Below are 72,089 nucleotides of genomic sequence, written 5' to 3' on the forward strand. Positions count from 1 at the left end.
CCCGTTGGAAAGCCGTGAGCTTCTCAATGATGTTATCAAACTTACGCTCCGTGATGTTGTCATTCTTGTGCTCGAAGAGCCGATTCTGAGAACTCACGACCGCAGTGAGCTTCTCCAAGATGTGATCCAGTTTGCGCTCAGAGGTCTTGTTCTGAGTATTCACCCCAGATAGCAAGGAAACATTGAAACAATGTTGAGTCAATATCAGGCGACGTCATTGAATCAACGTTGAAGTGTGACGTTGATCTAACGTCAATCTTGCACCCATTTTTAACGTTGAAACAACGTCAGGTTTTGATGTTGAATCAATGTTGAAACCTGACATTGATTCAACATTATATTTTCTATTACTGTTGACATTGAAACAATGTCAGATTCTGATATTGAAACACTGTTGAGCTATGGTGTTGATTTTCCACCTCTTTCGCAGTTGTTTTTTATTAAAACAACAGTTAAATCATGACTGGAAATCTACCTATCTTTATAGTTATTTTAACCAATACTAAACTACTGCATGTTTCCATCAATACTTAAACCACCTAAACACATAATTGCACTTATTCCTCAAACTGGACACCATTTATAAAAATCAAATGTCTCACAATGTATCATGTCAATATTAATATCCTAAAATAAGAAAGTATTGCATGTGATGTAACAGAGAAAAAAAAACTAAACAAAAAAAGGTCAATAGACATGTTTAGTTTGCTAAATACTTTATTAAAACACAGTTTTCTATTTACATTTATAGTTTAACATAACTTTGTAGTTTTTACTCCGGGATGGGGACGGATGATGTGCATCCTGCGCCACCCAAACGGTCTGGGGCGTATCGGAGCCATTTCTGCACTGCCTGTGCAAAGACAAACTCTGACATAGAGTTTGCCCCTAACTGCTGCGTCAGGCCATCTAGGACAAAAATACACACACACAAACAAAAAAAGTGAATTAGAGCACATGAATAAGCTCTTGTTATCTGTCTTCAGCAGTGAGAAAGTATGTAAACTCCTAGGCTGATAAACATGAAAGTCACCAGGCGTAAATCTGCAAACTGCCGCATTTGATTCCCAAAGAGCTATGAGTGGAAAAACTGATAATTTTTTCGGCACACCATGCTAATTAGCATGGTGTGCCGTGCATCCTTTAAAACAAAATAAACATGGGGTCCTCAGGCTGTACAAACTACAACCCGAGGACTAAACAAGCCAAAGACCAAAGACTCCATCTCCAGATTAACCCGACATGAAAGTCTTGTTTTTAAAAAAGACAAAGTAATATAGCAAAAACCGGACATAGGACATGTGAAACACACCCAGCAGATCAATCGATCCCTTTATTGTTCACTTTAGGCTCTTAAAACTACAATAAACGGTAAAACTTACCAAATATGCATCTGCACAGCGCAGTATCTTTAAATGCCCTTCTTCGCTTCGTCTGGTCCTTTGTTTTTTTCCCTGCCCAGTTTAGTACTGAAGCCAGCTCGTTTGTGATGGCATAAGCCATTACACAGCAGACTTGCACCTCTAGTGTGGTCCCTCCAATCAAGGCAAAGCGTCTCACCTATAGACACATTTTAAAAGATGGAATTAGCGTGTCTCATGTCTTAACTGTTTATGCAAGTGCTTGTGTGTATGCCGTTGTTATGCATTTAAATCACATCTGACAGCTATTACACTTTATAGTAACAAAGTGTACATAAGCTTTATATACTTACCATTGCCTTATTTGCCTCTTGTGATTGAAGAGCTGCCTCTGCATGGTTTAGCTCCTCAATGTTGTGCAAGGGCAAATCCAAAGGGAGTACCCCAGCATCTACAGATTCATTGGAGCCGGTATTGCGGATGGCTCTGACCTCCTCACGGAGTTCGTTAAGAGATCTCGTCAGGTCTGACAGCATCTGTTTCAAAGAACAATTCCAGAAAGATTAATGGCTTAAGCAGTGAGAGGCAAAAAACTAATATATCCATAAGTGATGGTGTAACATTCTGCATTCAAGTATTAGTTGTTTTAACTTCTCAAAGTGTTTGCTAGTTTTTGCCTGTCACACATATATGATATTTGTATATGTAGCTTGCCATCACCAGTGTGTGAATGTGTGTGTGAATGGGTGGATGACTGAATGTGTAAAGCGCTTTGGGGTCCTTAGGGACTAGTTAAAGCGCTGTACAAATATAGGCCATTTGCCATTTATACCATGTAAAATCTGAAATTCCAAGACGTTCGAACTTGCCTTGTAATAGTGGCCTCACAGAGTCTCTGGAATCTACAGAAAAACAAGTCACAACAAGATGACATTCAGGAGTATAAACTGGTGTTTTGTAGATAAGTGCACAATGACATTGTGATTCAGCTTTAAAACAATTTTAAAAGCATACCATCTATAGGGAAGGCCTCGAAATCAGACTCTGCATGCTGATTGCAAAGCTGTGTCGTTTGGAGTGTTCTGCCGGAGTGGCGAAAGGTGCCGGAAGCTGGGAGGAGCATTATGATGCCTGCTGTCAGTGGGCTGGGGGGAAGACTGCGGAGTGGTGAGGGCTGTTTAGAAAAAGATAAATTTTTTAAAGTATTTAAGAATACAGACAACTTGTCCAAAAAGTTTCCATGTGTCACACACAGATATGTACACAGACACTAGACATTATTTTATTACCTGGTATTTTCACTCGAGGTGCCTGGGGAAACCGTTTTTTGTGGGCTGCTCATCCTCTGAGTCACTATATGTGTACAGGGGATTTGGTCTAAAGAAATAAGTAGAAAAAGTTCATAAGTAATTACAAATGTGCTTTTGGCATATTTTTTCCTAAAGTTAAAGTTTGATTTATAATAACACACACACAGGAAACGGAGATGTGCAAGAAGGTGCAGTATACAATGAATTTTTGAAGTGCACAAGTGTACATGGCTTTGCATTTTTAAAAAGTTTACAAACGTACACTTTTTGGACTATATTATGTGGTGATATTGCAGTACGCAAGCATCACAGATATGTACAAAAGACAAGATTATAAATTCTTAACAATCAAAGATATGTTTGTGAATAAAAAAAGTTTTACTTGTGCTTTCTTTTATGACTGGTCTGAGTTTCAGCTTCGGACTGAAGGTCAGACGTATCACAGTGTTCACGTTGTCCTATGTGTGAAGGGACAGTTACTGTGTGTGTATATGTAAGCATTTAACCCTTGTGCGCCCGCCTGTTCACGGGGCGCGGGTCGTGGAGACCCCCGAGGGGCATGTGTGTTATTATGATGGTGGTGGTGGTGGTGGTGGTGGTGATAGTGTGTGTGTGTGGGAGGGGGGGGTCGCGAGGACCCCCTCGGGGCGTATGCGTTATGATGACGTTTAGTGTCGGGGTCGCGAGGACCCCACTCGGGGCGTATGCGTTATGATGATGTTTAGTGTGGGGGTCGCTAGGACCCCCTCGGGGCGTATGCGTTGTGATGATGTTTAGTGTGGGGGTCACGAGGACCCCCTCGGGGCGTATGCGTTATCATGTTTAGTGTGGGGGTCGCCAGGACCCCCTCGGGGCGTATGCGTTATGATGCTGTTTAGGGTGGTGGGGGTCGCGAGGACCCCCTCGGGGCGTATGCGTTATGATGATGTTTAGTGTGGGGGTCGCGAGGACCCCCTCGGGGCGTATGCGTTATCATGTTTAGTGTGGGGGTCGCCAGGACCCCCTCGCGGCGTATGCGTTATGATGCTGTTTAGGGTGGTGGGTGTCGCCAGGACCCCCTCGGGGCGTATGCGTTATGATGCTGTTTAGGGTGGTGGGTGTCGCCAGGACCCCCTCGGGCCGTATGCGTTATGATGCTGTTTAGGGTGTGGGGTCGCGAGGACCCCCTCGGGGCGTATGCGTTATCATGTTTAGTGTGGGGGTCGCCAGGACCCCCTCGGGGCGTATGCGTTATGATGCTGTTTAGGGTGGTGGGGGTCGCGAGGACCCCCTCGGGGCGTATGCGTTATGATGCTGTTTAATGTGGGGGTCGCGAGGACCCCCCTCGGGGCGTATGCGTTATGATGATGACAGTGGGGTCGCTAGGACCCCCCTCGGGGCGTATGCGTTATGAATCGCAAAGTCCTCAGAACGCCGGCTAAAGCAAGACGTGGCGCTCTGCATTAACCTGCTCTCTAGTATAATCTCATTCTCCAAGCGTACAAACAACTCACATGAAATGTTGCAGTCTTTGTTTATTGGCGACAATAAAACAATCGTGAACAAAACCATACAGCATTTGTGTTCTTTCAGGCAACGTAACAGCACACATGCACTCATTTCACACATCGGTCGGTATTATCTTGCACAGAATACGTTCAGAGACCGTCTTCGTCTTCTTGGCCTTCTCCTTCGTGTAAAGGATGATCATCGGTCTCTTACAAATGTTTAGGGTGGGGTGGGGGTCGCTAGGACCCCCCGAGGGGCGCTTGTGTTATTGCGACGGCGGCGGCGTCTTGGAAGCGGCGCAGTTGGGACAGTACGTGACGGCGCAGTTGATGCACACGTGCGCTCGGCACTCGCGGCACAGGATCTTGGTCTTGACGTCTTTGCTCCTGGGACACACGCGGCACCTTCGCCTCTTGACCGGAGAGGAGTCGCGCGGCGTGGCGTCGGCATCGTCGGCCTCGGTAGCGGTAGTAGTAGTAGTAGTAGTAGCAGCAGCAGCAGCAGCAGCAGCAGAAGTACCTCGGGCCGCGACTCGGCCTCCTCCTCCTCCTCCTCCTCCTCGCGCTAACGCCCTGGCTTCGATCATGGGGCGCGCGAGCGCTTTGCCCAGTTGCTCGAGGAAGAGCCTTCGTTTGTTGAGCTTGCCCGCCATCCAGTCGGGGTGAATTTCCCTCCAGAGCACGAACGCGTTGTAGGCCGCCACGTCCACCATGTTGTGGAAAAGGGCCACGGGCCACCTGCAGGTCTTTCTCCTGCAGCTGTACGTGCTCACGACCTTGTCCAGGTTGTCGACGCCTCCCTTGGTGCGGTTGTAATGCAGCACCAAGGGAGGTTTTCCGCCGCCGCCGCCGTCGCCGCTGCTGCTGCCGTTGCTGATGCCGTTGCTGATGCCGTTGCTGATGCGGTGGCGGCGGCTAGGCCGTGGTGAGGAGCAGCACGTTCTTGTTCTTTTTGGCCACGTAGGAGAGGATGATCGTGTCTGGCCCTCTTCCTCCACCGCCACCTCCTCCTCCTCCTCCTCCTCCTCCCTCTCCTCGTGCCGCGGAGCCCGCGAGTACTACGGATTCGACGGAGCCCACGGCCCTGCCCTTGACGCAGCGCAGCTCCCTGGGGATCTCGGGTCTGTTCGCTCGCAGGGTGCCCAGCACCGTGTGGCCTCGTTCGCGAAAGAGCCTGACGGCGAGCTTGTGCGAGGTGAAAAAGTTGTCGCACGTGACGTTGCGTCCCGGCGTCAGTCCCTCGGTGAGGTCCAAGACCACTCGAGCGGCCAGGTGCTTTTCGGGAGGGCCGCGCTTGTCGGGCTTGCCGGTGTAGACTTGCATCTTCCACGCGTAGCTGGAACGCGCGTCGCACGCCACCCATATCTTGATCCCGTACCTGGCCGGTTTGCTGGGCATGTACTGTCTGAACGGACACCTTCCTGATGATGGAGAGAGAGAGAGAGAGAGAGAGAGAGAGAGAGAGGTGGGAAAGCAAAAGCACACACGCAGAGCCCAACGCAAATACACAACAAAGCGAGCTAGCGCGTTTTCGCCGTTCCCGCTCCTATTCCTCCTCTCGTCGCCCAGAGCGATGTGGGAAAGCGTGGGGGAGATTGGGGCAGAAACGCAACAAGAACAAGAGACCTGAGTTTGACAGAGAACGCGCTTGCGAGCGTGGAAGATGTACAGTCATGCAAAAGCACACATGCAGAGCCCAACGCAAATACACAACAAAGTGAGCTAGCGCGTTTTCGCCGTTCCCGCTCCTATTCCTCCTCTCGTCGCCCAGAGCGATGTGGGAAAGCGTGGGGGAGATTGGGGCAGAAACGCAACAAGAACAAGAGACCTGAGTTTGACACAGAACGCGCTTGCGAGCGTGGAAGATGTGCACACACGCAGAGCCCAACGCGAATACACAACAAAGCGAGCTAGCGCGTTTTCGCCATTCCCGGGGTAGAAACGCAACAAGAACAAGAGACCTGAGTTTGACACAGAACGCGCTTGCGAGCGTGGAAGATAGAAAGAGTCACGCGAAAGCACACGCGTGGAACCCAACGCGAATACACAACAAAGCGAGCTAGCGAGCTAGCGCGTTTTCGCCGTTCCCGCTCCTATTCCTCCTCTCTCTCCCCCCCACCCCCCAGTCACGCACAACGCGCACGCAACACGCACCACCACGTACGTACCTCTGAACGGCACCAGTCTCTCGTCGACGGTGACCTCCGGTCCCGGTCGGTACATGGCGGGCAACCTGGCGCACCACTCGTCCCACACGGCTCTGATGGGGGCCAGTTTGTGGCTCGTCTGGTCTCTCTGTCGTCGAAGCGCAGCGCGCTCGAGTACGCTCGAAAGGTCTTGAGCGGCATCGCGGCTCTGAACAGGGACCTGCCGCTCTCGGCGTCCCACAGGCTCTCGCAGGCCTCTCCCCGGGACCTGTACACGCCGGCGAGCACCAGCAGCCCCACATAGGCCCGGAACTCGACGCGGCCCATGGGCTTCCACCTGTCGATGGCGGGCCTGCGCCTGTCCGCTTCCAGGTTGGTCATGGCGATCACCGAGTCCTCTATCTCCGGCGGGAAGTAGGCCATGAACGAGGAGGCCTCGTCGCGCGCCGCCGCCACGGCCTCTTCGGTGGGGCCTCGTCCTCGCGGCTCGAGGTCGTCGTCGTCGTCGTCTTCTTCAAATTCTGCTTCTTCTTCTTCTTTTTCTTCTTCATAGTCTTTGTCTTCATTGTCTTTGTCGTCTTCTTCATAGTCTTCGTCGTCTTCGTCGTCGTAATCGTCGGCTACATCTGCATCGCGAGTTTCACCGACAGCGCCGTGGCTGCGATCGCGCCCAAGATCATGAACGCCACCTGCAGCACGGCCGGCGTCCTCCTCTTGCCAAAGCTCCCAAGTCCCACGCCCCGGTTCAGCGCCTGCTTCTTCCTCTTCCTCTCCCTCTCGGCGATTCGACTCGCCTTGCGAGCCGCCGTCCTGGCAGAGTTGCAACGCCATATCGTAGTCGTGATCCTCTTCCGCGAAATACCTATGGTCCGCAACCCCATAGTTTTCGATCCTCCGAGTAGTACCGCTCCTCCTCTGCGAGCGTTCGGGCTGTCCGGTGGTTATCCCCCTCGGCCTCTCGCTCTTCTTCTTCTTCTTCTTCTTCTTCTTCTTCTTCCTCGGCCTCTTCCTCCACCTCCGAGTTCTCCTGCTGCCGCCGCCGTCGCTGCTGCTCTTGGTCTTCCTCGACCCCTAGCCCTCGATAGCGAAACGTGGCCGGTCGCAACAACCCAGACACCGGAGCCGACCCCGCGTAGGCCAAAACCGTCGGTGGTGGTGGTGACGGTGATGTTGAATGTGATGGTGAGGAGGACGAGCATCGTGACACCGACAGCGAAAGCGCTACGCCTGTACCGCCGAGCTCAGTGCTCTTTCGCTCCCACAGTCTAGTGCGTGACATTGCCTTTGTCTAACGAGACCCCCTTGTTGTCGTCGCCCTCGCCCTCGCCCTCCGTAACCAAACACCGACGCGCTTAGTACCCACCATCCGCTTTCTTATCATCTCGCCGCGAGACTCGCTCTGCTTTAGCTAGGGTGTTCCTCGACACACACACACACACACACACACACACTCTATCCTTCCATCGAAAGCGGTGTGTGTGTGTGTGTGGGGGGGGGGGGGATCGTGAGACCCCAACCCCCCCTGCTACCTCCGCGGGGGGGACCAGCGTCCCCCTGGCCGACAGACCGACCGACCCCGCCGGGGAGCATCAGGGTTAAACCTCATGCCTGAGTGCCTGCATGTTGGGTCCAACTCCTGCCTGCCACAAAGTGACTCATGACAAAAAGCTGCAATAAAAACAACATATTTCTTTCACTGTAGTCTAATAACTTCACAGGACTGTTGCAGTTTTACCTGCAGTAATTTTAATGTGTTTATTGTACAGAGGCTGATTCAGCTGTGGTCTACTCAGCAGTGAGAACTGAAGACGTCCGTTATGGACAAACAACCATCAGAACAAGGAGGCCCAGGTACAGCTGTTGTTTATCTGTGACTGTGGACAGAGACAAGCTAGCTGCTCACCGTGTTTACAGACATCATTCTAAGCTAAGCTAAGCTAACCACACCATGACTTGAGCTCAAATTAAGTCAGTTTATTTACTAAAAAGCCAGTTTTGCCTGATGAGAGAACAAAAAACGCACAATAAGCTCCACACTGGTAGACAGCTTTTTTATTTGGGCTACATTTGAATTTAAAAAAACAAACAAAGGAAACAAATAATTCTTGTTTCCATTATGTTTTCTCTCATTTCCTGCCCCCTCTCCTGTTCAAATGGCAGATGTTCATATTACCGTTCAGTAGTGATGGCCCAAAATACAACAGACCGGTTCAGAAGAACTGTGTCGAGGCTTGCTTCGTTTGGCAAAAGTCACGTGACCAGTGACGTCCGAAGCTTCATTACGCACGTAACTGCCTCGGTACCTGATTCAAATGGATATAAGGAAGTGAATCATCCACAGGATTTGTGGAGTGCGTTGATGGTGACAAATAGCGAAGTATTTTTATAGGTCAAAAATATGTATAGGACAATTGGCATAATCTAATAGTTTGTATGAACATACCTGCCCAGCTGTCCAGTGATTAAATGCACAAGTAGATGGAGGCAGGACTTCACAGCAGGAGCATACTCCATAATGTGCTGTACATTATCATATTTTTTAACACTCTGGGATTGTTAAAAAAACAATCACCATCCCCTTGATTGTTCCCCTGTAACATCAATGCACAATGTGCATTGATGTTACAGATAGTGAAAAGTAGTGAAGTGAATTTGTTCATAACAAGCAAAACTCAAATACGTTTTAAACTGACCACTAAATGCTAACCAGAGGTGTCAAAAGTACACACATTCCTTACTAAAGTTTAGATACCTTGGGGGTATGATCGTTGTTCTAACGCTAACAAAGTGCCAAACGTAATCAGTGTAAGCAAACTAGATGATTCGTAGAATTATATAATTTTTAACTGCAAATTTATACATAAAAGACTATGTCCCAACCTTTACGATCCACTTGCAAGGTTTCCACAGCCGGTGTTCTATGTAGGAATGTATTTCTGCCTACTGTGGAGGTCACGTGTTTCCGGCTACTGTGGAGGTCACGTGTTTCCGGCTACTGTGGAGGTCCTAATATGGCGCTCCCCAGTGGCTGCTGCCAGACCCTTCTCGGTGCTCTTGCCCTCTTAGCGCAACCAGGAAAAGGAAGTAAACAGGAAATGAAGCAATACAGGTAACCCACCAGGAAGTGAGGTTATAAGCAAGTTCACCTTCAAAATAAAATCTTCTTATTTAACATTTTAACTCTTTTTACTGTTCTTTTTAACTTAAATACATACAAATGAATTATTTTAAAGCAAATGCATTTTAAAGATAAATGACATCAATGCCTTTGAGGCATCACAAGTTGTGTTTTATTAATAAATTATATAAACAAAGAGGATTTAAACGTGGCGCAAGGACAGGTGACCAGTGTTCTTTAAAAGACAAGTTCATTGACTTGTTCCATGTATGCCCTGCTTTTTAGCAGACAGGGCATACATGGAAGTCTATAGCATGCAGCAGTGGTTCCCAAACTTTTTTTTGCTGCCCCCCCTTGTTTTACAAGAAAAATGTTCTGCAGGTTTTACACGCTTACACATAAACACACGCAGTTACTCTCCCTCTATTTAGAAAGGCAGAGGTGCCATAGTGTAATTATTTTACATGTAGTTGTTTTTTTCCCCCTGTGTAATAATGTTCAACATTGAAATCAATACATTTTTCAAAAAATCTCTCTGTGCATAATGGGTTCAAAAACATAAACAACTGTGGGATTTGGCCGTGATTTGAACCGGGGGAACAAATTGTGGCAGGATCAGCCTGATATTATTTGTATCCCGCTGTAACTTTACTGTATAAAGAGCTAACATCCCCAATATGTCAGGAGTAGTTAGTCATTACAACAAGTGTTTGTGAACTAAAAATCAAGAATGTGGGGGATACTATTTGTCCGTGATTTAAACAGCCCAGCGCTGCTCCCGATGAAGGGAAAACTAATTCTGCAGGGAGACCTACCTTGGAACTTGTGCAGGGGAAACCAAAGGGAAGATTTGCTTCACCATATATTCTAGTCTTTAGCTTAGAATGAAGTTGGTTTGGAAACATATTCAGCGATGCTTCATCTCCTGCTTTGCGTTTGTGTGGGCGCCCCGTGCTAGCAGTGTCCAAGTGTTGTTGTTTTTTTTTTTATTTTTAATTTTTTTTCCCCTTTTCATGCCACGCCCCCCCTAAGGGGCGGGCTCCACACTTTGGGAAGGTCTGGCCTACAGGGACAACTGTGCTCAGTGGGGAGGAAGAGGTTTGTGTTAAAAAACAGATTTATTAGATTTTTAGGGTTTTGTGGCCAAATAGAAAACCTGGAGAAGTAGACGAGGTCAGTTTAACTGATATCAGTCCTATCACAGCCATAAAGGGGAAAATGTCTTCTCTTCCTCGGTGGAAGAAGGTAGAAATCTGTGTGGAGAGACAGGGATAGGAAGTAAAGTGACGAATTAGAGAACAGATTATTTCACAATAAAACAGGAAGTGAAACGAAAAGAAAACCAAAGGATCACCACAGAGAGAAGAAAATAATAGAATCAAAGTGAAACTAGAAACGTTCAGAATAACAATGAGTTCAAAGTGTGAGGAGGTCTGATGTTCCAGCAGTGTTCAGGCTGAGAATTATTACCTGCAATGCTCCAGTTTGACCTCATGGTGGCAGTGCTGTCTCACTGTTATAATGTTTTATAGATCATGTGCAGGTGTCAGCAGTGTTAATATGTAAATCTAGTGCAGTATATTAATCTTTGTGTCATTGTGAAGTCACATAATGTTGCACTAAAAAATCATATTTTAAAAAGCTCAAACAAAGAAAGTGTTCATGTCCTCCAATGACTAATATATTGCTTTAAAGTCAAAGTTAAACCTTTGACCTTTGTATTTGTTATCTTTACCCACATGGTTGGAGCAGAACTGGAAATCTTTGGCTTCTATAACCTGTAAAAACTTCAGATTTTAAGATGTTTTCATGCAGTGTGTGATTTTGTGATGTCGTATTGAAAAAATAAACTGTGTGTTGTTCATCTCTCTTCATGTCCTTTCATATTAGATATTATACTGCACATGGTTCCTTTACATTAATTTTGAAAGTCAACTTTGACCTTTGGCCCTAACAATAAAGGTCTACACTGCTAACACACAGACAGACAACATGAAAGTGTTTGTTGTCATGGCAGCGGCAGCCATCAGTGACAGCAGCACACAAAAGCAACACAAGAGCAGGTTCAAACACTCAAAGAGCTGCATTACATTTGAATGTGTGACTGGTTGCTGAGCTGTTTGATGTTATGTGTCATAGTTCAGCTTCACATGTTTGAAATAATAACACATTTCTGGGATCAACAATGACAGAATAAGGAACAGGACAGACGATGACGACCTTCTTCTGTTGGACATGTGCACATCAGTTATATGCATTGATCCAGTGCTGTTTCACAAATACACACACACAACAGGAAGCGGTTACCGCTTACAGATGAAGGTCATGTGGAGTTAACATCTGATTTACTGTTGACTGGTTTCATCTTTGAAAAAAAATGAACAAACTTCTTTTGGCTCTCGGAGGAGGCGGACACACTTTTTCTCCTCTCCTCTCCCTTATCTTCCCTGCTTATGTCCTTGTCCGGTCTCGTGTTTTTTGTATTACTTTCCCTGGAACACTCTCTCAGAGTCTGTTTCAAAGAACAGCTTTGAAAGTCTCATGAGTTGTTGCAACAGAAAAATTACCATCATAATCCGGCTACCCCTCGTTGCCAGCTGTGGGCTCAAGGCTGGAGCTGAATAAAAACTCCCTGATAATGACTGTGTCGAGTCTGTTCCTTCCCATTCCATGCAAGGCCACCTGGGTTGGCTGAAAGACTGTTTACTTAGCCTAGCAGGGCGAAGGTCACTGTCTCAGCTGAACTATGGACACGCACACACACAGACATATACTGATACTGATAAGCACTCACTGACGCATCACCCTCCCTACCCCAGATCCAACGCCACCTCCAACGCTTACCTCCCCTCTGATGTGGACATCAGGTCGAAGATTGCAGCGGTCCCAAATCAGCTATACACACTGGAACGCTTTCCCATGTTGCTTGTCTGTGGTTATTGTGCTATGGTGTTTTGACATCTGTACATTCCTGTATTATCCTTTTGTGTTACACATTTCAATGTTTGTTTTTTTCCTCGCTACCTAGCCTGACCTGTCTCCCCAATGTGGTGTTTTTGTATTGTATGTACGGTCGGCAAGGTCTGTCATCTCAGTTGTGGGCAAAAGACCTGCAACTGACATATAAAGGCTATCTCTCTCATCTCATCATCAAATCAAATGAATTGAATTGAAGACAAGCTGTCAGACTTTATCTGACACAATATAAAGAAGAAAATCACCTCCATCACAAAGCGGAATTGTACTCAGTTACTCTCCTGTACTCTCATTACAGTCATGTGACAAGACGGTTTACAGTCATGTGACAAGCATAAAAGTTACTGTACGGCTATCATTTGTTAACATGACGCTTGTTCTTATGCATGTAATACATTTATTACCAAACTGAGAGTTTATCCGCTGGTCATTCGACATGACGAATGACTTCTGAAGTCTTAATTCAGCTCAAGACGCTGTAGAATCCTGTCAGTAACACTTTCAGTCCGCTGGCAAAATGTAGTTCTATTAATCTGCGCTTGAACCAGAACCGGAAGTAAGTCCCAAAAAACTGAATTTTGGAACTGAAATTGAATTGTAGAACTGAAACTGAATGGTGAGAGTGAAACTGAAATTATTCGGGAGCTGAATTTTTATAGGATAAAATGCCATTTCAAAGCAAATCAATTCATTTTCAAAATTTAAAATTCAATTTAAATTTAGTGATGATCATTTTCAAACCATAAATTCAATTTCAAATTACACTAATTCAAATTCAGTTTTCAAAAGCTTCTATTCAAGTTTCAATTCTGAATCAATCCGAACAATTCAAATACAAATTTAACTTATTGAAATTCAGTTTCTGATGGCAGAGATACTATATTTCTTCCATAGTGTTAGGGTTTTAACTGAGGAAGCTCAACAAAGCCAGTCCTTCTTTGTAGTAATTGACTTGACAAAACCAACAAACCCAGGTGAGAGATAAATTGTATTACAACAGTGGTTATCTGTTTTCTCTTATTTTGATCTAATACAGGAGACATTAAAGTCACTTTAGCAAAATGTATTTTAATAGTTGAAGGTTATTGGCAATAACCTACAAATATGACCGATCGGTGTTCTAGTTTGAGCCCTGCTAGCTCAATCAACAAAATCCAGTGAATGAACAAAAGAGAAGTCTAAATCAAATCAATACTTGGTGTGAACACACTTTGCCTTCAAAACAGCATCAAGTCTTCTAGGTGCACTTGCACACAGTTTTTGAAGGAACTCGGCTGGTAGGTTGTTCTAAACATTTTGGAGAACTAAACACAGATCTTCTGTGGATGTAGTCTTCCTCACATCCTTCTCTCTCTTCATGTAATCCTGGACAAACTTGATGATGTGCTCTGTGGGGGGGCTGTACAATCACTTCCAATACTTCCTGTTCCTCTTTACACTGAAGATAGTTATTAACGACTATTCTTACCTGCAGAAAAAAATGTTGGTGGAAAAAGAACAGAGAACAAAATATGAGCTCAAGATTATAATCTATATTGACTAATCAAAGTGAGCCTCTGTATAATTAGTGTTTATTAGTGATGTCCTTTGGTGTATTGCAGCCCTTAGGATTAAGTTTTACTTCAGTGCAGTTCAGTGATGGATGGAGGAAAATTTATTGTAGTCACCGAGATCCTTAACAGGGAGGAGAAAAAGAGTTAAACTGGATCACAACAGTAAATTCTAAGAAAACAATATGTATTTATTTTTATCCAATCCAATCCAAACCATCTTTATATATACAACACTTTAAAATACCCAGCACAGGACCAATAGAATAAAACAAATGGTAAAAAACCCAAACAAACATCAAAATTAAAACAGCCTTATATTTAAAACAAGATAAAACAGCATAGAATCAAATAATAACAAACAAACAAACAGAAGAGGCCTGTCTTATCTCTAAAGGCAGATTGTTCCAAAGCACAATCTCCTCTAAGTTTTTGCTCAGTTCTGATTACATTAAGGTAAGTAGTAGGCTATGGTTCTTGGCCACAGGTGGCAGCAGTGGACTCACCTCCATTGGAGACTGCTCCAGCTGCTATGTGATAGTCAGTAGATGGATTCCAAATTGAAGATCATATTAGATATTATAAGATCATTTTGGGGACTGTTTATTACCAATCACTGTGTAACTGCTGTAAATTCACAGTAACTGCCATCTCCTTAAAAATGTTTATTGGATTAACCACACTTATACAGACTGTATACAACTAACACCTCTAAAATGTTTGTTTGCAGAGAAAAGACACAGACAGACTATGCTTACAGGATGTGATGTGACAACACTAATGAAATACTGATGTGTCATTTTTGTTCAAGACGTTTTTCTTATGGGCAAAAAATATTAAGATCACGATGAACAGGGGTGGTGATTCCTATGACTTTGTGTGCAGAATTTTGAATTTTTTACAAATGTGGTCCAAAATAGATACATGATATCATTTCATTCATTTCAAAGGTTTCTTTGCATGACGCACAAACACACAGTTGAAAGGTACAAATGTGTTGTGCATGTAACGAATTCAAACGTGCTGCAGATGTGTGTCACAAGTTGATCTGGCTGTAGGCTGTGGCACTTGGCCAGAGGTGGCGCTGGTTGATTCGAGTCCATGTTGGTGCAAACAAAGTAAACTTCTCGCTTTAGTTGTGCAGCAAAAACGCTGAAACCGGAGAAATAAAACATGCGAGGGGAACGATAACGACGACAAGAGTCTCCCGATCGTTTACTCTCGCTGTCCTGTGAACAACACCGGCGTGGTGTTAATTGTTTGCTGTTTTCGCGATCGCGTCGCGCATGAGGCTATCACCAGGTAAACTCGCGACATTCTTAAACATTTTGTTGTTCAACAGCATCAAGACTGACGGAGTGTGTTTGAGATAACCTCACAAGTGTCACCGACGACACATTTGGCGTTTTTTTTGCTGGTTTGTCGGTAGCAGCTCCTGAAACGCAAGTTTGACACACATCTGTTCGACCAACGCCAGTTGATCTAAACGCCAGTTGATCTAAACGCCAGTTGATCTGGAACACCATGTCGTCTGACACATCAATGCCTTCTTCCATCAACTTTTTAAGGAGCTCCTCCGTCGAGAATCCCCCCCGAGAGTCATTTTCTGCGTCAACGCTAGTCTGCGCGGAGGCGGAGCACTCATTGCTGCTGGCTTTTCAGCCTTTGGGATTAATGCGCGTTGTGAACTTGACACGTGAAAATACAACATTGTGGTATTAATGCGCAGATGTTTAGAAACTGTTATGTTGTATTGGCGAACTATATTTGTAACTTACAAAATGTAGTCACCATAACATAAAAATCTGCTTGACATTTTAACTTCCAAAGAACCTCGGTTTAACTTGATGTTGCAAATTCCATAAAAACCTCACAATTAATGAACAATTCTAGGATGTAGTAAAAGCGAAAATGTAAATGGCCAAACATAACAGAAAAATGATTTCATGTTTTTGAAGGCTACAACCAAGATTTAAAACATTAGAAATTATAACTGGAACTTAATAAAATGGAAAGAGACCAGTTTTTTAACATCATTTGGTTGTGCCTGCATGTTGTTGTTTGTGTGTGGTTTTGTTTTTCAATATAATTTAACATAACTTACACAAAGGTAGGTTACAGATATTCTTTGCATCATAGGATAATTTACGTACAGAGGAGAGGACCAACAGATTTGATTATAAGATGTAGCTTTTATGAGCACACTCACAATTAACCAGGCCCATCCAGATTTTCCCATGCTGACCCATTACCACATTCTGCCACTGTCACTGCAGTACAGGTCAAAATGGTACAGATTTGTACTTTATTTCAAATTGAACCTTTAAAGGAGCATTTCTGGACTTTTAATGACCAGTATTGTAATTTTAAGGGAACATTTAAAAAATGTACCTATAGGTACAAAAATATTCTTCTCTCGTACCTCTATTTCTGAGAGTGTACTCCGGAACAGTAGGAGGCGGTAATGCCCCTTTACGTTGGTTGCCAACCGCCGTTAAATACTAAGAAGAAGAAGAAGAAGCAGAAGAAGAGAGCTGCTTTTTCATGAAACGGGAGTAAAGTAGTAAACTTACAGGAACATATAGCACTACCAAAGTTTGGATCGGTATCTGCATCGATCTGCACACCCTTGTCTCCTGGATCGTAGCGGAGATCAGCGTGAACCACGTGGGTCTCTGCTCCCTGATCTGTTTCCTGTGTTTGGAAAGACTTCCGGCTTCATCACGGAGTTTTTCTCGGTTTGTGAGCTCATCTAAAGGTAAGCACCGAGCTAACTTTACTGTGGGTTCAGTTTATGTTGAGTTTATCTCTGTTGAGAATAATAGATTGCTTGGTATATACTGGAGTTAGACAGACTGTAGAGTTCGTGATTGCTTGCAACATTATATTATGGCGGTTGCTAGAGGGTAAGAATACATACAGAAAAATAGTCTTTGAATATGAACAAAAGGGTGCAGGGCAGGAGAACGGCCAACCCCCAGGACAGGAAGCCACAGGTACAAGCTGTCTTATTTCTTTATGTTGTTGTGGGTTCTCAAGAATGACACCATTACTTAAAGAGAAGGTATTTTATCGAACTGTGGTTCACATGTAAACAAAGCTTCGCCATTACAGTCTACACCGAGGTAACTCTCTTTGGCTCTGTAGCTCCCCCTACAGTCTAGGAGTATAAACAACATAAAACATGATACTAGGCAAATAAGGATTTGCTGTTATCATTACATCTTCCTTTTTTTTAAAAAAAAACAATAACATAACATACCTGCTTTCACAAACATAAACAGTCTCTATTTGTTTTCTACTTGTTAAACCAGGCTTTGTCAATGTAACGTTAACAACACGACTAGTTTTCAACAATTCTGGTCCATTCAACATTAGTAACCAAACATAGTGCAACTTGCATAGATACTATGACATCATCTTCCAAACAACATGTCAACACATTACATCTGTTCAATCAGTCTCATAGGTGGCTTCACTTGTCTTACAGATCTTCTCAGTGTTTGGTCTTGTGTATGTGTAGGTGTTTCAGGTGATAGTGTCTCATAAGTGTGTTGGGGTTGTTCAGCAGCCTCCAACCTCTGCTCCACTACTACTGGTCCCTTAAGAAGATCTCGGCGATTTCTTCTCAGCATAGCTCCATCTTCTGTCTGAATGATGTATGATCGTGGTTGATCATTCCGTAAAACTGTCGCTTTCTGTGCCCATGTGCTGGTTTTGTCTTTGAATCTCACTTGATCCCCAGCATGCAGTTCAGGCAAGTTCTTTGTTCCTCTATCATAATAGAACTTCTGCTTTGCTTTTTGTTGCTCCTTAAATCTCTTCATGCTGGGGCCCGTTCTTCGTACCTCGCTAAGTAAGTTAGCCGGATTTGAATGTTGACGATTTGGCGTGATCTTGGATCGTTCGGTTCTCCGAAGCTCATCTGGGACTTGCTGTCATAGCAACAGATCCGTAAGAGTAAGCCTGCTCGGGAGCAGGTTTACTTTATGTAAACAGGATTAGATCGCGGCCACTCAGGTATGTCCGCTGCAGTTATATGAAAGCAACAGCGATATTTCGCCACTGTGTTACCATAAATAAATATTATCAGTGTAACTAAAGATAATGCAGCATTTGATTCTTTTATTGATTTCATACAGATACATACAGGTCATTTCCGAAAAAAAGGGAAATGTACTATTAATCATTCTATTACATGTAGTAGATCATGTCAGATGTAATTCATAGTTTAGAGTAGTAATAGTAAATTACTACGTGCAATCAAGATGAGAGACCACGACTATAAAAGCGAAGGTGGATTTGGGAAGTCTGTCGCAGCCATGTCCTGTCCGTTTGTACGCGAGCAAGGAAGGTGCAAGATTGATAAGGAGAGTTTACAGAATTCAGCATATATTGCGGGATAGACGGGATCCTTTAGCTCAGCGCGACGGTGTGCTCATAGAGAGATATCAATTCTCCCGAGAGGGTATTATTTACTCTCTCTCCCTCTCTCTCTCTCTCTCCATATATATCTATATCTATATCTATATATCTATATATATATATATATATATATATATATATATATATATATATATATATATATATATATACACTTACTGTACTGTATATACTTACTCCCGACTTACTGTGCATGCTTCAGTCACCCCTTGCATGGGAACAGGTAAAAGTGATGGTGTGTTATGTCAAACTACACACAAAAAACCCCACAATGTCAATAAATGTCACAGTACAAAAAGGGGTGTGGCGAGGGGGTGCAGGACCACCACCTGTCTTTATTTGCTCTGCCCTTTTCTTGGTTGCTGTTATAAACAAACAAACAGATTATTTCAGGGTCTCATGTCATAGACTAAAAGCAATATAAGTGATAAATATTACCATTCTGTGGAATATTCTTATATTTCACTTTTACTTGTTCCCATGTTCTAGTGGGTCCTGTTGTGGCTCTAATGTGGAAGAGGATATGGTGTAATATAATATAATGTTGTATAATATAATATCACATGATATAATGTAATATCATGGATCACTCACGTGTTTAATTTGTCAGCAACTTTCTGCCATTCCTCTCTCCTTGCTTTTGCAGCCTTTGCAGTGTTCCCTTGCGTTTTAATTAAACTCTGAAACTCCTGATATCCCAAAATCAAGAGTTCTTGCTCTGCTGCCGTAATACACCGAGTGCGCTCCTTCCACATCTTCGCCGACCAATCACAGGGTTGCCGATCAATGTTTCTACTATCGATGCGTAGCCCCTTTTAAGCCACCCAGTGATCTCAGATTACTTCATCCAGCTGTACTAATCGTCAACAACAGGTGCGTTCGGAGAACCGGATTAGCGAGCTCACGGTTAGCGCGATGATTTGATCTTGGATGTGTCATTTGATCTTGGATGTAGTAAGCGAGGTACGAAGAACAGGCCCCTGTTTCCCTCTCTTGTTTTAAGCAGATTATCCTGAATGGGCAGGTTTGATCTCAGGCGTCGTCCCATAAGTAGCTGTGCTGGTGACATACCACACTCAAGTGGCGTTGTGCGGTATACTAGCAGGCTTTGGTAGAAGTCAGCACCACTGTCTCTCGCCTTACTCATCAGCCTCTTCACTGTTTGGACGGACTTTTCCACTAGTCCATTAGATTGTGGGTAGTGCGGGCTTGATGTTGTGTGAACAAAGTCCCATTCTTTGGCAAACTGTCCAAACCTCATATTGGAGATTTGTGGTCCATTGTCTGTGAACACTTCACTTGGCACCCCGTGTCGTGCAAATATGGCTTTCATAGAGGTGATTACAGCCTCTGCTGTTGTTGTTTGCAGTCTACATACTTCCGGATACAAAGAGTAGTAGTCTGTGACCACAATATAGTCCTTTCCTCCAGACACAAAGAGGTCAGCCCCCACTTTCTGATATGGTCGGTCTGGCACTGGGTGTGGCTTTAGTGGCTCAGCAGGATTGCTTGCTTGATATGTCAGACATGTTGAACAGTTCGACACTTCATTTGTCACATCCTGATTAATCCGTGGCCAGTACATCACCTCACGTGCTCTCCTTTTACATTTTTCCATGCCTAGATGCCCTGCGTGTATCTTTTTGAGCATCTCTCCCCGCAGGCTCTTTGGGATGACAATTTTACTTCCCTTGAACACCACATCATCCACTACAGACAGTTCTGCTCTGCAGTTCCAATACTCTTGAATAACAGGTGAGCAGCTTTGCTTACAGCTGGGCCATCCATCTATGATGGTTTTACACAGTGCTTGTAACGTTCCATCTTTGCTTGTCTCCGTTCTTATGAGCTCCATCTTCCCTTCTGCAACAGGAATGCACTTGTGACCATGCTCACATATGCTCTTACATCATCATCCATCTTGGTGTTTGCTGGCTCATTCGGATCAACAGCTCTGGATAATGTGTCAGCTGTGTACATCAGCTTGCCAGGTGTGTACATCACGTTAAGCGTGTAACGTTGCAGCCGGATCATCATTTTTTGGATTCTCAGCGGACAGTCATTTAGTGGTTTTTGGAACAATGCTATCAGTGGCTTGTGGTCAGTTTCAGCACTGATGGCCTGCCCGGACACAAACTGGTGAAATCTCTCACAGGCGTATGCTATGCTGAGCAGTTCTTTTTCAATCTGTGCATATCTTGTCTCTGCGTCTGTCATGGACGCATATGCAACAGGCTGCCACTCATCATACTTCTGCAGAAGAACAGCTCCAAGCCCACTCTGTGATGCATCTGATGAGATCTTAATAGGTCTCATTGGATCATAGAACTTCAGAACTGGTTCCTTTGTAAGCAGATCTTTCAAGTCACGCCATGCTTTCTCATGTTCATGATTCCACTCCCATTCGATTCTCTTTTCAGTTAGCTGTCTCAGTGGCGCCATTTTTTTCTGAGAGATTGGGTATGAATTTTCCCATGTAGTTTATCATGCCATTAAATCTCTGCACATCTTTCTTGCATTGCGGCCTCGGCATGTTTTCAATTGCAGACACCTTTTGAGGATCTGGTCTGATGCCTTCACTGCTCAGGATATCTCCAACGAATGTCAGTTCCTTCGCCCCAAGCTGACATTTCTCTTTGTTCAGCTTCAGATTGGCTTTTCTGGTTGCCTCAAGAACATTTCTCAGTCTCATGTCATGTTCAGCTTTTGTGCTACCCCACACAATGATGTCATCCATTGACGTGTCGACTCCTTCCAGGTGTTCATAGATCATGTGTATTGCCTTGTGATACACCTCAGGTGCTGAAGCAATGCCAAACGGCAGTCGCCGGAATCTGTACCTGCCAAATGGGCTGTTGAACATGCACCGTTTTGAACTTGCTTCGTCCAGCTTCAGTTGCCAAAATCCTGATGAAGCGTCTAGCTTGCTAAAGTACTTCGCTTTTGCAAACTGTGACATTATCTCTTCTCTTGTAGGTAGTTTGAAATGTTCTCTCTTTATTGCTCTATTCAGATCTCTAGGATCCATGCAAACTCTGAGCTTTCCAGTCTTTTTCTCCACAATAACAAGAGAACTCACCCACTCCGTTGGTTCATCGATCTTTTCAATCACTTCCAGGTTTTCCATCCAGTCCAACTCGGCTTTTAGTGGCTTTTGTAGAGCAAATGGTACTTTGCGGCATGGATGAATGACTGGTGTTACACTTTCATCGACTCTGATTGTGTGTTCTCCAGCAAGGCAACCAAGTCCCTGAAATAGGTCACCATATTCCTTCATCAACTCATTATAGTCCATGTCATCATCAGTTTCCACGACGAGCACTCTTTTCACTAGGTTCAGACTCTCACAGGCATGTAACCCTAGTATAGGCTGCACATTCTTCGGCACCACAATGAATGTTAGCGTGTGCTCCTTGTCTTTGTGTGTCACTTTAACCATGCATTTTCCTTTGACAGGTATTTCTGCACCTGAATATCCACTCACTTTCACCTTCGTTGCATGCATTTTAGGTCTAGGTCTGATTTTCTTGAACTGTGCTTCTGATATGACATTCACTTGAGCTCCAGTATCCAGCTTGACTTTCATGAGTGTGTCATTCACTTTGAGTGTCATTATCCAGTCCTTTTCACCTGTCTTATTGTCTGTCACTGCAGCTACATAGAGTTCCTCTGTGTCTTCTTCATCCACAGTATGGACTGTACTTTGTTTCGGGGTTTGAGCTTTGCAGCACCTAGCATAATGGTTATTTTTGTTACAATTATTGCATCTTTTCCCATATGCTGGACATTTTTTAGGAGGATGTTGCATTCCGCAGCGACCACAAGTCTTTTCTTTTCTGTCCCTGTTTGCTGGGGATTTCAATTGCAGTGTCATTTCAGCAGCAGCACTCTCCTTTTTGACTCTGTGTGTGTTCTTATTTACAGCATCCACTCTGCAGCTGTCACTAAGCAGTTTCTTAGCTTGTGCCCTCACTGTTTCAGCTGCTCTGCACAGTGTTAATGCTTTTTCCAGGTCAAGATTTTCCTCTCTCAGTAGCCTCTCTCTCAGACCGTTATCTGGAATCCCGCACACAAGCCTGTCTTTTATCAAAGAGTCTGTCAGTCCTCCAAATTCACATGTTTTACTCCTGTTCTGCAGCTCTGTGACATACTGATCTATTGTCTCTCCTGTCTTCTGTACACATGTGAAGAATCTGTGCCTCTCAAATGTCACATTTCTCTTAGGTATGCAGTAAGCCTCAAACTTCTCCATTATTTTATTCAGCTTCATTCCGTCACCATCAGGAAACGTGAAGTTATTATAGACTTCCAGTGCCTCATCACCCACTACATGCAAAAACACTGACGCTTGCTTTTTATCACTTGCCTCATCAAGTCCAATTGCTGACAGGTACAACGTGAAACGTTGCTTAAATCTTCTCCAATTTTCAGCCACATTTCCAGTCAACTGAAGAATCGGTGGTGGGTGTAAGCCGTCCATGCTCATGTAGCTAGGTCTCTTTTCTCTCCCTCGGCGAGTTAGCTACACTACGTTCACTGCTAAGCTGATCCGTCGGTACTGCTATATTGTAGTCCGTTACCTTTCTTCAAGTCCATCTTCTGACACCATGTCTTATTTCTTTATGTTGTTGTGGGTTCTCAAGAATGACACCATTACTTAAAGAGAAGGTATTTTATCGAACTGTGGTTCACATGTAAACAAAGCTTCGCCATTACAGTCTACACCGAGGTAACTGTCTTTGGCTCTGTAGCTCCCCCTACAGTCTAGGAGTATAAACAACATAAAACATGATACTAGGCAAATAAGGATTTGCTGTTATCATTACACAAGCCTGGTGGAGGGCAAACCCAGGGTGAATAATAGAGAGACTAGTTGAAGCCTACTGAGCAGGGGTGCCAAAGGGCTACCTTGCTTCGGCAAGCGCGTACGCTAAATTGGATATGATACAGAGAAGATTAGCATGGCCCCTGCGCAAGGATGACACGCAAATTCGTGAAGCGTTCCAAAGGGCTATCATAGTGGTACTTAGGAGAGCTTGACATTTTTATCAGGTGGTACACACTGTAAAAAGTTTGAGAAACACTGATAAGTGTATGTGTGCTTTTGGAAAACATTTTAAGCTGCAGAACAGAATCTTTGAAACAAGCTTAAAACATTTTTAGAATATAAACAGAGCGCTGTGCTTCTCTTTACAGCTCCTCACTCCACCAGGGCTCCGTTTGGCACTTTCTGATAGTGTGCAAATGTGATGTACGTACTGCAGCAGTCATACAGACAACTAGATGGTCCAAAAGTTGGCCTACCTATTACTGGCTGAGGTTTTAATAGAGTTGTGGCTGAACCACATAAAATATATCATTAATTTTAAAATCCCCAATCAATGATAATGTTATGTTGGAATGTTGAGGGTCAAAAATGTTTCAACCCAGTTTGTTTTGCAGATTCTGTATAGCAGCTGTAATATAGGGAGAACACAACTTCCAGATTGTGTGAGTAAAATCAGGTTTTGTCTCTTTGAAAGTTTAACAGTTTCTGTTTTGCCTCTCAGTTGTCTGTTTTCTTACCTGGTTCTTCCTGACCTTTTACTTTCTCCTCACATTCCCCTCTTTCCTCTCTCTCTCTTTGCACTGACAATCATACACAAATAGATTGTATTCAATTAGATGAAAATTTACATTGATATGAAAAAAATTCTATTAAGATCACTAACAAAAAGTCCTCTCTCAGTATCCCTTGCAAACAGGACAGTGGTTACAACAGTAGGCTACGGATAATCTTAAGTTCTAGATTTTAAATAGTCTATATAAATTTCAATGGGAGCAACAGGACGGTCAGATGTGGCTGATATTACTACAGAGTAGGATAGATTGTAGAGTAGCAAACATTGTTGGAAAAGACGTTTTCAACACTGCAGGTTACCTGGGTGTGATGTTTTTCTGCTAAAAAGAAACATGGTCTGAGTCCTACCTAACTATATAAAGAGTAACTGAAGGTTAAATGCAGCTAACATGTCCTGTTTTAAGCCAGACACTCAACCTCCGCTCTGCTGCGTCTCAGCCACTCCCAAAAATGGGATTTTACAAGTTTTTAATGATCTTCTTTTAACTGTCAACACAAGTTGCTCTGTTTTTTAGTCCTTTTAGAATTGACTGCTGCTTTTGACACAGTTGATCACAGCTATGGGCAGAAATCTGTGCCATCAGAAACTTAATTTGAATAAGTTAAATTTAAATTTGAATTGCTCAGATTGAATCTGATTTGTAACTTGAATAAAAGCTTTTGAAAACTGAATTTGAATTAGTCTAATTTGAAATTGAATTTATGGTTTGAAAATGAATTGATTTGCTTTGAAACTGCATTTTATCCTTTAAAAATTCAGCTCTCGAAAATATTTAGTTTCACTTCTCACCATTCAGTTTCAGTTCTACAATTCAATTTCAGCTCCAAAATTCAGTTTTTTGGGACTTACATCCGGTTCCGGTTCAAGTGCAGATTAATAGTTTTCAGTTGTCAGTTTTATTTGTCATATGCAAGTTAGCACAGGGTCAACATTGCAATGAAATGTGTTTGACGAGCAGCAGTCACTCAGCAGCATGACACAGTAGGAGAAAATATAATAAAATATAATATAATAAAATAAAATAAAAAATAGAAAAATAGTAAAGAGCAAAATATTAGAGAGACATGGTAAAAGAGAAAAGATGACTAAATATATATGTATCTATAAATATAAATATAAATATATGTACACTAGTGATTAAATAAGAAAATCTTGAAAAGAAATATGACGGGAGGGCAGATGAGATATTGCATAGGAATGAGCAGCAGAAAATTACAGTATTGCACTTTTTAAATATAAATTACAATTACAATATTACAATACAATAATAGAACTACGTTCTAGCCGACTGAAAGTGTTACTGACGGGAATCTACAGCGTCTTGAGCTGAATTAAGACTTCAGAGGTCATTCGTCATGTCCAATGACCAGCGGATAAACTCTCAGGTAGGTAATAAATGTATTACATGTATAAGAACAAGAAAAGGAAAGAAAGAAGGCACTCGGGCTCTCCCAAGCCCAGACTTCTCATTGAGAAAAAGGTGTCAATAGCATTCAGAGACCAGTTGATCAAATCCATAATTCTCTTTTAGGTTTTTTAGACACAGACTGTGAGAGAGTGTTCCAGGGAAGTGAAGAAAAAAAAAGCACAAGACAAGACAAGGACATAAGATGCTAAGCAGGGAAGATAAGGGAGAGGAGAGGAGAAAGTGCGATCGGCTTCGCTGAGAGCCAAACAAGAAAAGCAGCAATGCTGATCATCTTATTAAAGATGAAAGAACTTAAAACTTAGTTTTTAACTCTGTGTTCGTTTGAGTTTGGGGCGTTAAGGGGACGTAGTTTTGGACCCAGATTACTATGAGTCGTGAGGCTCCTATGTGGTCGCAAATTTTGAAGCCATCCTGATAACCTTCTCCCACCAACGATGTGGAGATCCAAATCCAATTAAAATCAGGTCACTCAAAAAGATGCTCTGTAAAAGAGTAGAATTCTTGGAACAGGGTTTAATACACTGAATCATATGAACAGCAGGAAAAATACATACAGACATTTAGCAAGAGAATTACAAAGCAGAAAGCAAGCAAAGCAAAACCCCGGGGTGTACAGCCTTAAGCACAGACAGCAGAGCAACACAGAGACGGACAGGAAGCAGCAGCAGGGGGAAAAAGAGCACTGGGGGTGTCCTCTGGTCCCCTAATATAGGGACCAGTATCCCCGCCCCCTGGGGCTCGGTAACTTTCCCACGCGGCCAACACAGCTGCAGGGGTCAGGTAGTGGCCAAGGTCTTGGCCAAAGGCCAGTCAGGACTCTGAGTACACCTGCTCTGGCTTATCGCAGTAGGTCATGACACAGTCAAAGGCCACACATTAATCCTAATTATTAAATCTTATTCAGCAAGTGGCACAATCTTATAACATATAATAAACACTTCAGTTTGGGTTCAAAGTGTGCGTGTGCGTGTGTGTGTGTGTGTGTGTGTGTGTGTGTTTTGTATGATATTTTATCGTGTTCAGGATCTCTATTACAATGTTACTGTTTTGGTTGTGCTGCGTTTAGGGCTGCCACGATTAGTCGACTAGTCACGATTACGTCGACTATCAAAATCGTCGACGACTGATTTAATAGTCGATGCGTCGTTTGAAGCTTTGTAAGATCACAAAAGACGCAGGAATAAGTAGTAGGGTTTAAGAGTGTAATAACGGACTGAAACAGAAGATGGCAGCTCTGCATGTACAAGGATGCCAGCTGCCGTTAAACCCCGAAGAAGAAGAAGCTGTGTCCCAGAATTCATAGCGCAGCCCAGCTCAGTTTCCAACAATGGCGGCAACTAGTTAGTTTTAATATTACTCTTATTATTCTTTCTGGGTCACAAAATAAACGTTTAACATATTTTCTGCCGAGAATATAACTGTGTAAACCTCAAATATCTGCTCAGTTTAGTCAGCGCTCCGACGTTTTCGGAGACGTCTGTTACCCACTAGCTCGATAGCGAGCCGGGGGCAAGGCTCAATAGAGCCCGTGAGAACACCGGACTCCCGGCAAATCGTTTTCAAACCCACCGCTGTCTTTCGCTACTTAGGTTAAACATATAGAAGTCACTTAGATAACTTAAAAATGTTATTGTTTGGCTTCTTTTTAGCATTTTATTTCTTCCTGAGTAAATCGGTTTGCCTGAGATTTAAGTTATAGTTTTTACGTCAGGCAGACAACTGATTGTCAGAAGTGTGAGATGCTCCAGAATATACTCCGGTGTCCCGTTATATTTTAGATAGCAAGGAGTTTATTAAACTTCACCGAAACAATCTGCAAATTTCATTAAAACTTAAAACTAAATTAAAACTAAAGCTGTACGTTTTACATCCAATGGATGCATGATCTGATTAGTCGACTAATCGCAAAAATAATCAGTGACTAGTCGGCTATCAAAATAATCGTTTGTGGCAGCCCTAGCTGCGTTAAAGACGTTAAATTAATTAATTATTAAGTAAATTATTCAAGAGAACTCTTCCCCTACATTAACTGCCTGGTTACAGTACCAACTTAATAAACCTCGGTGAAGCAAAAATGTCTTGAGCTTAAGACTCCACATGAAAGTTAAAATATATGTTCAGTGCGCATAGATATATAGTGTATATAGTTACATAGTTATACAGATCAAACAAAAATCCACTACACCTGACTACGGTAGCAGTAATGCTCCGACAATCCATCAAGATTTGCGGCTTCGTAGCTTAGCAAAGTCTACTAAAACAGTTTTTGACAGATTTTTGAGCGCCATTGATAGGTTTGTCTAGCACAGACCTATTGCTAGAATGACAAGACAATTCCACTACAATAGCAAAAGCAAGATGCAAGTCACGAGAGCTCTTTGTGTAATCTCGTGCACGAGGGAGAGAACTGTGAGGAGCGCCGTTCCTTCCGCTCGGACCCCAGTCACTCTCAGTTAGCTCCCCGTAGCACTGCTGTTTATTGAGGTTACATTGGTTTATTGAGGGGGGGACAGGGACATTACTGGATATTCTTGTGTAATTGCTACAGAATAATTTATGTTATAGTTTGTTATTGCTACAGAAGAATATTTATTTTATTATTTTACATTTACAATTTTTTTCCCCGGGGACACTGTGACACCCCATTGAAGAGCCGTAGGCAGTGGATCTCTTAAGATCTCACTGTTGGGTTTGTAAGGCCATGTTACTCCTAAATTTCTTGTTCAAAGAGAAGATATAAAACAAAGTTCTAAGCTAATCGACCTTAGTGTTCTCCTTTTTTTTTTAAAAAAGAATCGATAAGAGAAACAATAAAGAATCAAATCGTTAAACAGAATCGAAAATGGAATTGGTATTGTGAAAATCTTATCTTTCTTACCCATCCCTATGTGTGATTAATGCCAGAACATTCAGATAGAGAAGTAAACGTACTCCTTTTTTCACAGTGCACAGAGTTACTGCAGACCTCCTAGGATGAGACATTCTTCCAATCTACAAACGATTGTATACTTCTAAGCATATATGAGTATATGTTTCTAAGCATAAATGGCAATATAAACCTAACAACCGTGTACCACATAAAATCGGTTTGAGGTCCATAAACACAGCCAGAATTCATACATAATGTGCACTAGATTATAAGGCGCCCTGATGATTTTTGAGAAAATTGAAGGATTTTAAAGGCGCCTTTAAGTGCGAAAAATATGGTAGACTATGTCAATTAAGCATTATAAGGCGGAGGGTGAGGGTGGTTTCTTATTATTTTTGCTAAGATGTTGCAACCCTATTAGTTAGGTTGTTTAATATTTCTGCTAACTACTGTTTAGAATACCAGAATAGGGAGGATGGTGTAGGTTTAAGTAAATTAGATTGATCAGTATTGCTGAACTATGAAATACTTTGGGTCTAGTGCATACAGGTATAACAGAATAGCTTTAGTGTTTTATTTTGTTTTTGAACTTGAGTATGAACTTATACAAAATGCAGCAAGATATTTAAAAAAAAACAGTTTTGTTGATTATTAAAGGAACTATATCAGGTTCATTTCGTTCTCGGCAGATATCCAAATTTATGAGATCATAAATTAAGTGGTATCGTGCGATCTCTAGTTGAGATCTGGGATTTTTCTGTCTCAGTTGAGTCAGGACTTTGGACTCTGCTAGGTCAGATCCTTCTAGATCTCCGCAATGCTTCCTCCAGGTTCCTCAATTGCTGCACACTGGCTCCAGTGAGATGAGACATCCTCTCCACCACCTCAAACCAGTCCAACAAACCAAACACTAGAACACCCAACTTTTTGAGCTTCCAAGATCCTCCACTTACCACTGCAACAAGAGTACGCACTAGAATACCCAAACTCATTGAGTTTCTATGAACCTGCACCCAATAATTGCAGCAATAAGGAAGCAAGGCTTTCCCCATTGGTCCGGTTGAAAATCCTCCCGAATCCAAAACAGCTCACCGTTGCAAATTCTTTGCAGTCTCTCTCTTGGTTTCTTAAAACGTCGTGCATGTGTGAGTTGCTGAAGCATATGTCGTGGTTCCCCCCTTTTTGAAAACAAAAGAATGATGGGACTGAGGCAATTTTCCATCAGGATAGCCAGGCATCGCGCGCCGGTGATTTAGCAAAACTCACCTGAGAAATCCTGCTTGACAACACCACATTTTTATGGAAAATTTCAAGATTAGCTGCAACACACCCTGTGAGCTGGATTTTAAGTGGGTTTAATAAACACATTACAATCTGAATGGAAACATGGAAACACAAAGATCATCTCGGAAATTCGGCCGCCGCCCTTACATCTTATATACACCATCACAGACACTCTCAAACAAAGAACATTCCACAGCACATCATGCATACCTAAAGCTTCAGTCCAGCTCATCCTTGACCTTCTCCCACGCTAAGAAAGATTATGACCACCCGTCACCTCCCTTAAAGCAGGATGTCTGGAGATCTTCCAGTCTACGATGGGTCCACTGTAAAGGTGCAATAACATGGGGCCCACTTGTGATAACATTCTACATGCATGTAACTGGTGAACACTAAAGTGAGGAAATAATATTACTATTACTAATGTGATATGATTTATAAGAAGAGAAATGTGCCACTACAACATGAATAACACAGCGGTGGTAAATACACACAGAAATGAACATCTACAAGATTGGGTCTGCATGGCCCACAAGCTCATGCGACCCTAGGATGTCGCTGTCACCTTCCTGCTCCTGGAAAAGCATATATCCACCCTTTCCTTGTCTGCTTGGAGTAGGTGCAATCTGCGCATCAGTGTCAAGTCAGTGAACCATTTGTCCCCATTATCAGTCCAGTCAGTCCCCATTGTAATGTGGAGAAGCTCACTTTACGATCATTTTCCAGCAACACTGTTTTATAGCACTTTTAATTCTAATCATGCAGGCCTGCTTAACGGACAGCAGATTCTCAAACAAAACTCTCAGTGCACTCCTCAAATGTGAAAAGAAAAAAGAAAAGAAAATACTACAAAATATAAAAATACGAAAGCCTAATTTTAGGACTTGCCAAAGCATACTCGTCTCCTTAAACTGATAAATCAAACCAAAACTTATTGACAGGTTCCACTTGATTAAAAAAAATAAAAATAAAAATGTAGCCGCCAAATAAATCCCCAAAACATTCATCCACCAGCCACACACATTTCACACAACCCTAATGTCCTACTAGATAATAAGTTTCTTCCCATGTAACCAGGTGTATGTCATGGTAAGGCCTCCCCCACACATTTGAATTTGAATGTATTTATTTAAAAGGGACAGTGCAGTTTGACATAGTCCAAATACAAAACATGAAACTGATGTAACGCACATAAGTTTATAGCTGTACTGTCTTTCCCTCTTCATGCTGCACAGAAGAGGGAACGGCAGCAAGGTTCAACACTTTTCTTCCATCAAGACTCTGAAGACCATTACTCTTTGTCCACAGGTTTAATGATGTAGAAGTGTGAAACTGAAACAAACATAACACAATTAGAATTACAGTATATTCTTCAAATCTTGCATACACTCTGTACCTACAAGTCTACAATAATCTAAATCAACATATCGTAGCACTTTAGCTGCAAGAATAAGCATTAGCCGTGCTCTAAACATGTGGCTTCAACAACGTATCAAAGTTACACATTAAACTTCCCTCCTGTCATAAAATACAACCACAGAACTACAGATAAGTATCAAATAAACAATATCCATGCAGACGATGCTCCAAAAGACGAAGGATTGAGGGCAGATGCATGTGGATTCATGGCAGTCTCCTTGGCCATGTGCAAACTTCACTAAACCTTACTGCTTCCTGTGATGTCACCAGGTATCAGAACTATTAAAGGGACAGCTGCACTAACACTATCAGCACAATAGCTATTGCTAATTTTCAACAATTGTCCCTTGTTAGGCTTACAATCAAAATAAATACATTTTACATTTTCATAAAACCAAAATACATCATAAATACAACTACAATTAATAGACAATAAATAAAAATAAAATCATTAGTTAAAATGAAAACACAAATGATTAAAACTCCTAAAACAAAGTAGATTATATTTCTCTAAAATGTGGCAATGATGCCAGGGCTGCACGATTTGTTTTGCTTATAATTGAGATCACGATTCTCTCACTTATTAACTGCACATCAATTTCGTAACAGTTGAGACTGAACATGAAAACATTAAATGTCTCAGTTGTCTACTCTTACGTACAAACCTTAAAATACTTCTAACAATACCATTTTGAACAGTATTCTTTCCGTGCGTAAGGTAATGGGAGAGGTAGGTAATAGCGATGTTTCTTAAAATGTAAACCACAATTATTAACAAAATATAACGCTTAGTTCGGCTGGACCATAAGTCTGTCCTTGCCGTGAAATGTTGTACTGCTTGTAATTCATCTCCACACTTGCTTGACACTGGTGTATAGAGCTGGTAGTGCAATATTTGAAAAATAGTTGCAGGACGGAACTGTGTAGCGCTTGTCTAGGGTGTTGATCATTTTCCTAAATCTTTTGTTTTGCACAATGTTGATGGGAGCCATATCTTTAGCCAGGTAATAAGTGATAGCCTCCGTAATTTCTTTGTGCCTGGGGGAGTTTGACGGGTATGGGGAAGCGCTGTATAAGGTTCCCGTTATTGATTTTTGGCTGGTTGACCGGGACAGATTTTCTCTTGTCACTTTATTGGCCTTTACAGCTTCGTCATATTGCACTTTATGGTGACGTTTAAGGTGGTTATACAAATTCGTAGTGTTAGCTTGCGGTGCTGCTACTATGGCAAAACGCAGCTTGCAAATGATATCTTTTTGACTCTCATTGTTTTCTTTGAAACCAAAAAAATTCCAAACGGAGGAACGAGAACCTTTTCTTGGAATTAATGTTACAGGGGGTTGACATTCTCGCCACCTTCAGCGAACGTTTCCTCTGCACTCATTGTTTTCTCCCCTCAGGCAGTTTCTCTCATGTGCTCTCTGTTGTTTTTTCCCTGCCAGCTGGCCTCTGTATCACATGGTATATCCGCCATTGTCATTTGTTGAGCATGAAGAGTGAGCGCTTGTTTTCATGCAGATTATGCATTAAAATGCGGTACAATCGTCATCTTTTTTTTTCCTTTTTTCTTTTTGACATTGTTGTCATTTGGAAATGAGATTGAACATAAGTATGAGTTGAGATTGCGATTTTCTAGTATTTAATTGTGCAGCCCTAACTGATGCCAACAAAAAGGGAGCCGGTAAAAAAAAATAGGCACAACAAAGGGCAAGGCAAACTGAAGTAAAACTAACATTAACCTAAACTGGAAGAACTAAACAAAAATGAAAAACTTGGACATGAAATCTAAAATCTAGGAACATGGCATGGGAAACATGGCATGGAAAGCAGGGCGTGAACAACAGACCTGACAAAACTCATCATTCATCTGATCAGGAACAAGAAACTAAGAATCTGTTAGTCTCACTCATTCAAACCCTCTGCTGCATTCTCTTCACCCCTGCTATCATTCAGTCATCTTTCCTAATATAATATTGGTCCACTAGTTCATATATCGCTTCTCATCTCACTAGGTGAACTGAACAAAATGATAAAATCAGAAACACAGGCTTAAAATACCATCTCGTATTCATGAGCTTCATTGCATGTGTGTGTATGTGTTAGTAGGATTTAAACATTCTGTGCTTATGTATGTCGTTTTAATTACTTTCCTCTTTTTCTGAAACAAATCTCTGTTTACTACACATTCTTGTTTCAGAAACATGTAAAGAAGAAAGTCTCCATTGTAGTCAGGCACAGCTAAATTCTGCCACAAAGTGAGCTTCGAAATGTTTTTTAAGCACCTCATTATCATCCTAGGGGAGCTAGGATGGTAATGAGGTGCTTGAAATGTTGTAGGTGGCTGAGTTTATACTGCTACCATTGAGACTGATCGGGACTCCGTCTTTGTGGATCTATGGAAGTCCATATATACAGGGTGTAGCATCTACTGGGTAAAGGCGGTGATCTACAGGGGGATCAGGGTTTTTTCCCTTTTAAGTTCTTGTAGGCAACTGATGACTGTCTTTTTGTAGTTGCTTCTGGGGTTTGTTAGAATCTCCCTGTTCTTTCGATCTTTGGGCTGAAGGAAGGACAATACTCGGTGTATAAATGCTCAATCAACAATTACTTTATTACACACAATTCAACACTTGACATTCAACACTTGTTGACCATAAACCATCATGATGGGGAGACATGCATGCAGAGGGTCACAGCAAATCTCAAACCAGTGGAGGGTTACTCAAACTCTTACAGCCTTAGTGGCCCCCACCTAGTCGTGAAAGCCTAAACATTCACATTCTTTCTCTCACACGGCACCTAAGTTATGACCTCGGCTCCCTTTGCAGTCTGTTCTGTTCTTTTCTAATCAGACAAATAAGGTGATGACTCTCTAAAAACAGTATTTCTTATACCCCAGCAGTATAATGCATCATAAAACAATATCATTCATTCACCATTAATCAGCAGTCTAATGTGATCTCCAAAAGTTGATTCTGTTCATCTGGACGTAGCGTTTTGTGGGAGAAACGTTTCGTCACTCATCCAACTGACTTCTTCAGTCCAGATGAACAGAATCAACTTTTGAGTTTAGTTTCCTGGATGATTGAGAATGCATCAAGACGTCTAATGCGATACAAATCGGTTTAATAGGTGTAATAATTATCACCTTCTATTAATTCAGGAGAATAATGCAAACTAAAACTACATAATAATCTCACTGTCTTTAATTAGAGGTATAACATGGCATAAGATAACAACACAATCTCACAGGTTTCACCTTCAAGCTTCATAGGTATTGTTGTCACTGAGGAGTTTAGTCATGTTTATTTGCTCTGCTTCTTTTGTCAGAGATAAAATACAAATAAATACTTTTTGTGTCCCAGCTGAGTAACGGGAGGAGGAGAGTCTGGTGGTGCAGCAGAGGAACATTTTCAGCCATTTGGACTCAGCTGAGCCACTACAGAGGAAACAATGACTTCAACACAAAAGGTGAGAAAAACATCACAGTTACACTGTTATTGAAACTGTGTGTACAGCTGGTTGTTTTTTAAAAACCCATTAACAGCAGCTTTATCTTTTCCATCCTGGGCTCCTCCATATATACAGAATCTACATTCACAACCAAAAACCACAGAAGTTCTTCAATAATGTCATTTTCATTACAACTCTCATTGTGTCACATCATTGTAATGTGATACTATCACAAGAAGGTGGTGGAAACACACCAACAATGTGTTTGTTGACATGTTTGATTCCACTGATGGAGGGAGTTTCAGTTTGTTCCACGACTGCATTTCACTCACTGCCTCTGTTTGTATCTCTGTCACTGCAGGACCAACATGGAGCGAGAAGTCAGCACTCTCAGGAGGCCGACAAACCTCACAGAAGAAAGGGAGAGAAAACCTACAGCTGTGATGAGTGTGGGAAGGATTTTACCCGGACTGGACACTTAAAAACACACCAACTCATCCACAGTGGAGTTAAACCTTACAGCTGTGACCTGTGTGGAAAGTCTTTTACCCAGGCTCAGAACTTAAAAACACACCAACTCATCCACAGTGGAGTTAAAGCGTACAGCTGTGACCTGTGTGGAAAGTCCTTTACCCAGGCTGGATACTTAAAAACTCACCAACTCTTCCACAGTGGAGTTAAACCTTACAGCTGTGACCTGTGTGGAAAGTCTTTTACCCTGGCTCAAACCTTAAAAACACACCAAGTCATCCACAGTGGAGTTAAAGCTTACAACTGCGACTTGTGTGGAAAGTCTTTTAACCGGGCTCAAACCTTAAAAACACACCAATTTATCCACAGTGGATTTAAACCTTACAGGTGTGAGTTGTGTGGAAAGTCTTTTAACCGAGATGAAACCTTAAAAACGCACCAACTCATCCACAGTGGATTTAAAGCGTACAACTGTGACTTGTGTGCAAAGTCTTTTACACTGGCTGCACACTTAAAAAAACACCAACTCATCCACAGTGGAGTTAAAGCACACTGCTGTGAGTTATGTGGTAAAGCTTTTGCTCAAAATGGCCACTTACAGAGGCATCTACTTACCCACTCTGGAATTAAGGCGCACAGCTGCGAATTTTGTGGAAAAAGTTTCAGCGACAAACACTACCGAAATAGTCACTTACGGATTCACACTGGAAATGATGTTTCCTGCTGTGATCAGTGTGGGAAACTGTTTGCAACAGATGCACAGTTACAACGACACATGAGGAGCCACACTGAGGAGAGACCTTATAAATGTGACCTGTGTGAGAAGACTTTTAAATATTCATATCAGCTGAATAAACACAAACAAATCCACACCAGAAAGTAACTGTACAAGTGCAGTTACTGTGAGGTATGTATTTATCCTTTTATCCTGTAATTGTAACCTGATTGTTTGGAACAAGTCTGATCAGTAAACTTATGGAGTTATACTGAATGAACTGTTTGGAAAAATGAAGACTCATTTTCTCTCAGTAAGCTGAGTGTTGTAATGTAAACAGTAAAATGTAATTGGACGTTGGCAGAGATGCTTTTTATTTCAGGTGACGTTCAGGATAAAAATGTTGAAGGAATTCCCTGACTTACACTGTCTTTGTTTAGAAGTGGAGGAAAGCACATGGATCCAGTTCTCAACCCTGTCGTCACTGTGGTGGTGGGAAAGAGTTTCTCCGTGACCTTTGTGGAAAAACCTCCAATCATGAACGGGACCTAAAACCACATCAACGTAGACACACTGGAGCCAAAATGAACTACTGCAAAGAATGTGGGAGAGGCTTCCACACACCAAGTACATTAAAAATACATGAACTCTTCCACAGTGGGGTAAAAAAGCACATCTGTGACCAGTGTGGGTCATCCTTCACCACTGGACATGATCTCAATGAAAAAGCATAAGCGAATCCACACAGGAGAGACACCATACAAGTGCAGACACTGTGACAGAAGCTTCTCACAATCAGGTCATCGTAACAAACATGAACGTAGACACATGGAAGTGAACTTCAGCTGTGACCAGTGTGACAAGAGCTTCAGGAATCTCAGTTCATACTCCGAACAGAAACGATCCCACGATGTAAATAAACTGTTTCACTGTTACCAATGTGCAAAAACATTCACTTCATTATCTGCTCTGTGCAAACATCAGCCTGATCATGCAGGACTGAAATCACTGGATCACAATGAATCTGAAGAGAGAGAAAGATCCTCTTCTGGTTTCAGGGTCGGACTTAAAAACCTTGAGATCAGGCTCCACAGAGTTCAGATGGAATCTCCTGTAAAGAGTGTCAGCTGATGTCACACTTGGATCTGATGAGGTAGCTCTGATTTCTGGAGCTGCAGTGAATAATCCTGAATGTTACATTTAGGAAGCTGCATGTATAGATATGCATATCAAGTTTATGTTTTTTCCTTTGAGGGATTTTAATTCTCTAAAATGTTATCCCTGTTTCATTTTATTCTTTGTTCCCTTAGGACACAGTAGTGTTTAGTAGTAGTATTCATTTTATGTGTTACCTCAGTTAAATTTTGATTCTTCATTCATATTTATTCTTTTGCTGTGGTAATCCCTTCTCTTAAATCATTTTCTCCCAAAACTGCAAATATTTTCACAGCAGCTGCTCTTAAAACTTCCCAAATGAAGTAAATCTGTCCACCAGCTTTGAAACAACACCTGCTGTGACTTTATGTCCAGAGAAAAGAAACTCAATCTAAACTGGTTTTGGGCTGTACTTCCATATAATACCAGTTTGTACCAGAAGATGAAGCAGTGAGTCAGTGTAACCTTTATTTAATTGGGCAAAGAACACATTCGTATTCACAGTGGCAGCAAAGAAATGTTGAAAGGTTAAATACAGCAGCACACATCAGGACCATTTTAAAGATCACAGGTGACTTTTACTTAATTCAAATAACTTCAAATTTTGGCTGCTCCTTTCACTTTAGTGTATTTACTGTATCCTTGAAGTCCACGTGTTATTTTTTAATGAATTCATTTTGATCCACATGTTCTGCAGCTGTTTTCCTGTTGATTTGAAGTTTGTATTGTGAAATCCTGATAATGTTAAAGCGTTAGTTATATTTGATGAACTCTGTAACGTTTGTCTTATTAAACATTTTGGTGTGAAAAATAAAGAATTGGTCTCAGAACAAGTAGTTTGAGCCCTGATTTCAGATTCAAACTAATTTAACTGTTTTCAGTGGTACATGTGGAGGTTTATCAGAGGAGGAGACTTGGCTGTTCTCCACTCACACAGAACAGGGTTCCTGCAGCTCATTAAAAACTCTGAAATGATCTTCAAGGACAAAAATATTTGATTTTTCTCAAAAACGTGCTGTGGGCATGACGTTTTTGGAGAGTGTGTTTAAGATGCATTGTGATTAACATCTCACACATTCCAATAAAGCAGATTTTCCTGCATTGCAACCGCACTTTGCAGATGTGTTCTCCCCCCTGTCCGTGTGCACGACTCTCACGGAGCACCACTTTGAAACGCAGCTGATTGGCAGATTCCCTTGTCTGCAGAGTCTAAAGACAAAAACGTCCTTCTCCACTCTGTATGGTTCGTACCAATTCGTCACACTTCTGTTTGGCTTGTTTGAAGACCCGGCCATTTTTCAGCACTTCCTGTAGCGACAGCTGCGTCCTCACACTGCATGTGCTGTTTCCTACCTGGATGATGTCGTCATTCATAGTGATACCTCGGTGGATCATGTGCAGTGGTTGGTCACGGTCCTGGATTCCCTGAGGCAGGCAGGGCTGATGGCAAACCCAAAGAAGTGTGTGGTTGGATGGAGAGAGGTACAGAGTTCTTTCACTGCTCTCGAGAAGATCTGCATGGAGGAATGGGCCAAAATACCAGCTACTGTGTGTGCAAACCTGATAAAGACCTATAGTAAACGTTTGACCTCTGTTATTGCCAACAAAGGTTATGTTGTACTGAGTTGTATTTTTGTTATTGACCAAATACTTATTTGCCACCCTGATTTACGAATAAATTCTTTACAAATCCTACCATGTGTATTCATGGATTTTTTTTTCACATTCTGTCTCTCACAGTTGACGTGTACATCTGGTGCAAATTACTGGCCTCTGTCATCATTTTAGGTGGGGGCACTTGCACAATCGGTGGCTGACTAGATACTTTTTTGCCCCACTGTATCTATTAAACCTGCCTAAAAACACATATGCAATGAAAATCAGCTTGTTATCTCCCATCAGTGTTAAAATAGTGTCAATTTAACAGACGCTTGTTATCAAATGCTGAATTTATCCATGCTGACAGTTAACTCTCTAGGTTGCAGGACAACAGTTTAATTTTTGTGGGGAAAAAAAGATTCTGGTTTGGACAACCAGTGATCAGACAATAAATTGAGTTGTTAATATAGTAAATTGGGAGATGCTTTCTGCCTGATTGATGCAGCACAAGTAATTTACTGTATGAGGAAATTCTATTTTTTTGATAACATGTTGAACATGCATCTCTGTTGTCCTGTCATCTTAGTGGGTTAATAGCTGATATGCAAATTAATTGATGGTTCTTAGATTAATGAAAGGTGATTGAATTCTAGCACGAGTGAATGGGATGTGTTGGAGTTTGTTAGAGTGGAGACTCTAAAACACTGAGTTTCCTGTTGTGAGTGAATCCTGCACCCAGATACACAACTCTGAATACATAAGAAAAAACTTCTTTTGTGAAATACCTGATGACATGTCACATGTTTTATGATGAAGAGGAAAAGGAAAACAGGATAAAATGGGTCTGTGGCCTAAATGAGTGAAGAGCACAGGCCTGGGGATTAAACTCATATCTAATAAGACATTAGGGTTATTTTGTGTGTTGTGTGGCTGATAGTTGGTTTGGAGTTTATCTAGCTGATGATTTTTCTTTTGTTGTGAAGTTGAGCCTGCTTATTAGTATGATGGTAAGATAAATCATGCTAATGGTATGATTTACCCTCCTGAGACGAGGAGCGTGTGTCATGACTTAACGAGGCCTTTTTATTTTGATACTTTCACAGTGCACACAGTTTTGTTTGATGATCTCATTTGAAGCAGATCTGCAAGATTAAAACATAAGCACTATACGGCATGTCGAGAAAACCGTTGCAAGTGAGTTTCTCCAAAAATACAATGGTCTCTAGAGCCACCTATTTGGGACAATTCGAAAATGAGAGTCCCTTCCCAAAAAGGATTCAGGGAGGTAATCCAATCTAATGGTCTTCTTTTTCTTTTTGAAATGATGTCATTTTGCGGAGAGTCAAAAACTAAATGTGATGATAGGTTCCACTGTCAGCAAAGAAAGAAAGAAAGAATGAAATAATGAATTAAAAATGAGTGAGAGAAAATAAAACTGACTGACTGGTAAAAGCGGACAGAAGCGGACAGGCTGATTGACATCACTGTGCAAAGTTAACCCCCACCTGACAAAGGTGCAGATGAATCTATGTATGTGTGTTGTTTTTTTTTTTTAGAGGAAAAGATGACAGCAACATTCGAGGTTGCGTGACGATTTGACCTTTTTAATGCCACTTTCTGTGTTTGTGCATCTATCAGGGGTGTTATTCACTACCTTGTGTTGCTCACAGAGTGTGTGTGTATACACCTGCATAGCGCTAACATTTGCATTTTCTTTTCTACAGCATTACAGTTCTTCATGTTATTTGATCATGTGATTTATACCAGGACAGCTGGTTGATGTTTTTCTACTACAGGATTTCTGGGTTTATGTGTGAAGAAACTGTGTTTACAGGTTATGAGTTGGTGATGCTGTTACACTGTGCTGTTGGGGAAATGTGAAGGTTACTTTGACAATGTGGATGACATGTGAGACATTTCCTGTTGAAACCAGTGTCTCTCCTTTTCACAGCTGTGAATGGCTAACTTTATGGTCTTTTTTGTAGCAACTCTGGAACCTGTCAACTTGTGCCTGACCTCCAGGATTGTCCATGTGTGTTGCTAATGTTTGTTTTTTCTAGGAGTGCATGTAGAGGATTCAGCAGAGACAGACAAGTAACATGAGAAAGCAAATAAGAGATGCAATGTTTGTGGAATAGTTTAATATGGGGCTCATTAGCTGGCCACTACTGAGCTCCTAGTGATATGTGAGTGGAGTGACTTTGCTTAAAGGAAGTCACCGATTACATTAATGTTGACTGAGTACATGGGTTGATCCATGTCTGGGGTGGATTATGGCGATAATTGTAGTTTAATTTGCGCTGTAAAGGTGGGCGTGTTGCAAATGATATTAAATAAATCTCTTAGTGTGTTAATACAGGTGGCTATGGACCTGGACCAACCCCCCACTACAAGCACAGCGGCCAGAGCAAAATTATAGTAATGGGAACCACACCCAGCAAGAATCAGCAGCTGTGGAAGAGACAGCGGCGAGGAGAGAAGTAGAGGAGAAATGAAAGTTTTAGTAGCACATAAAAGATTGAGATTTGGGGCCAACAGGTTTGTAGAGGTTGGGAAGGCGTCCGGGGCATCACAACAAAAGGTGAAACAAAAACACACACACAAGCAGAGAAATGTGAGAGAAAAGCACCTTTTTAAGGAAACGCCTTGTTGGAAAAAAAGCAAAAAGCTAAGGTAGAGAGAAGCTTTGCCGGATCTGCAGCTCCACTGAACACACATAATATTAACCCGCCTACAAATGCACACACACGCAATGAAAAGCAGCTTACACTCATGAACATGTGAATTATTTTTCAGTATGGTTAAAGCAGGGAAATTTAACATACACCTGTTGTTAAATGATGAAGTTTATCCATTACTTACAAATAAACTCTCTGGGTTGCAGGACAGGATTGAACAACACAAGTGATTACTGAAGGAAGGAAAATTCCCTTTTGTGAGTTTAAACATGATCTTCAGAATTTAAACATGTACCTGTGTTGTCCTGTCAACTTGGTGGGCTATGAGTGATTATATCATGAAAAAAGAAAAAAAGACAAAAGGGGGAGAAAAGGCTGACACAGGGCTTGGCCCGGTGTTTCTCTCCTCTCTTTGTAACACAGCCAAGGCAACATCATTTTCCTGTTCTCTGTTTTTGTTTTGTTTTTGTTTTTTCTCTTTATGCTTGATTACAGGCTGCTTTGCCGGCACTGGAAGCCGAGGCTGACCTGGATTCCTGCTTTCCCCTCTACCATCTTGGACGTGACTCTGACCAAATGCTGCAGCAGCTGGACCCACCACAACAGCCTGAAAATGTCAACAGTGATGCAGGAAAAGGATCTCATGCAGCGGAGACAGAGAGTGCTAAACCCAAGGCCTGTTTCACTACACGGGGGAAAATTCCCAGACAGCTTCAGCTGACAGAGCTGTGACGAGACGCCCAATAAGCCCGGATGAGCAGCAAAATCAGTGTCACACAGCAACAGCTCTGGCTGGGAACCCCCACACATGCAGGCTGTGTCCCAATTCAGGGTCTGCACGCCTACGTGCGGTGCGTACTATAAATACGAGAAGTGCGGAAGTGAGAGGCTTGTGAAATGGGACGGTCTAGCCTTTGTCGCTCTATTCAGGGTGCCTAGCAACCATGATACTAACCGCGAGAAACATTTCATACAGCTTTGTGTGACAGAAATGAAAGAGAAAAAAATGTTTTGTTGGTCATTCATTTTTGTGATGACATCACTTTAATTAGTTGAGTGTCTGAGGCTGAGACCACACGACCGTAAAACATGATTGTTGGGCTTCATTTCTGTACTGAACAGTCATTTCAAGATTAGTTAGTAAATAACAATTAGCTAATGTTGTTCATGAGGCTAAAATCATCTCACTTTGATAACGTAAATATAATATGGCCAATATTATATGTATTGTCATATAATATTATATTATAACATATAATATTATGATATATATATATCAGGGCTCTAGAGTGTGACCAATTTGGTCGCAAATTTTGCTGAGTACTGAGATCTGAGTACTTGCCGATACCGAGTACAAAAACCGATACTTCTACCACACACAAGTTAAACTTAACCAGTAGTAAAGAAACGACCCCAGACAACTCTTTAACCCAAACGAAACGTTTACTGAACGTAAGGGCAGAGACAAATACTGTACAACACATCCCTTTTTTAAACTCAAATGATATTCCAATTCCTTAACCTTAAATGAAATACACTGTATAAATGAAATAATTCCCTTTAAAATTATATTAAACAACCCAACTTATGTTATCACCTTTTGGTAAGTGATTCACTAATATACACTCCAAAACATGTTATATAAATCCACTAAACACACAATATTCACACATGGGCCCCACACACACTCATACTTGTTGCAGGCCTGTTTGCTGCTCACGCCGGACATGGAGAAAAATCCTCTTCTCCCCAGTAAGAGCACAAAAGTCTGACTTACAGTTCCGTTGCTCAATAGGTCGCCGTGTACCAGTCCCACACTAAATCCACTCCCTGCGGACCCGATGCTGTCTCTGCTACAGCACGTTAGCGAGTCACTGTCCAGCTCTCCGACAGTCCATAGCGGCTGCCTCCGGCGCAGCCAAGCAGTCCGGGCTAGCCTTTAGCCTCGGCGGTCGTAGCTGGAAACACAGCACGGTGGTGCGACCATTGAAACAAAAAGTCACTTCACCCACACTCTGTTGTGAAGCTCTCACACGGTTAGCTTTCTAGTCACACACTCTTTTGTGCTAGTTAACCTCAGTAAAACTAGCCGAGTCTCTCACTTTGGTTCAGCTAACCGGGTGCATCTCTCCATGCCGTTCTCTTCTGTGAACTGTGAACACCTTATGTGGCGTTCAAGTCCATGGGAATTAAGAGTATCTACTCCCAAATTCCCATCCGGGCTACATAAGTATCGGTTCATGGTATCGGTTAACTTTTACGAGTACGAGTACGCACACATTTTACAGTATCGGCCCCGATACCAGTATCGGTATCGGTGCATCCCTACTTATTACCCACCAGTCTACCATTGTTTACAGCGCTGTCTTTTTCTTTTTTCACTTAAATGACCTCGGACAAGAAAGCCTAATTTCTGCTGTTCAATACTGAAGAAATTTAAACTTCTTAAAATTATGCAAAATTGCTGAATATTTTTAAGGTTATCTGCTATAAAAAGCCAGGCCAGGAAAATCTCCGTCATGTTTTTCTGTGTTTTATTCTCAGTTACTTTGACACAAAGGCATCTGCTGTGATGTTCACAATTCTGATGAAGTCTCACATGTATCAGTGCTGATAAATGATCAGAATTATAATATTTCTGACTGTCTGAGGCTAAATTGAATGGAATCAGGACTTTGAGAACCTGAATCGAATGGATTATAGAAATCAGTGATGATACGCAGCCCTAGTGATCAGCCTAGGCCTGACAGAAGTGGATGTAGCTGTGGGTAATAAGAAAAGATGAAAAGAACTATTGATAACTTTTGTGTTAAGTTAAGGCCTGATCCGTCTGAAATTCATAGCCAGCTCTGACACAGTCCCATCAATCTTTGAATGCTGAAAAAGCAGCAGTGTATCCAGAAAACACATTATATGCTGCAATAAATGCACTGCCCAAGTGTCCTCTCTCCCCACTGCCTTTCAGCAACAGGCAGCAGCAAACAGGTCGTCAGTGGAGGCCAAGATGATGATTAAGTTTAACATTTTCTACAATACTGACAAAGCGTTTTAGGCACAAGTTTGTTAGTTAATAATTTAGAAATGAATATTGTCTGTATGGACTCCTCCGTGCTACCTCCTACCTGAGGGAGAGAAAGAAACCAAGTGATTCACATTAAACAAAATTGGTAATCTGATGTTGAGGCATAGCTGCCTGAAATTATGACAATATTAAAATGTTTCACTCTGTGCACACAATTATTTTTGTTTCAATGTGTACATTTAGTTTTAATAGAAACAATGACATGTCAGTCCTGCAACACCAAGCCTGTCTGGTATAGATACATCTGCTGCACGTTGGATCACCTTGCCATCTTAAAATATAAGCCCTTGATAATTTGCATCTGTTCTCATCAAAAGAGAAATATACAATTCTAAAAATCATACCTTGATGAATTTCATTAGGTGGTGAGCAGTATCTGATGTGCTAATCTTTGAAAACTTCCCTCCCTTAGATGTTGGAGGTAACAAGTGAAGCAGCAAAAGATGGCAGCCGCCTCGCAGTCCCAAACTGCAGAATAGGAATTAAGATCATCACAATTACTGTCATTTAGGACCACAGCAGTCATTTTTTCCACGTTATGTAATACCATGATGACATTTTAGACAACTGATAATTTTTCAAATAAGGCAGTTTGCCAGTGCCTTGGTATAAAAATTCCTTTCTAGAGACTTAAAATCTTCTGGCCACCACGTGAAGTACATATCGAGTCATAACAATAGTAAGATTACAGAACTTTTTTTGTGTTCAAACTACATTAAATGTCATTTCAGGTTTAACATGTTTGTAAGCTTGTTTTCATACCATACAGAAATGAACAGAAACCCAATGTGATTTAGAAAATGGACAGCTGTATTCCAATTTGTAGTAAAGGTTTACCGGTAGAGTCCAGTAATATATTGTGTTGTGGGAATTAAGCAAATGCTGTAAAGGCATGCAAAATCTACCATTTCCAACTTACACTTACCACACTCGTCAGAGTAACGCTGTGCAGAAATGAGCAGCTCATCCAATTCTGTACTCTGAGACAGGTTTTTGCAATCTTTGATGATCCTTGGCTTGGTTGGCCACTTGCAAGGAACTTAGCAGACACTTCCTCCCCAACAAACAGCATTGTGAAGTCTTGGTCAATCTTAAACACAAAGTGTAACAACAGAAACAACACATTAACAAGAAAACAAACAAAGGAACCACAAAGCTGTCACTAAATCATTTTATGCCTTACCAAGCCAGGTATATCCAGAAATCTTGGGAAAAGGTCCAGGACAGTAGAAGCTGTTGCAGGTTCTTGAACCACTTTTTGCCATTGTTGAAATGTCACCTTCATGTTGTCTTTGACATGTTTCATGTCAGTTGAGTGTCTCTTCCTTGCATTCATCACCTGACAACAGCCTCACATTTGAACACAAGTTGCGAAGAGTCTTGGGGCTGTCTTGAACAGCTGACTTTGTTTTCTTCATCTCTTCTCAGGAACCAGCATATCACCATCTTCCAAGAGTAGAATAAGGTCAAGCATATAACACCATTTCTTTGTAAAATATCTAGCATGTCTAGTCCCTTTAGACTGAGCTAAAATTCATTTTGTTAAGAAAAAACATCCTTGGTCCATCTTTAAAACCTCTTAAGCCCCACGCCCCCGGCATTGGGGGCAAAAAGGAGGAGATCACGTTTAATCGGTTATAACGCCGGTTGAGAAATATAAATCCAGACATGTGTGGTATCCACAGAAACCTCAGAATCTCAGCTAAAATGTCATATAAACCATTTCTACAACCACCAAACACACCGAAAACAAGCCGCGATTAAACGAGCAGTTACGTAAATGCGAAGAAGTCCGCTAAACACACAAAACCGAACCAGAAATTCTTCAGACTTCATGTAACCAGTTTAAAATAGGCTGGTTAGCTTCCAGGGCTATCACTGACTCCACACACCAAGTTTCACCACGATCAGACCAAAATTCACTGAATTATCCGCAAAAGAAGACCACAAAAACACACAGCGGCGCAAATGCGCTAAGACAGAAATTGGCTTACCGTCCAGATTTCCTCCGTTATTTTCGCCGGTAGCCGGTAACCACGTGATTGCTGTTATTTACCATGTCTACCTAGGTGCATCAGAACCATCTTCCGTCAAGAACCTCCATTTTAGACCCACCTACAGACACGTGACTGCACAGACGTCACATGCAGTAAATTTGGACACACGTGGGTTTTGGCATTACAACGTCTGATTGGTTGAACTGACGTGAACGTGGCATCGTTACTTTGAATCTATTGGCTAAAACGATTAAAAAGAGGTGTCAATCATGCAAATTGACCAAAAGAAACCAAAGTTACAGCCCCTCAGAATTTAAAGGGCCAGAGGCCAATGAAGCGCTCTATGCACACGGCAGAAAAGGGCCATTACCATGTAAATGTGTGGTTAATTCTTCAAAAATATATTTAAAAAAAAAGCATTTTTAGGCCTGTTAATAAAATTTATTAATTTCTGCTCTTTAATACCTAAAAAAATAAACTGGCATGGTGTCCAATTGTGTGCCAAAATTGGACATTTTTGTACAACGTCTGGATATTCATGTATTGACAGGGCTGTAGTTTTTCACTGTTTTACTTTAGAAACACAAATCTTTGCACAGATTATGCTTATATGTTGGTTACTGGATTTCTGGAACCAAATATGATCTGAGGCATATTTTTAAAAGGGTTATATGCTAAAAATTACAAAACAAAATTAGGCGAGAATAAAATCTACTTACTTTTTCTGTGTTCCAGTCTCAGTAACTTTGACACAGTAATATCTGCTTTAATATTTACACCTCTGATTAAATGTCCCAAGTGTTAGCTTCATTTTGATACCAAGATTGTAAGGACAGAGTTTTTAATTGCAGAGAAATAATCAATTTAATTTAGGCATTGCATTTTCGAGCAGGAAGCTCAGAAACCCCCTTGGGGCTTAAGAGGTTAAGTAGTACAAGCTGTGTAACTTGACTGCAATACAGTATTCTCTCAATTATCGCAGGGGTCAGTAGAAACCATATTTCTATTTTATTATTTTTATATATTTTAAGCCATAAAAAGCCTCCCCACTCTCTAACAAACCCTAATATAACCCTGTTTTACCATGAAAAAATTTTAATCTAAAAAAAAGAAAAATACCTACTGGCTACAGAAATGCGCACTATAATGAAATTCCCATAATTTACAAGATGTAGGGGCCATTATAGTGTAAAAATACTCTCAGGTTACCCTTAAGCATCCTAGTTCTCCTAAGGCAGGGTCTCAAACTTAAATGAGCTGTCATCTCATTGGAGGGCCACTTCAGTGTTCAAGTAGTAAAAAAAACCCCACAGAAACAGAAACCACAAAGAAAACACCCACAAATATTCCTGACAATGTAGCGTTTGGTTTGTTTGTTTTTAAATTTCAAATATTGTATAACAACACAAAACTGCAAATATGAATGCTTTCCCCCCCTCTCACTCTTAACAAACCGATGCCTTTAATTGAACTACCAAATAAACACAATGGTCCTCTCTTTCTGGTCAGACACTTTGCAGCACTTCTGCTGTAATTTTGTTCATATTTAACAAAATAAAAATGCAGAAATAAGTGTACACATTAGTTTTTGACTATCACTGAACTAACAAAGTCAATCCCTCCACATGTTTGTACTCTCTTGTTACCTCGGCCAGGTCCGCGGCTCTGAACCGTGGTAAAGAGACCTCTGGCTAATACGTCGGCTTGTCGGGCTTGTAGCTTTAATGTCAGCGAACACAGTGTACAGTTGAGTCTTAACAGCTTTCTTACAACCAGGCACTCCTTTTGGCGGCAGTGGTTATTATTATATTTACATGCTTTCTTCTTCCATTTCTCCTCGGTAATAGCTCCTAATTTCTCCCTCTCTCGAGCTCAAACACACAACGTTCTCCCTACAGCACGGACAACACCGCCCATGAGGCCCTGTAACACTCTGCCCTTATTGCCTTCATATTAAATCATTTTTGGCTAATGACCAAAAAAAAGTCACTTCAAGGGTCAAATTGCATTATACTTCTTCACCTCAATATACAGGCCGCAAGAAGGGGTGACGTGGGCCGCGAGTTTGAGACCACTGACCCTAGGGCTTTGGCAGTTTAATTCGAAAATAACTAAAAGGCATTTAATAAAAACTGTGACATATATTAAGTAATATTCATTACAGTCTGCCAATAGCCAGATTATGCTAAGTGAATATTAGGAAAGTAACTGGTACTTTGCAGAGTTCTAGCTAGCAGTAGCCCAGCTAAACAAAAAAAAAAAAAAAAAATTCAAATATGGCACTTAAAGATGATGTATTTTGATATAAATACTATTTTTTTTACTAGTTATCATGTTACTTGTTCTAACATCAATCTAAAACTTAATATTTAACCGAATAAAACTTACCGCAGCAGCAAGAAAAAATAGCGACCGAAGATTCTGAAATGTGTTGTGGAACTGGATTACGTACGTGCTACTTGAGCATTTCTTCTTTGATGGAACCAGCAAGGAAGAGATTTTTTTTAATTTAATCTCTACTAATAAGGCATGCACACAGTGATAAGCTCCATAATATAAATAAACAACACTACAGATCCTATAATCTGATTTCTGTCTTTTAGTTTATTAAAAAGTGAAGCACCAAACACTAGTTTGTGTCATTATCCAGATGTACATAAGCATGATTACATAGTTACTAGGAGCAGGTTTTGATTATCGATTAAAATGGATTCTAGCTTGGATAACGTGATATTGATTCATTAAAACCCTGAATCGATTTTTAATATAAATTTCACTACATTACAAAAACCACTAAACAGCTAAAACAGTAAATAAGAGCAGGTACACCGATTCTGCACAAAGATGTAAACACAAAGCGCGGACCCAATGGCGCATAAGAATCATGTCGCTTTCTCACCTGACACGGTCGGGGCTGAAAGCCGACAGCTCACTGATTCTGATCCCTCGGCGAGTCCATGCTTCGTGTTTACGCCTTTTTTGTGCTGATTCTGAAGCTGCAGGTTTTATCTCTCTCCAAACAATATTGACTGAACCAGCAGCAAAAGGAGATCCAAACAAAGCTTCACATAAACATCGTCATGAATTTCCTCTGACTTTTGCTGTTTTGCTTTCATCACACTTCATGCACAGCTTTCTCTCTCTCTCACACACACAGTATACTTCAAGAAGTATACTTCAAGTATACTACATGTTTACAGCACTGTCAGCCGCTGTTTTTTCCCTTTTAAATACTTCCGAAAAGAAATCCTAATTTCTGCCGTTCAACAGGCTACTAAACAAATTTAAACTTTTTTACATTATGCAAAATTGCAAAACACTAAGGTGTGTCTCTAATAAAACCTCTGTAATTTGCTCTACTTCAATTCAGCAGCATCAGGTAATGTTCATGTGTTGATTAATGGTTTTCTTTCGTTTTTGATCTACTGCTGAATATTTTTATAAAATTGTTTTTCTGTCTTCATGCTAAGCTAAGCTAAGCTGACCACATCCTGACTCAGAGCTCGAGATCAGACTTTTGGAGGATAAGACACATCAAGCTGCACAGAGCAGGAGGACAGGAAGAGACTTAGAACATTTATAGAAGCTCTGTGATTTGTATCTGAGCTGGTTCCCAGTAAAGTCTGAACTGGGACTGTGTGTGATGCAGAGAGGTGGAGATTGGAGTTCTTGATTGAACTACAAAGCTTGTAATCATGTTTCCTGTTGTTTGAACTGTGTGTGTTTGTGTTCAGACTTTAAACCAGAGCCAGACGTCATCTACTCTTCACTGAAGTAGTCCACCAGTCCAACCACTGACGTCCAGCTGCTGGTCTCAAACTGGTCCTCAAACAGTACCTCAGACCAGAGGACATCCACATGTTCAAGACTTGTTTTTTTTGTTTTTTTGTCTTGTTATCACTGAATTAGACTCTGATGGCCCAGAACGACTTACTGGAAGTCAGTTCATTGACTTGACGTTTGTTGGTGTATAAAACCCCTGTGATTTGTGTATATAGACTGTTCCACGCACCCCCTCTAACCACTGCTAAGATGGTACATTCCTCCCATCCTTTGTTTGTGTTTGCGCTGGTTCACCGTGATAGCGCTGGTGGAGCTGGGCTGTTGTACTGAACATGTGTCGTGCGTGTGCGTGAATAATAAGTAAGTGCCTTGTATTTGTTTGTTCTATGGTTGTAACTTATCATATACTTGCCCATGTACATTGTGTGATGCTTTTATAGAGTTTTCCGGCGGTTTGTGTAGCCATGAGACACTGTATATTCACGCTGATTTGACCAAAATGGCGCCACCCTTGTGAACTGAGCTGCCCAAAGTAAAGATGGAGTCGATCCCTGTGCAGCAGCCCATTTGTGTCCACCAGGGGGTGGTGTTTAGTCATTTTCAAATAGATTTTCTGTTCAACCCTTTCTGTATTATTTAGACCAGTTTGGTTGACTTTGTTTGCTAATTCTAATTTCTGTTACTTTACAGAACCACACATACTAATGTATACTCACAAATCCGCTTCTGAGGATGTTTGAATTAAAGGAACCCAAATTATCATCGCTGTGGACCCTCTCTTTCATCATATAAGTCACCTGTGCCTTCTGACCGAGGATAGGAATATCCTGCTGTCATTTGCCAGTTTATTAAGCACACACATGTCCAGTTCAGTTGGCTTTGTTCCCAGAGCAGTTTCTCTGCAGGATTAATAAACTTTTGGTCTCTAATATTTTCCTCCTGTGGTTCTGTGGGTTTTACAAAGGTTTCAAATAGAAAATTCTACCTGTTCCGGTTTGGTTGTGGTAAACTGTCAGACACACGCCCTCTTTGCAGAAACAAACACTAAACCACAACCACAGACTATAAACAGCCAGAGCATCATTCAGTGTCTTTAGACCACACAGAGAAGCTTCAAGAAGCAACCAGCAACCACTGGCATGATGAACATTTCAATTTTATTAATTATTACATTTTTCTTTTAAAAAACAGATACAATTGTTCAGTAGTAGAATATTCATATGGAGGACCACCCCGTTCTCCTTTAACAGTCCAGGACTGTAAACCTGTTTCTCCATCACATGTTCAGCTCTGATGATTCAGTAAGGACATCTCCTGGTTTGTCTGTGTCACCGGTGTCTTTTTTTCCTTCAGCTTTCTCCCATGCAGTCATCTGTATTTCTTGTTTTCTTATTTCTACATTGCAATCTTTCTTTTTATCACCTGTTCATGTCTAACTTGTGTGTTTACTACCTGGAATGCACACAGATGATTGGCTGAGTGCTATCACCTGGGATAGCTTAACTTGAATCCAACAATAATATTTCTTATTATATCTATGCGGATAAAATTCAGTTATAATGTTCTTTCAAACCTTCCGAGTTTTATAAATTGTCTTGTTTAAATAATTGTCTGTCAGAAATCAAACAATGGTTAAATGGAAATTTCCTCAAGTTAAATACAGATAAAACAGAAACTTTGCTTTTCGTAACATGTTCTCAGTTTTTCAGTCAAGTCTCAGTTCAATGTCTCCTGGGAAACACTCCAAACAACTGATCAGGAACTGTTTTTATTATTTAAAAATTGCCAGTAGATTTTAGGGTTCATTTTAAACTTTTAGTTGTACCCTTTAGAGCTCTACATGGTGAAGCTCCCCGGTACATCTCTGAACGGTTAAAACCTCATACTTCTTCCACTTGGGTCTTCAGGGCAGAAGTTACTGTTGGTCCCACGTACTCTGTTCAAAACATATGGGGATCGGGCTTTTCAGGCACCAAGGCTGTGGAACTCTCTTCCATTGTCTTTACACTGTCCAGACTCCGTGACTCCTTTAAAAAGCAGCTGAAGACATTTATATACAAACAAGCTTTTAATTAGTTTTTCCATTGTTTTATATTAATGTATTTATATTTATGGCCTTATTGTGAAACACTTTGTCATTTTTATCTGTGAAATGTGCAACATAAATACATTTTAATTACTTACTAATTGGTCTGGGCATTTCTTTAGCCACAAGCTGAAGTTCCCACAGTGTGGACCACAGGGTCAGTAATCAGTAGTTATTGTTTGCTCAAAGCACCTACCAATCACTGTTAGAAGAAGAACAACAACACAGACCAACCAACATATGATGTAAGCAGAGATGTGTTGCTGTACTGTCTGCAGCATCATCATCATCATGGGTTTATCCTCAAACCATGAGGACCAGCAGTCCTTCCTGATTACTCTGCACACAAACCTCTCCATCTTGCTTTTGTTCACACACATTCATACTCCAGTGAAGTTGTCCAAGGATATTTGACATGACAGCATGCCAGTGCCCAAAGCAAAGTTCATAAAGAAATGGATGAGAGAGCTTTGTGTGAAAGACCTGTGAAATCTCTCCGTCCCACACCATGGGTGCCACAGCCACTGAAGGAGCTGTTCAGTGCTGTCACAGTCTCCTGCATGGGGTGGGAGATGTTGTCCATCAGGGATGACAGCTTAGCCACCTCCACTGGGTCCAGAGGGCATCCTAGAACAGAGCTGGCCATATATAAACCATGTGTGAGGATGGCGTTAATGTAAAATGTGAATCATAGTGTTCCAGTCAGTCATCAGTGTGTCTCTGCACAGCTGTAATTAAAATGTGTTCAGAGGGCCTCAGTGTCTGAATGGTTCCAGTTCAGCTCCATAACAGTGTAGATGATATTTTGTACATATTCACGATATAGTCATTGCAGTCACTGCTGCACAATTGATAAAAAAATAGTAGTCGAAACTATGTTAACACTTTGATATCAGCTCAAAGTTCCTCCAGAACTGTTTGCATGTTCATAAAGACCGAAAGCAAAACATTAGAAATTACATTTAATATTACAGAGGCCTGATCTCACTGCTGAGCTGCACAACAAACCAAGGTCACTAACCTTCTTCTGTCACAGTTTAAACCTGATAAATGCTCAATAATATGACCTGATTGGGTTCCAGAATGGATCTTTATAAAAGGGCAGGCTCTGAAATGTACTCACAGTAAGAAAGTGAAAAGTGGCTCTTTGGAGGACGTTTCTGTTTTTGTGTAAAGCTTTTATTAATGTAACAATAAAATAATATCAATGGTTGGGAATAAAAACTTTATTTTACTCTAAGTTTTAATTCTAATAAATATTCTCAGCTTGAATCAGTTAAGCAGAACACGAGCAGAGAAAAAGAAGGAAAATGAAAATATATCTCTATTAGTGTTTAACTTCTATTGAGAGCTTCAGTAGATTTTCTTAGTCTTCAGGCTGTGATCAGCTGACCTGCTGCTCTTTGTACACACATGAATTCAACCAGATGTGTGCAGATGTTTCATGTTGTCCTGGCTGGTTTCATCCTCTACACTGACAGTACACAGTTCAACCTTTCTTTGTACTAGACTGTATAAAGTTGGAATTCAGTGAATGAATTTAAGCACCAACTTCAACTTCAAATTCATCTCTGCTGTACTTGATGCAACCTTCATCTGACAGTGTACAGACCCAATATCTGATTTAAAAACATGAGCAACTTTAAATGAGCATCCTTCCATTTATATCTAACCTCTCTTCTTCCTCCTCTCCTCTTTCTGATCTTTCTCCATCTCTGAGTGAAGTTAGCTCTTTCTTTTCTCTCCCTGTGAAATACAGCAGCTGAACCTTTAGCTGTAACACACTGTGAGACAAACTGCACACAGTTTGTGTGTTTGCTGATGTTTGTTGAGATGATAGAAATGCTGCATTTCAATGTTTTTATTTTCTTTATTTAATTTTAATTAATTTTAATTGAATAACCCCCTTTTTTTAACAAGGAAAAAAATATCTACTGAGATTAAAAAGGATGTTCTGGCTGAGTGTGCAAAACAAAACAATCCAATTTATATACAAGTGCAACAATGTATACAATTATTCACAGTTACCACCAAATATGAATCAGTATAGTACGTAAAACTCATTGCAACATTTAAAACAGTTTCAAATTGCAGCTATTTAAATTTCACAGGTACAGTTTGTGACTAAAACTTCTGTCCAGTTTAGTTAAAGATTTGATAAAGGGGGAAGAGACTCCAACCTCAGCCTGAGCTGCAGATCATTCCAAGACCACAGGTCGAAATACGTCCCTGTTTTCTGGAGGCTGAGGAGACCAGGCTGGGCATCTTCTCTGTCACGGACAACATCCTGAATGGTGTTGCCACCATTTTTCACATGGTCGGCTTTCGGACCTGCTTTGCCTGAACCGCCGTTGCTTTCTGTAAGGTCGCCCCCCTGAACTGTGTCAGCGCCGCTGCTTTTCATGTAGCTGGCCTCCAGAACTGCTCCGTTGGCGCCGCTGGCTCTGCGTTTGACCTTATGATATGCTTGTGATGAATTCGTTAAATTGGAAAAAAGTAAGGTGAAATATACAATTTATTAACTGCTGTGAGTGAGCAATATGTCAAACAAGACAACTGAATGAACACATAACAAACAAATATCAGAACATTTGAATATTTGGGTGAAGTCCCAGTTATCATTTGGGTTGTTCTGGTTTGGTTGTGGCGAACTGGCAGACACCTGCCTTTATGGCAGAAACAGCTTCTGAACTGAAGTAGAGACACTTTTGGTCCTTCTAAGTTATGGAACTGGTGTTGGGTGTTGAGGGAGCAGGAGAGGCTCTCCGCCAGGTGGATACCAAGAAATTTGGTGCTCTTGACCTCTACAGTTCATGAGATTTCAATATGTGAACTATCACACTATTCAGTGAAGGACATTTACTGCAAATCACTTTAACATAATGGACATATATGGGCTCAAAATGTGGTCATAAATATTTTGTACTTGTAAATCAGTTTTGTATGTGTAAAATATATTTGTGTGTGTGAAAATAAATATGTGCCAAAAAAAAACCCTGCAAGTTACAAGTACGAATTTTGACCCTATTTTTCTTCCTTTCATCTGATTGGTCAATGTCATGTCAATCACAAATGTAACAATCCAAGCCCAAAAGGTTTCCCCAACCTTATAAACAGGTTGGGGAAACCTGCACTCAGCTGAGACTGAAGAAGTCACTTGTGACAAAATGTCCCCCCCACTGAAAACGCTACGTCCAGATGAACAGAATCAACCTTTTGGGATTTACTTACCTGGATGATTGAGCGTGCATCAAGACTTTAATGGATGCTCAACCATGTTTGACCATAGTTCACAGTAGTGATGTCATATTTCCTTCAAAGACAAAAAAAGCACATCTGTGTGAAACACATGCATAAAGCCACCAGCATTTCTCCCTGAAACAGGAAGTACAGCACACCTGCTGTGCAGTTGGAGAGATATCGACAGACTTAAAGTTCCAAATGTGAAACTCATTAAAAATGAAAGTGTCCTCTAAGTTTGACGTTCCATTGCCATGTGATTTGTTTTATTTGTGGCTAAACGTGCACTAAAATATGCACAATAAAACAAACACATTAAAATGTTTACTTGCTGATTTTATTTAATTGATTATTGCTTTGAAGCTTTTTAGTCAACTCATTCAACCACAGTTTTCTGTTAAAAACTGACACAGAAAAATATGAAATGCCTCCAATCTGTTGCCCTTTGTTATTAGTTTTGCTTTCCCCTTTGTGTCTCTGCTCTCTTGTTTTTTGCACAGACTTTTGCACAACAGAGAAGCAGATACACGAATATTAAATTAACAGCAAGACATTTTTTTTTAATTCTCTCATACATGTGTCAAATACCAGAGAAAAAAAGAAGCAAATTATAATTTGCCAATTATACACTGTTCATCAGTATTTTTCTACATTTTTCTAAATATCATCAACATGCTTTAAAATCACTCTAACAGTTATTAAAACGATGTTAAATGATTTGTGTTCCTTTTCAGTCTACTTCAGAGTATCAGTAATCTGAGCACTTTTTATTGTATGTTTTATTCACCCAGTTACACACTTTGGTGTGTTTATCTAACGCTCACACTCACATGTATAGAGCGACTCAGGATTGAGTATCTGACCAAAGATACTTTGACACATAGAAAGGAGGAATCAATCAGGGATCTGTGCACCGACTTGAATATTGGCAGACAATTCGTTTTACCACCTAAATCACAGATGCCCCACAGGAGACCAGGTGTTCCTACCTAACAACTAAATTATTAGCTGTTAGCTGTTCTGCTCTCTGTTTGTTTTTTTTCTTGTATTTAGCTTCTTTCTGCTTTTCCATATTTTTCAAGGCGTTCCAACAGTGGATGCAGCTGGTCTCACCCTGCCCAACGCCCAGCACACATTGCACTTGATGTATACAGCGCCTTCTACTGGTGGTGGGCCTACAGGAGGGTGGGACCGTGGCCGTTTATCAATGCCCAAGTACGTGAGTACGTACTCACGTTCTCGGTGAGTACGTACTGGCCGAGAACGCACGGGAGTACGTACCCGCCGAGAACGCGAGCACGGACTCGCGATATGTACAATTGGAACACCTGCGTACGTGATGATGTCACAGGTCCGGAGTTTTTACTTCCGTCCCCTCCTAGTTTAACTGTGAGTAACATGTTATGAAGCTTAACTTTAATCACAGCCAAACCGGTTTACTCAGGAACAAATAAAACACTGAAATAAACCAAACATTAACATTTAGAAGTGCTCTAAGTGACTTACATATCATTTTTAACCTCAGTAGTGAAACCTCTATTAATAAAAATAGTGTACATGTACATACGTGTACACACACTCAATACTATAGACAGCTGCTGGGGTTTCTTTAACCTGAGTAGTGAAAAGACCCCGGGGGGAAACGATGTGCCGGGAGTCCGCTGTTCTCGCACGTAATGCATTCTGGGATATTTAGCTGTACCAAGTCACCATCGATGCATGCTCGATAAAACGGGCGGAGCGAGAACACATCCGGGACTTTTTCTCGTTCTCGGCTTGATGCGTACTTCGAATTGGAACAGTACTTGGTCTCCGACTGATGACATATCACGAGTACACGAGAACGCAAGTATGCACAAGTACGCATATTGTGAAACGGCCCATGTTCCTTTTTCAGGCACCAGTCCGTGCCTCGGTCCAGGGCGGGGCCTCGATTACCCGATCCTGGATGAGGTGAACTGTTCCCTAGATCCTTCACTCACAGAGGTTTATATATATATATATGTACATATACACACACAAACACAGTGTATCATTTCAAAAACAGGATATGCTTGGGTCTTTTTATTTATGTATGACTATACTCACACTTTGGTCTGTGTTATTCTGGAAGGTCCCGGTTCTCGACGCGCAACGTATTCTGTCTCAGGCCTGGTGTATTAGAACATTTGTAATTATTTAAACCTTTTGTCATTTAAATTGGTTGACATGTATACTGAGACTTGTATACATACCTAGCGTAAGGCTTGGTCTTATCGCCCCCGCTTCTGTAGGTTTTTCTGGACAGCTTATTAACCCTGTGGCTGGGGGGGAAAGCACTGTTAATACTCGGTTTAAACAAATCATACTTATATTTAAAACATGCGTAACACTGCATACACCTTGTGTTTGTTAGAGGCGTGGTTTGACCTATACAGGCCTGTGATCCTGTAGAAAGAGACAGAAACACACATTTTAAAATGTTACTATATGAGAATACGAGAAACAGGTAAGATTGCTTCTAGAACAATGAGACACAGTAGAAATAAACTGTTTTGTGTGAGCGGGTGACTATTTTTTAAAAAAAAGAAACACAAACCTTGTGTATGTGCAGTGTATCCTGTCCCGTTGTGATGAGCTCCTAAAAATCAGGCTTCTGTTTTAGAAAAGGAAACAGATTGAATATCCTATGATATGCTATGATATAAATTTAAAAATACAACAATAGTCTTGTTTTACTTACCATATATGAAGTCTATGTTAAAAAAAGAACACTGTTAGCTTTGCTGACCGTCCTGCTGAATGAGGTGTTGTGCTCGCGAGGGCTGTTGTGTAGTAGTTAGGAAAAATACAGTGTGTCTGATTGGGATGTTTTTATATTGGTGGGGTTGGTTTCAGTTGACCTCTGACATGAAGAGATAAGCAGCAGTTTGTAATGAAAAAGGTGGAAACTATAGTGGCACAGTCAGTCACTAGTCATTGTCTCTTGGTAGAGAAAAAAAGTACAGGTATATTACTACTGCTGAGATTGGCACTCAAATCTCAGAGGAGACTTGGAAAGACGTGTTTAGTGAAGCCCATCATGTGACTAATTCTGGGCTGTGGAGAGAGTTTAAATGGAAGGTGGTCACAAGATATATTAGAACCCCAGAGATAGTTGCTAAAATGAACCCTACAACTCCTGATACTTGTTGGCGAAATTGTGGTACAACCCATTCACAAATTTTCTGGTCATGTTCAAAAATGTGCTCATTTTGGAATGACATATTTAAAGCTCTCAATACAGTTTTCCAACAACCATTAATAAAGGACCAACAGTTAGCCATTTTAGCAGTATTACAATATGGTTTTACAGGAAACAATAAAAAGTATATCTTAAGAATATTGCTTACAGCAGCAGACGTGTGCACTGAGGTCACGCCAGCATCTAATCCATCCAAATTACATGGTTTATTAAAATAATCAAATTACAGCATTTACATTTATGTTCGACTACTTTTAAACTGCTTTAGCCCACTTACAATGAAAATGCAAAAAAAAAATCTAGCCATTGACCTGTGTAGTATGTTAACACTACTGGAAGTAAAAATAACTTGAACTTCAATTTTGAAAACACAACTTTTTCTTTTTTTTTTTATAAAGCTCTGACTTGTATTATGAGTCTGTGGTCTGGGAGAGAGTCCTGTAACTCTCTCTGCCAAATACAGTATATAATGACCAATGCTGGGCAATTAATTATATATATAGTTACTTCTTCAAAAAAGTAACTCAGTTTGGCAAACAACACAGTTTTTTGCAGCTATTTTTTTCAAATGCAACCAAGGCATTTTTTTAAATAAACATTTCAAACTATTTACTACGGTGGCTGGGAAGTGCAAATCGCAACAAATTACAAAAACCCACAACAAATTACAAAAACCCACAACAAATTACAAAAACCCACAACAAATGAAAAAAACCCACAACAAATTAAGAAAACCCACAACAAATTACAAAAACCCACAACAAATTAAAAAACCCCACAACAAATTAAGAAAACCCACAACAAATTACAAAAACCCACAACAAATTAAAAAACCTCACAAGAAATTAAAAAACCCCACAACAAATTACAAAAACCCACAACAAATTAAAAAACCCCACAACAAATTAAAAACCCCCACAACAAATTAAAAAACCCCACAACAAATTAAGAAAACCCACAACAAATTACAAAAATGCACAACAAATTAAAAAACCCCACAACAAATTAAAAAACCCCACAACAAATTACAAAACCGCACAACAAATTAAAAAACACTACAACAAATTACAAAAACCCACAACAAATTAAAAAAACCCACAACAAATTAAGAAAACCCACAACAAATTACAAAAACGCACAACAAATTAAAAAAACCCACAACAAATTAAAAAACCCCACAACAAATTAAAAAACACTACAACAAATTACAAAAACCCACAACAAATTACAAAAATTGTCTGAAATACCAGAAGTGACACAACGATTAGGCTTACTCCATATTTGTAGCTCAGAAAAGTGATTCAGGATGTAAACAAACATCGAGAAACTCACTCCTCACAGCGCTTCCTTATTACCCTGACGGTGCTCGCTGCACTACATAGAGAACCGGGAAATGTTTTGCCCGTTTTGTGGCGTTAGCTTCAGCCTCTTCACCCCTTTTGTGCTTCCTGTGGACTTCTCTGGAGCTTTTGCGGGACACAGACCAGGATGAAGGGTCAGACTCCCCAGGGACATCAAAACAAACAGCAAATTCTGAACAAAGTAATTTTGATATATTACTCACTTTTTATTCTCTTCAGACAGTCTATGCTATTTCAGTTAAATAGCACGTTTATTTACCATTTTGGCTCCGGTTTCTTTTTATGTTTGCTTATACTGTATTCTCGTCTACGTTTAGTAATGGAGAGTGCTTATAACCCCTTTTTGATTTTAAACGTTTTTCATTCAACCAGAACAAACATGTCCGTCATACATGCAGTTCATGGAGTACAGGTAAACCTGTCAAGGTAAGCCATCACAGGCAAATTTATAAACGAGGATTTGATAATTATTCTTAAAGTGATCTTGCTTTTATTATTTGTTTCTAGATCAATATAGGAATAATGGTGTCACAACAAACGGACTTAAAACCGGTAAGAGGGAAAACACTGCCCTTATCTATTAGCCCCGAAATTACAGCCTCTGACCTCCTGAAGCAGGCTGTAGAAAAAATGAGAGCATTCAACAAGGACCTGGTGGAGGGACCATATGTCCTTTAGTATTCCGACTGCACAGAGGTGATAAATGTGCCTGGGCCAGAAAGGCCATTCCGATTGGCAGACTACAAAGAGGAAATAGGAAAGAACTACAACAGGATTTCTCTTTTCATTTGCCCAGAGAGCCACTTCAAACAAGGTTTGTTAATTTTATATTTTCATGTGTTTACATATAAAACAACTAATAATGTGTTTATTTTCTCAGCTCTGATTGCAGAGGATGGTACCTCAGACTCAGACCCTGAGATTGTGATTACATCAAGAAGCACAGCTGAGTTCAACCAGGCAGACACATTGTTGTGTACTTTTTTTCCCCCTCCACCATGCCAGAGGTCTGTGAGTGGCCCTGGCAGAGGTCCATGTCCTCTGAGTGCTTTATTTTTTTTCTCTATAATGATCATAATTCTGTAATATCCATGCGTGGATTATTTTCATTGTGTGATTGTATGTTCTTTAAAAAATAAATATTTTTTTAAAGTATTGATGAACTATCTAAATGCGATACGAAGTTGGTGAAAACTTTGAAAAGTGCATATTTTTCGTCTTAGGTTTTCAAACCACAAGACCAGAGTACCCCTAATGGTAAACATGCAGAGAAGGAGTAAGTTATTTCAGAGCTTGTTCTGCTATATATTAGAGTTGGGCAATAAAATATTTTCTCATGTCACAATATTTCTTTGTTTTATTTCAGGGAATATTGATATACATCACGATATAAACAGCTAGATTTGTACATATTAAATGTGCCGTTGCTCATAAGTAAGATGGGAAATCCTCACAAGCTTGTTTTGATTTAAACATTTATTTCCTGTCATAAGTTCAGACAGACAGATGTATTAACATATTACATCCGTTTCAGATTACTAAAAAAAGGTACGTGTTAAAGTGGCGCTGCTACTTCACTGTGCTGCAGGTAACAAGTCACCCTAACTGGACATGACGCTGTTCCCAGATCGATTGGTTGCTGCGCTACTTGATAAGGATTGACTATTCTTATGTCAATGAAAAAAGAGGGATTAGAGGAATAAGCAGCATATAAAATTGATGGATAGCTCTATTGCAATAGTCTCATATTTCCATTGAGAAAAAAGTATACTGCAATACAAATTGTTGTTATTTTATTGCCCCGCCCTAATATAAATATTTATTTGTTTCATAGCCTTTTTATAATGTTGGTATCATAAATAATATTAAACTGTATGAGCTACTTATCTGGACATTTTAATTCCAATACTTGTATTCTGTTTCAGACATGCTCCAGGACCTTCATCTACCATACAGCCATGTCAGGTATTTGGGCAATTTATGTCAGCATGAGGTTTTTTACTATCGTTGAAATAATACAATGGTATGTATGTTTATGTACAGTATGCAATTTTTGTTGTTGTTGTTTTTCAGATTGTAATATCTGATACAGAAGATCTTGATCACCAAAACGAACCAAATCAGGTCAGGAGTCCCTATAGGTAAATAAAATTGTGTCTTATACGTAATTTTAAACCTGCAACTACAGTACACGTTTGGGTTTGTGAAATGGGTAAAGATAGTTAAAGGGTGAATAGAAGTTATTCTAATGTTGGAATTATAATTTCTCAACAGTAAATATGCAGACCTGTGTGCCCCCTGCATTGAGGACGAGGATGAAGAGCTGGTTGAAGTTGCTTCACCGATTGATTACACAGCACTGTAAAATATCAACTACTTAAAATAATAACGCTAAATTGTGTAGTCTTGCATTCTGTCTTTCATTTTTGCGATTACAGGGAAGACGTTAACATTACTCTACCTGACATCATTGCAAACTTATCGAGTGCTATTCATCATGGAAGTGTCAGCAGATTCAACATCTCAAGAGCAAATGTCTGGGATGGAGCAGTCAGCGGTTTCAGGCAGTTGTCATACTCTGAAACCAATGACATGCTGGTTAAATGTACTGATGATGCTGGCATTCTAGAAGAAGGACTTGATGCAGGTGGCCTAAAACGAGAGTTTTTGAGTCTGCTAATGAAACACATGAGAGATCGTCCCATTTTTGATGGACCAGAAGGACATCAATTCCTCGTCTACAATGCAAAGGGTATGCAATGGTCAGATGTTTGATAAACTTAATTTAAAGACTTTTTTTGGACTTGTAAATCAATTTGTTTTTAATTATTATCACAAGCAACTCATAATAATTTTTTGGATTATTTCAACACAGCATTAGTCTGTCTATCTATCTGATCGATCGATAGAGAGAGGTGTGTGAGAGAGTTTATCATTTCCTGTATTCATTCACAGCTGTAAGGGAGGATGAATACTACCTAGCAGGAAAGATGATAGCCGTGTCAGTTGTGCATGGTGGTCCAGGGCCCCATTTCCTGTCAGAAGAGCTGGTACATTATCTTGCAGGCCAGACTTCAGTAAAAGCAAAAGTTGCCTCAGTCAAAGATGACGACATAGGGAAAGCTTTACAAGAGGTGAGGACAGCGCAGGATTTGAATGCAGGATAGAACTATAGCTTCTTCGTCTGTATGAAATTAAAATATTCTTTCTTTGTGTAGGGAAAAAACAGGAATGAAAATGAGACACGTAAGCTTACATTGTGTATGTCCATTTTTATGTGTTTTTCAGATCGACAGTGCTGGTTCAGTGGATGTCCTGCGTGACTGTGTCATAAAACACAGTACTATGCTACAGGTGGCTGGTTGTCTAAGGCATGTTTCCACAGTTGGGGAAAAAAAAGACATTGTGTCTGACTATCTCCGGTGGTATATAATTGCTCGAAACTCATCTGTAATTGACAGGTAAGACTATTATAGAAGAGACTATAGAATTATTGTTATGACGGTGTTGTGCATAATTTCTGACTGAAATGTTTTACATTCTCCAAGGTTTCCACAGTTCAAAGTTTGTCCATAGTTTGTGCATGTATTATGAACTGGTAAATGACACAAAGTTCTCCTCATTCTTTAGATTTAAAGAGGGTCTTTCAGCACTTAATTTCCTGAGTGCACTCCAGCAACACCCTACTTTGCTTTCCCCGGTCCTGTGTCACATGGAAAAGAAACTCACAGCTCTTGAACTTGAGAGACTTTTCAAACCTGACTTCAGCCCATCTGGAAGTAACAGGAGACATCTGGAGAGTCAAACTGTGGGCTACTGGTCAGACTATCTGCTTGACTGTGAAGGTTTATACCAGTATTTCTTTTAGAACTCATTACAAGACAATGTGTTGAATTCACATATACATATATAATTTTTTTAATTTATTTTTTGCAGAATCACAAACTGCTGTGTCGGTGGGCGATGTTCTGATGTTTGCAACTGGGCTAACATCACTGCCCCCTTCTGGATTAGATCCACTACCAAGCCTACAGTTCCTGGATGACTCTTTATTCCCGATGGTAAATACATGCTTAAACTTATTGAAACTACCAATGATAACCTCATATTCCGTGTTTAAATCCAACATGGATTTTGGAATTCAAAACTCTCCAGGATTTGGATGTTTCTAGGATGTCTGGCCTTGTAGTTCAAACCTGCTGTTGATTTGTTTCTCAAGTTTTTAAGTCAAGATTTTTTTTAAAGATGTTATGAATAGGAGAAGGTGGGACATGCTCGTGGTACAGCACAAATCCATTATAGTTTACCAGGTTTATTGTAGTTTTATTAGATAACCCAGTCACTTACAGCTGCTTCTTCTTGGCATTAGTAAATTCTGTAGGTTTTTTGCTAAGGGACTTATCCAGAAATCAGTTATGTATTTGAGCATGGTTTTTATTCTAAAATGTAGGTACATATGTTCAAAGGAGATTTAAAATACAATGGCTTGACTTGATTTGTTCAAAGGTTTGACAGTGCTACTAAAAGTAAAGGCATTTAAAAGTGTACTGTGTTCTACTCTTAAAAGTTGTAATAAACACACAATACAATGCAAGATTTGATTTTGATTTGATTTATTATTTATCTAAATGTTCAGGACTGTATCTTAACTTCCATCAGCTAAACAAGGACCAGAATTAGCAAGACGTTGTGGTAGGAATGAGCTTTTACAAAAACAAACTTAAATTTTTGGCATCTTCAGCCAACTCATGTAGCCTAGTCCAAAAATACAGCATATGCTATAGGTTTTGGTAAAAACAACAAAAAGCCAGTTTTTTTTTTTTTGTTTGTTTGTTTTGTTTTTAGAAATGTGCAATTTCTAATAACTGCATGTAAAGTTCAGTGGCAGACTCCCAGCAGCCTGGCTTTTGAAAATGATTTTGCTCCACTACAAAATTCAGATACTCCTGTATGTTTGAGTCCCCACATACAACTACTGACAGCCTAGACTCAGGAAAAGCGTCCAGTTCAGATTGTTGAATCAGGAATCCACAGTCCCTGGAGCCGTATCTGTGGTCAATGGAAGACAATTGCATTAATGTAAGTTTACACATAAAGTTATTATTTGATCATTATTATCCATTACCTGTGGGGTAGGTAGTACAGTTCATTTGGCACACCTCCTGGACATGAAGCTGTTCTTGAGGGACGAATCCGATGAGTGTTCCACAGCTTCACACATTCATCAAAATCCTTCTGAACAATGTCAGTGAAGCAAAATCTCAAAAGGCACTGATGCTCGTGACTTCCATTGAAGTGTCCAGCGTCTCGAAGATCCGCAAACAGCTCCAACCAAAACTGAGCCCTACAGAAATTGTTAAAAAAAATTGTTTAGAAATAGTTTAGTTTGTTTACATGGCATCGTTTCACAACACGTCATCGCATGGCACTTTACAGTTCATTTTAACTGAATCATATAGACTCCAGTCAGTTTAAATGTTTTCTATCGAAAGGGATTGCATACAGGCAAAAATCTAAAACATTTGAGTAATGTGCAAAAGTTCATTTATTTTAGTAATTCAAATTAAATGTGAAATTAGTAATATTGACCTCACAGCCCATTGTTCCCTCAGTGGGCTGGTTTCAGTCATTATGCAAATGTACTGTTTATAAGATTTGGGGAAACCTGCAGTCAGCTGAGACTGAAGAAGTCACTTGGATGAGTGACGAAACGTTTCTCCCACAAAACGCTACGTCCAGATGAACAGATTCAACTTTTGGAGATTGACTCATTACCAGAGGTGGGTCGAGTATCCAAAAATTGTACTCAAGTAAGAGTATCATTACTTTAAAATATCGTTACTCAAGTAAAAGTAAAGAGTAGTTGTCAAAAAAGTTACTCGAGTAAGAGTAAAAAAGTACTTGGTGAAAAGGCTACTCAAGTACTGAGTAAATAGCGAGTAACTGTTTGAAATGTCCGATTTATTTTATAAATAAATGCTATCAGACAAACAAAAATAAATAAATATACAAATTTTAGTATTTTCAAAAGGAATATGTGTAAAAAGATCCACAAAATAAGGCACAACAATTCTAATTTCAAGATTTCAGTTTTTCACAATGTAAAGCTTTTTCAAGCAAAACCCACAGTAAATATATTGGCATTTACAGCAGCCTCAGAGAAAACATTAGAACGAGGCAGCTTCAACATAACAGACTACAGCTGATGCGCCAGAATGTCATACTAGGGCTGGTTCATTTAAATACAAGGAGGGATTAAGTAAATCAGAAACAAATGACACAGAGATGCAACAGGTATAATCAGGAAAAGTTTATTCCCAAGGCGGACAGCAGGAATAAAAAAACACCAAAAAAACAACACACCTGTGCTAAAATTCCACAGGAATAGGCATTCTAACAAAACTTATTTTGTATACTAAAATACCCTGAAGTATAGACAGTGGATTAACACAATGTAATATGTAAAAATTTAAAAACTACACTCACAAATAAACACTGAAATCAGAGTAAAACTAATTATAAAAGACAAATACAAATTCCCACTATGTGGATGTACATATGTACATATGTGTATGGCTCACTTTACCATAAACTGTTTCTTCAGTCAGTGAAATGGTGCTTCAGCTTCAGCAGCAGTTGGCTCTCAAGGTTCTTGCTGTGAAGCTGTGACCGTTTGGCAGTGAACAGGAGTCCTGCATGACTAAAAAGTCTCTCACAGGCTGCAGATGCAGGAAGAGCTGTATTGACTTTGACTGACAGCTTCTTGATCTGAGGAAAGTCATGCAATACATCCATACCTGCAGTGAAGTGACATGAAAGGTACCTCTCCAGTTCCTCTGCTACTGGCTTTCCTGACCCCATGGATCCATCATCTTCATCGAATAGGGCGCTGTTTGTGCTGGCCTCACCCAGTTCGGGGTCTAGGTGATGTCTGATGAAGTGGAGACCTGTGGAAAGATGTAACGGTTTCAAAAGAATTAGGTCTGGTCATTATAGTGCTGTATACACTGCCAAGCTGCAGATGTTTGTTTGGAGCTAGCCTCCAAAAGATGGCCATACACTGTGCGATTTTTGGCCCATTTTGAGCGGATTTTTCAGTCGCACAACCGTTTTGGGGATCGGCCGTGTTTTGCCTTAATCGTGTGTGCATCGTGTAGTATACATGTTGTAACGATAAGCAGTTAACACCTCACGACTAGCTCCCAATCATCAATCTTATGGTCGCATGATAATCAAACCAGTTTGAAATCCTGTCGCCTCTCACACTGCGCAGCACAAACACAGAAATGAAAGAAAAGGTGGAGCGGCACGGCAGTGCAGCGTGTGATCCGGACACAAGAGATGGAGGCACAACTTGGAGGAAGAGGCAAGCTCATCCGAGTACGTAAGCGTAGAGCTACCACCCAGGCAAAAGAAAAATAGAGCTATATCACGTTATAACGTAAACAGTTTATTGTTCTAACAATATACCTTTCACGTTTGAACAATATAATATTTATATTCTATGAACGTGATAATTATGTGTATTGTAATAACGTGATATTATATTGTTCAAACATGAACAGTATATTGTTAGAACAATAAACCTTTCACGTTATAACGTCACATATTTTTCTTTTGCCCCGGTGGCAGCTCTACGCTTCCGTATCCGAGGCTTTTCAATGTGGCCTCACAAAATTATCACGACTACAACAACCACGAAAAGAGCTGGATGGACATTGCTGTTCAATCACAGCTGCCTGGTCCATGTTTTTCATTAGTAATTTAGCAAAGTTGATGGTGGTGGTGTGTGTGTGAGTGAAAGACAGAGAGGGAGAGCAAGGGACAGATTTTGTATGATAAGCTTCATGTTATGGACGCACAGTTTGAGCCCTCAGGTCGCATCAGAGCATCAGGCCGGCTAGTGTGAGACCTGCATCGTGACCTATGAACTTCTAACCTCTACGATTTAATTGTACAGTTTGAGCAGGAGCGGAATAACGTGACTGAAAAAACTCACACAGTGTTTGCCCAGCTTAATGCAGACTGTTTAAACTAAACAAGCTGCTGTTTCACATAATAAACCCTGTCAGCCGCAGTATTGCCTTCTGTTTAACAGTTAAAGCAGTAGAGACGAGCTGTTTGCATGTTCGTGAAACTCTAGCGTCATTAACCAGGCTAGCTGTTAGCTTATAGCTCACGCTAGCTAACCAGCGAGCAGTTAAAAAGACAGCTGAAGCTGCACAAAACACCCACAAACTTATCTCACTACAACATAGCGCCGGAAATATGACTCGCAGCTCGAGCTCGACACAGCTGCTGTAACATAAGACTGACATCCAGCTAACCACAGCTAAAAAGATATTTAGAGAAAACTTACCGTTTCCTCAGTGGTTTCACGCTGAAAAGTTGGTTTGTTTTGGCTCTCCCTGAAGACACCGACACTGCAGACACAGCTGTTCTTTTGTGCTGCTTTTAAGCGAAACATTCTTTGTATGTGAGGCCAAAGGTGTTCAGCCTCTTCAGCTCTAGCGTAGACTCTGCCATCATATTTCTTCTTTCCGTGTGTCCGCTACTTTGAAATGCTTGGTCCGCTCCGCCCGCCACGGTTTCAAACTGGTCATGTGACTGTATGGCCACGTCTCATTGGTAAAAAAGTTACCGGAAACTCCACTAGCGGCATGTTATCGAATGTGTTAAACTAATTTTTTTTTAAAGTAACGAGTCGAATTTTGCAAATGTAGCGGAGTAAAAGTACCGTTTCTTCTTCATAAATGTACTCAAGTAAAAGTAAAAAGTATCGTGCAAAAAAGGTACTTAAAAAGTACATTTTTTTTCAAAAACTTACTCAAGTAAATGTAACGGAGTAAATGTAGCTCGTTACTACCCACCTCTGCTCATTACTTACAAAGTGACGTATTTCAAGTATTCGTTATAATGTTAATGATTAAGATGTAGAACTTATGAAAAACCCAAATTCAAAGTCTCTAACAATTGGTATGTTCTATTTGTTTGGGTCCTTTTTGCATAAATTACTGCCTCCATGCAGTGTGGCATGGATGCTATCAGTCTGTGGATCTGTTGAGGTGTTATGGAAGACCAGGATGCTTCAGAAGCAGCCTTGAGGTCTTAGCCACTACACTATGTGACACCCCTTTCATCCACACTTACATTAGACAAAACTTTCTATTAATGTGCTTTGATAGTCTCTGGGAACATCCAACTTCTTTTAAGGTGTTCTTTATGGAGGGTGTCAATTGTGTTTTTTTCCCCCACAGCTGTCAGGACAGCAGTCATGTCCATCCTGTGAGTCCTTCTGAATTAGAAAGACCATTTAGAGGCTCAGGAACCCTTTGCAGATGATTTGAATTAATTAGCTCATAGTAGAGTGGCACTTTAAGTCTAAAATATTTAACCTTTTTACAATATTCTGGTTTTGAAGTTGGGTTTTTCTTAAGTTCCAAATCATGATCATCATAATTACTAAATGGACTAAAAATGTCTAGTTTGGCATATAATGAGTATTATTGGCATCGTTTTAATCCCATACGGGACCAGCCAGTCACTTACTGACTAACACTGCAAAACAGAATTGTTAAAGTACTAGTTTTAATTACAATTCAGGTTAATTTTGTGTGTGTGCGCAACGCAGAGTTTCTGTGCGCAGAGACCGTGCCAGCAGTGCGCAATTGCGCACGTGCGCAGTTTAGAATGAACATCAGACTCTGATGTTCCAACAGTGTTCAGGATGAGAATTAGTACCTGCAATGCTCCAGTTTGACCTCGTGGTGGCAGTGCTGTCTCACTGTTATAATGGCTACACTCAGACTACAGGACAGAAGAGGGCTCTACTAAAACTGATGTTTTATCACCTGTTTATGACATCATTCTGACGTCACCCCGATGACAGCCCTTAGTTTGCATGTGTCTGGTTGGTTTTTCAGTTTTTTAGTTGGTGTCTTCATGTTTTTTCTACACTGTGGATGCTGTATCTTATAACATTGCCATGATGTGAGTCTGGAGGTTTGGTTATAGTGAACCTGCCTCCTGATGTTTATTACATATTCACAGCAGAAGCTTCATCACAGATCAGACACAAATAACGCCACAATGTTTGGTTACACTGAGCAGGCAGCTGTTACACTGTGACCGTAACCAGGTCACGGGGACCTGTTGCTTTACCAAATAGCCGAGATTTCCGAGGTTCTTGAATGCACCACAAACAGCTCAGAGTGCAAGTGAGCCACTGAAGTCAGATCTCTTCTTCAAAGCAGACTTTCAGCTTCATTTCAAGTAATCTGATGTAGTCAGTATTTAAAGTCAGGCTCTGTTATTGACTGAAAACAGCGACAGACTCAGACATTTAGAACAAACTAAGAGTCGGATCAGCACAGATACTGACACAGAGATGGCTGCTGGCACTGCGCTGCTCTGCTACACTTTGCTGTTTGCCCATGTCTTCGTCTCTGCAGGTGAGATTGAACTAAATTGAGTTTCTCTCTGAGATAACAACAAGGAGCATTATTTTCATCTGGATTCAGTTTGTCTGTGTGTGTGAAGGAGACACGAGGCTGGGTGGACACTTAACATCTGTAATCCAGCTGTGACAGAGACAAAGAAGTGTAATGTGTGTGTCAGTGTGATGTGTTGTAGTGTCAGGAGTCAGTATACAGCTACAAAGCTTTTTGTTCAGTGTATACAAACAGCTGTAGCTCCATAAAGGCAGCATGCAGAGACTCACAGTGTCTTATAATGAGAGGCTGCTTTCTCTCACACATTATGTTCACTTATTATCAGCACATGTTGTTGTTCTGTGGAAGCTAACATCTTGTAGTTTCTGACACTTTGCATGTTTAGCATGAGGCTAAAATCCCCCCTCAGTGGGTCACTGGTGACCTGCTGGATGTTCAGAGGTTCATTAAATCCAACATGAGTAAAAACTCAAATGTCAAAGGAAATAACCAAAATATTTAAAGTCAATCATTCTGATTATAATTGTACTTTGACCTTTAACCTCTCTGCTCTGTGTTGTTTCCTCTTTCAGACAAAATCATCACAGATGAGTCTGGACAGGACATCACTCTGACATGTCGAGCTCCAAACAACAACATCCACATTGTAGAGTGGAGCAGAGCTGACCTTGGAGATAAAAATGTTCTTTTGTACCTTGATGGTCAGTTTGTTACAGACGACCAGCATCCATCCTTTAAGAACCGGGTGGATCTGCAGGACACACAGATGAAGGATGGAGACGTGTCTTTGATTCTAAAGGATGTGACGACTACTGACACTGGAACATACGAGTGTTGTGTCTTCATGAGAGCACCTCGCTCATGGAAGCGCAGTGTCATCAAACTGATTGTTGTTTCTCCAGGTGAGTGAGTAGAGTTGAGTGTGTGTGTGATCAGAGGTGAAGCTGCTTCCTCGTTGTTTATGTGTGTTTGTTGTATGGTTGAGCTGGTGCATGTCAGAGGCAGACAGATGTTTCTACTAGAGATTGACTGATCCGATATTAGGTATCGGTATCGGTCTGATACTGACCTAAATTACTGGATCGGATATCGGAGAGAAATAAAAAATGTAATCCGATCCATTAAATATCAAAAAAAACACCTCACAAAACTTGCTACACGGCGTAACTCGGCTATATATATGGAGCGACTGCCTCTCGCTCTCCTGCTGCTACTTCAATCGTGAAACTGCTTAATGATCAGCTGATCGGCTTTTCTGTCGCGAGTCCGTCTCTCTTCTTTGTTTTTGGCCCACTTTGCACCAGAAAGAGGAAACCAGCGGCTGAACAACAGCAGCACGTTTAACCTTGATAAGCTGTTGTTAGAATTTATTTAATATTACTTTCTACACCAGGATCCTTTTCTACGTAGCTGACGGCTGATAACTGTGCAGGGGCGGATCTAGTAAAGTTTAGCCAGGGGGGCCGATAGGGCATTAACAGGGAAAAGGGGGCACAAAGACATACTTTTCTTTCTTATTCTCATTTAAAATGTCTAGCTTTTAATAAATAATTATCTGAATCTTACACCCAAAGTTTTAATCTGATGTAAAATGTATAGACGTCCATCACTGTATATAGTAACTATTAAGTCTAATATACCCTAGTAAGCTATAGTACTTTTTCCTTTGGGAAGATACCATCTGTGCAGTCTGCAATTCTGTAGAAGAAAGATGTTGAATCTATTTAATTATTCTTAAAAAATAATTTATTTCTGTGCATTTTTTTTCACACTACATCAAA

The 72,089-nt window shown here is 40.8% G+C and overlaps 1 protein-coding gene, 3 long non-coding RNA genes and 1 other non-coding gene across 5 annotated transcripts; 4 read left to right on the plus strand and 1 right to left on the minus strand.

Moving 5' to 3' along the window:
• Positions 1 to 4,424: 4,424 nt before the first annotated feature.
• LOC135932671 (piggyBac transposable element-derived protein 4-like) lies at positions 4,425 to 7,136 on the minus strand. The gene is made up of 4 exons (XM_065470230.1): positions 6,484 to 7,136; positions 6,327 to 6,418; positions 5,239 to 5,579; positions 4,425 to 5,189 (listed from the first exon to the last, which is right to left on the minus strand). Exons 1-4 carry the CDS (start codon positions 7,134 to 7,136, stop codon positions 4,425 to 4,427), a joined length of 1,851 nt encoding a protein of 616 aa, XP_065326302.1.
• A 9,328-nt stretch (positions 7,137 to 16,464) lies between these two features.
• On the plus strand, positions 16,465 to 38,462 carry LOC134624779 (uncharacterized). The gene is made up of 4 exons (XR_010573621.1): positions 16,465 to 16,707; positions 34,380 to 34,485; positions 34,829 to 35,845; positions 36,094 to 38,462. It is a non-coding gene; the product is annotated as an uncharacterized LOC134624779 (long non-coding RNA).
• Positions 23,300 to 23,405, plus strand: LOC134625080 (U6 spliceosomal RNA). Its single transcript, XR_010093695.1, has one exon. It is a non-coding gene; the product is annotated as a U6 spliceosomal RNA (small nuclear RNA).
• Positions 38,463 to 40,764: 2,302 nt separating the features above from the next.
• LOC134624786 (uncharacterized) lies at positions 40,765 to 51,049 on the plus strand. The gene is made up of 3 exons (XR_010093652.1): positions 40,765 to 41,342; positions 41,581 to 41,936; positions 49,899 to 51,049. It is a non-coding gene; the product is annotated as an uncharacterized LOC134624786 (long non-coding RNA).
• A 12,230-nt stretch (positions 51,050 to 63,279) lies between these two features.
• Positions 63,280 to 63,941, plus strand: LOC134618269 (uncharacterized). Its single transcript, XR_010091890.1, has 3 exons — positions 63,280 to 63,318; positions 63,488 to 63,702; positions 63,794 to 63,941. It is a non-coding gene; the product is annotated as an uncharacterized LOC134618269 (long non-coding RNA).
• The last annotated feature ends 8,148 nt before the right edge of the window (positions 63,942 to 72,089 follow it).

The sequence above is a fragment of the Pelmatolapia mariae genome, linkage group LG3_W, assembly GCF_036321145.2.
Source record: "Pelmatolapia mariae isolate MD_Pm_ZW linkage group LG3_W, Pm_UMD_F_2, whole genome shotgun sequence".
Taxonomy (NCBI): domain Eukaryota; kingdom Metazoa; phylum Chordata; class Actinopteri; order Cichliformes; family Cichlidae; genus Pelmatolapia; species Pelmatolapia mariae.

Excerpts from the sequence above, each read along its gene's own strand:
- LOC135932671 (XM_065470230.1), bottom strand. The coding sequence starts at position 7,136 with ATGGCGTTGCAACTCTGCCAGGACGGCGGCTCGCAAGGCGAGTCGAAT. Across the intron at positions 5,580-6,326 it reads GAGACTGGTGCCGTTCAGAG|GAAGGTGTCCGTTCAGACAG; the intron begins GTACGTACGTGG and ends CTCCATCATCAG. Across the intron at positions 5,190-5,238 it reads GCTGCGTCAAGGGCAGGGCC|AGGGAGGAGGAGGAGGAGGA; the intron begins GTGGGCTCCGTC and ends CGGCACGAGGAG.